Below are 67950 nucleotides of genomic sequence, written 5' to 3' on the forward strand. Positions count from 1 at the left end.
AAAGGAGCTGGCAATCCACCCGCATGCAGTGTTACCAGTTTCCGAGGCAATGACGATAGATCTTGGATGCTCCTGGGCCACGTTCTGGCCACTACATCTCGGTAGAGAGAGCGAGGTCTTTAAATACCAATGTTTACTATGCTGGGAAAGAGCTCCCTAACTGCGAGGGTTTCACCCCAAGGAGCACTTGCCCGAGGTCCCGGAGCACCAGCACTGAAATGTCTTGGGTGTTGGAGAGAATAAGCTTACTGATCAAAAATACTGTCCTCAGCTGAGAACTGGATCATCTTGTACCTCGTCTTGACCGTTAAAAAGAGCTTAATCTCAGCCTCTGAAATTAACCGGGACACAGCAATCGAAAATTGATTGGACATTTGCAACGTGCAAAGACCTCTGACCCGGAGATCTTCATCTCTTTTACCAAAGGAGCTGATAAAATATTTAAGGAGGATGCGCATATGTTCAAGACTCTCATGTTAATTAAAAAACCTCTTCAGCTGCCCAACTTTGGGCTAATTTAGAACCTCTCCAGCTCCAGACAACAGGCTGTTATTAATAAGAAGCTATTTGTGGGTTGTTGCTGAGACCAAGAGCAATACCAAGCTGGCAAGAGCCTGGGCCATCACCCACATCCCAGCCAACAAGAGGGTTCGCAAGGAGGGAACGGGCTTTGCAGAATATTTGGCAAAAGTCTTAATAATGGAGGGTGGTTCAAGACAATTATCCCTTTTCTACCCACTGGCTCTGGCAGCAACGCTCTGCAGAGACAGCCTTCAAACATGTTTTTATCACCCACTTGTCTAATTTACTTGCATTAAGTAAACAAATTATGTTCTTCTTTTTATATCCAGTTTCTTCGAATCAGTGATGGTGGCTGCTGGATTTCTGGAGTGGTTCTGCGTTTGTTCTCAGAAGACGGTGGGGTCTGAGCTCACCCTGGCTGAACAGTATTTCCCCATTTCCTGCAGGTAATTTGGAGACATGAGCAAAACATCTCGACGGGGAACCTGGGGGTGGGAACCTGTTCTCCTGCTGCTCAGTAACTGCAAATTCTAGTTTAGTTTGGAAACATGGAAGCGGAAACCTCGTGCTCTTTGTAGATCCATTCTCTAGGACTGATAGATGCGTTTTCTAAAAGGTCCTGCAGACACGTAAATGGTTTCATGTTGTGGGGGTGAAGGGCTGGTGGGTCCCCACCTCATCGCATTAGCGCCTCTGAGCCCCAGTCAGGGAAAAAATAGGCCAAGAAGAGCCATTTAGGGCAATTTAAGGGGTTTTAATTAAGAGTGAAGTAATAGAGCTTGCGATGGGAGGAAATTAAGAGAGAAAGAATCGATGCTGGATAAGAGCCCGTGATTTCCTCCAGTGCTGCTGTTTGCGAGGAGGACTAATAACCCCGGCACAGAGGAAAACCGCTGTCCCTTTAGGTCAATTAGCGCCAAGCGGGAGCAAAGAGCAGGAAGGCTGGCCAAAGCCTGGCCAAAGCCGTGCGAGGGAAGGGCCGGATCCTGCCCCCAGCCCTCCCCTTTTCCAGATTCACCTGCTGGCTCTTTGTAGTTCCAAGATCTTTATAAAGCGCAGGTTCTGTGAACTCTGACCATGTAGATGCCTCACGCACAGCCTTGAGTTTAGAAGAGGCTTGATTTGCCTTGGAAACTACAGGGAAATTGTTATCAGTCGCTGAAATGAATAAGAAAAAAATGAATAAGAGGGACCTCTTCTTTTCATGTATTGGTCTGAACAATTGGGGGATGTTATTGTCTCATAAGAAACTTGCAGGGAATCGTCCTGCACTTCTCAGCAGATTTTGGGAAGGAATAGGTTTGCATCTTTCAGATCTTGCATGAGATCTTGAGCAAACCAGGTTCAGTCCATAACCCCCCATGGCTAAAAAAGCCTCATTCTGGCTCCCGCAAGCCCCACTCTGTATGAACCCCCTTTCTCGATGGGGTTTTGCAGGTTTTGTTCCCCACCACAAGCAGAACCTGCATCTTCTGTCGCTGCTGCCTCTGTCCCTTGTTGTGGCTCTTTTGTTTAGTGTTCAAAGAAAAAATAATTGAAGCCGATGGGGACTCAGGGAAAAATAATTGAAGCCGATGGGGACTCAGGGCACTCAGAGAAGGAAATCAGGGCTGAGGCTGCAGTGAATTCCTTATTTAAGACTTTACATCAGAAATGCTCGGATGCTTTTGTTTGTCTTCCTCTGCATCTTCAGCCAAAGGTCAGAAAGATTTGGGTTTCACTCTTGTTTGCCCAGAGCCCGGCTCGTAAGGCCCTGAGCGCTGTTCAGTGTTGCACATGGCTGATTTCTCCAGCCCGGCCCGTCCCATGGGGGAAACAAGCTGGGTAAGATTCGGCAAAGCTTCCTCACCTGCCCGGAGCAGCAGCCGGAGCCGGGGCCGTCTGCTGGTGACAGGGGCTGCAACCTCCGCCCCGAGGTGCCTTTGACTCGGAAGGGACGTTGGTGCTTTGGGGCGCGGGTCCCACAGACCCAGCAGGACCCAAATCTCGTCCCCATCTTCTTCATTGAAAGCAGCAAAATAAAAAGTCCCCTGTCAGTGGGTAGGTCCAGGCTTTGCGAGCAAGGTCTTGGCATGGCTGAGGGCTGGAGGGGGTCAGGAGGGCTCCAGTCCCGCCACTGGAAACAGAAGAGGCAGGAAAAAGCTGAATTGGGGAAGGGGAAGGGAACAGTCACCCATGTCCCCTGCCCAAGGGACTGTCCCAGGGCACCCGAGCTCCCGCAGAGCCCCCTGAGCACCCATGGGCACTGGGAACCCCTCTGATCACCCCACAACATCTCAATAGTGAACCATTGGGGTATTTCAAATCCAAACCATGCGCAAGCCACACAATACACTGGTTTTAATTCCTATTGCAAGGTCGGATCGATACACCCCCGGCTGCTTTAGCTCCCTTTTGCAGCAGCACTGTGCGTTTTTTATAGTTATTTACTCTTCCACTTTGCTAAGGATTTGTGTGGTTTTTCCTTGTAGGCTTTGAGCCCGACTTTTTCTTGTGTAGCAAAAAGCTTTTAAGCCATGTGGCAAAATAAACTAAGCCACGCAATGGAGGAATAACGATGCAAGGAGCTCCACGTTTCTGTTCAAACAAGAGTCAGAAAACAGAAGAAGAAAAGCCGCGTTTACATTCCTGTTTGTACTGTTTGATGTCAGCTGCAGAGTTCAATTGGAACAAGCAACCTTTTAAATGATCTAGAAAAGATTCTCATATATTTGGGTTTTATTTTTGCTATTGATTCACGGGCAGCCGTTGCCTTTGGCAGAGAAACTGTGTTTGCCGCGTCCCCGGGAGCTCAGCTTTGCAAAGCCGCGGGAAGCGCCCGCAGAACAGGAGCTCAGCAGATCGTCTGTCTGTCCGTCCCATTCCATTTCAGTGCCGTCTGTCTCCCAGAAAAACGTTCCCCGTGGGTCCAAAATCAGAGTTGCCGGCAAGTGGCTTCCGAGAGGCAAAATCCCAGGGGAAAAACCTGTTTAGTTTGAAATATGTTGATTTTGAAAAGCAATCATGAGCACTTTACCCATTCCTACCTGATTCACCCTCATTACAGGCGTCCTTTGTGTTTCACTGCCTGACCGCGGCTCAGCTGCATGATTGAAAGGGACTGGGCGACTTAATCACTTTACTTAATGTTTCCGCAAGCTAATTAAAGGTAGAAATGACTGTACCAAGCAAGAGCCGCCCGGTGCCAGCCCGCAGCAGTTTGTGTTGGCCACGGCCAGCGCTGGCCTGAGGAATCCCCGCTGGGCTTTGGCAGGCAGGGCGCCTCGGCCAGCACTTAGTCCCGGCTTAGCAGAGATTTACCAGCCAGGCCCATTTTCCCACTGAAGCTACAAGAGGCAGAAATGCTTTTAGTCCCTCCAGGCAATTTTGCACCTTCCTAATACCTCTAGCAAAAATGCCAAATGGAGAAAAAGCTTCATTTTGCCCAGGCTCGTGAAAGACGGGACGATGGTTCCTGCCCTTAGACCCTCAGAGCTTGTCTCGATGCTGCAGAGCACTGGAGGCTTTAAAGCGATGCTGTCTGCAGAGAAATCATCTGGAATTTGCCCTGTTGAATAGGAAACCCCACAGTTCAACCCTGAAAAAATCCAGCTTACATTTACCAGCATTAAAAAAACGGCTTTTAAGCTTGATTACCATTTTTTTTTCTAGGTTCTTTTGTCGCCTACTGACATTCTGCTGTCACTTTGGGTTTGATCTCATTAACGTGTAAGTTTATGGCATGAAAATATGCCCCGAGATTTGAGTCTGTGCCTTTCCCTGCAGCCCTGGCACTTCTCCCTTGGCCCTGCAGCTCGAGTCGTTTGCTGCGGTGGCTGCGGCGCTGGCGCTGGCACCAGCCCGGCCCCGTGCCTGAGCGCGGCTGCCCTGGGGTGTCACCCGTCCCGCGTTCGCAAGCCAAGGCTGGTGGTTTGGGCGCCGGGCTCGCGGCAGCGGCTGCAGCAGCAGCAGCAGGGGCGGGAGGGGGCAGCTGGAGCGGAGGGGTGATGCCAAAACCAGAGGGAATGGGATTTCCTGGTTTGCCGTCCGCCCGCAGCGGCTGGTGGGGCCCACGCGTTGGGCAGCGCTGCCCCAGGCGTGGGGGACAATCCCCAGGGCAAAGCAAGGCTGAAAAAAGGCGCCATCGCAGTTCGACTGGCCGTGCCCGCTCGGTAAATGCCCTTCAGCTCCGTCCTGAGCTTCACCTGAAGCCAAACCATTTCACTTGGGGGTTCACTGGTTCAGGTGAGGGTGCAATGACTTTTTAAAAGTAAGAAGCAGATTTGCTGGCCGTATGAGGAGGACTGAGAGGCACGTGGCCAGAGAAGAAGCTGTTGGGCTGCGAAGCCGCGTTGGCCCGAGCAGGCAGGGCATAGACAGGTACGGGGTGTTTGTAGCACTGGAGCAAGAAATCAAAGTGAATAAAAGCACATCTCCAGTCATTACCTTGTTGGACATGCACATTAACCTTTTCTTTCCAGCCAGAGGTCTCCCAAACCCGGAGCCACCTTGTTTTTCCAGCCCCATCTCAGTCCAGCCCCCAAGGATCTGCCATTGCCAGTGACAGCGACAAACGCATCTGAATTGATGGGCTTCCCAGGAGGCGATTAAGCCGCAGTGAGGATGGCTGATTTTTGTTGGATTCAAATCAATACAAACACACAGCCTGAGCTTTTTAAGCCTTTATTAGAGGGGAGGACAAGCCATGCACGTTCTGGTTTGCTCTGCTCCTCCAGGACGAGCGATCCAGCATCTGCCACAGGAAAGCTGCAGAAAGCAAAGGGGGTTCAGCTGCTTTGGGGTGCGCAATGGAGGTCACCAGCACCCCCGGGACTCGGCGCTTGGGGGTGCACCACAGAAGACAGTCCTTGCAGCACCGCAGAGGGGGCAGCGGGAGGATGAATGGGCAGCAGCTCGCAGCTGGATGCACCAAGTGTCTGAAGACACAAACAACACCCAACAAACAAACCCACCCTTTGCCCCGCAGTTTTTGGGTGAGAGCAGCCCACCGGCAGGGTTCCCACCTGCACCCAAGGAGCTTGAACACGCACATATATGATCTTCGTCTGCTCTGAGAGTGGAGATCAAGACATCAAGCACATTGCTTGAGATCTTCCTGGATGCCCCATCCCCTGAGTCCGGCTCGGCTACGAAGAACAGGGACAATGTCACTGCTGTGCTTGTCTGGCTGCGCGCGGTCGGCTGGACGCGCTGGACCCTCCCCAAGTCAAGCAGGTTATGAAAGTCGCCCCCACTCAAAACACGCCGTCTGCTCTCGGCGGCCTTGTGCTCCCACACAGTCTCCGACCGAGGAATGCGCATTTCTTAATGCATATTGTCCTTTCGCCAACGAACCGCAATTTACAAGAAAAAATGCACAGCAATTTAACTGCTACCTGTGAGACCTGGTGTTCTTCCAGAGCCACAAAGCGCTATCTGTTGCTTAGGAACAATCCTTATCCTACAAAATGAAGACACATGCTCTCCAAAGAGTTTTTAAAATGCACCTGATGTGTGTTTGTCTTGTTTAGGAGCTGACCCGCCTCCTAAATAAGTGGCAGGGGGAAGTTGTTGTGCTCCAGATAAAGCACCAGCCACCTACTGTACCCAGCTGTGATTCCAGATGTAGTGTATATGCCCCATACCAAGTTGTGAGTTGAGCTATAGGGTATATACCCCATACCCAGTTGTGAGTTGATCTACAGGGTATATACCCTGTGCCCAGCCATGAGTCGAGCTATAGGGTAAGTACTCAAAGAGCCAAGAGACTCGTTTCATTGCCGTGTCCTTCCAGCTGCTCTGCTGCTCCCTGCGCAGATGGGTTTTGGCTCGGAAGTGGGAAATCCTTCAGGGATCTCCTCCTCTGTTTGTAATGCCTCTGTCTTAACTTTCTTCCCTGTTCAGGATTCAGATTTTATGTGTGTGACTGGGCTGCTGACCGGCGGTGTGAAGTGTTGCTCCACCATGACACCACGACCAGCCACCAGCTCCCGTGTCCAGCCTACAGCACATGGGGTCCAAAAGAGAAACCGATCCCTTGAGGTCCCTCAGTTAAGACAATCTAGCCTGCAAAGCGATCTTTTCCGAGACCGCAGTGGGAGCGTCTGCCAGGGTGGAGCAGGTGTTGAAGCGAGAAGCCTTGCAGGACATGACGCTGGAGCTCTTCTTCTTGCGGTACAAGTAGCTGCTGAGGTGGACCCAGAACTTGTCGTGGAGGGAGGCGTAGATGAAGGGGTTGTAGCAGGCGGAGCTCATGGCCATCAGGTGACACGAGACCTGGATGACGTTGACGTACCTCTTGTCCAGGATGGTGAACTCCTCGTCGATGTCTCGGATGAAGTTCACGACCTGGAGGGGCAGCCAGCAGATGGCAAAGCACACCACCGAGACCGTGAGCACCCGGAACGTCTTCTGCTTCGTTTTGGTCCATTTGTCCTGGCAGGGATAGGCAGCGCCCGGGATGTTCCTCCTCCGCAAGTGGTAGGTGATGGCACAGAAGGAGACGGATACCGCCAAAAGCGGGAGCATGTAGGACAAGAGGAGCATCAAACACGAGTACAGCAGCCGCTCGCTCTCCTCGTGCTTCCAAAACTCCTCGCAGATGATCATGTCGTGGCCGATGGCGTTGAGATCCAAGTAGTGGGTGTGCAGCGAGGTGGGAACCGAGGCCATGATGGAGAGCAGCCAAATGCAGGCCACGAGGCAGACGCAGGACCTGCGGCTTATCCTCCTGCGGATGGGGTACGCCACCACCACGTAGCGGTCGATGGCGATGGCGGTGAGGGACAGCACCGACACGAAGACGGTGGTGGCCTGCATCAAGGTGACGAAGTAGCACATGAACATCCCGAAGAGCCAGCCCCGCACCTCGAAGGCGTAGGACACGGTGAGGGGGACGCAGGCCAGGCACATGATGAAGTCGGCCGCCGCCAGGTTCCCGATCAGGAAGTTGGTGGTGCAGTGCAGCTTCTTGGTGAGCGCGATGAGGAGGATGAGGAAGAGGTTCCCGGTGCACGCCACCACCACCAGCGTGGCGTAGAGCGGGATGAAGAGCGGCTTCAGCTCCAGGAGGAGGTCCAGGCCGCTGAAGAGCGAGGCTGAGCCGTTCTGCCAGGAGCCGTTGGGCAGCCGGCTGTGCGCCATGGTTTGTCCTCGCTGCGTCCTCACTGTGTCCCTGCTGTGTCCCCGCTGCTGTGTGCCTCGAAGTCAGAGACCAGGCTGCCAGCCCTGAAAGGGAGAGAAACGGGCTGTGGTTTGATTTGGGGCACAGCCACACAGAGATGTGCTGGCTAGTTTAAAAGATGCTGTGACTTTCTGAGAGTGAATGTGCCCTGTGGCAGACACTGCAGAGCTCCGGTACAGAGAAAACAGGAACCCTGGCTATGAAAAGGTTAATCAGCCAGCTATGAAATGGTTAACCAGGCGGTTAACCAGCCGGGGGCTCTGCAGGGGCTGCCGTGTGGAGCTGGGGATGCCTCATGGAGAGGAACCTGGGAGCTGTGCTGGCAGAGAGCAGAAATACAAGCCACTCCTGCATTTTTTAATTTCCATTTTTCCGCTGCCAACTCCACCCCGACCTGCCAGCCCTGCCGCTGCCCTTTCTCCATCCCCTGCCGCTGCCCTTTCTCCATCCCCTGCCCTCTCTTCATCCCCTGCCGCTGCCCTCTCTCCATCCCCTGCCCTCTCTCCATCCCAGCCCACCCCACCATTCCCCATCCCACTGTGTTATTTTACCCCCTTGGTTATTTCTCCATCACCCTCAGAGCTCGGGCTTCTCCTGCCCTGGGAGGTTTTCCCTATTCTTCCCTCGTGTGGGACCCAGGGGGGTGTTTGGGGGTGCACGGGGGTGGTTGGAAGCGTGTGGTCGCTGTCCCTGGGCACACAGAACTCCCGCCAGCAGCCCGAGGGGGCAGATATCAGATGTGTTTGAGCAGAAAGTGCAAGGAAACGAAGAATCATCCTCCAGGACCCTCCTCTTGGAGCCCGCACTGTCAAATTACCGTTTCATCCCCCTCACCGGGACTTGAACAGTCTTCTTCCCCTCAGTGGAGAGTCAAAACAGTATTAATTAATTAGCTCCCATAATTAACTGAGAGAGACTATGATTTTCTACTTCACGGCTGCACACGCAGAGTGCACACGGTGATTAACGCGGCTCCAGGTCCCCGTGCCCTGCTCAGGCTGGGAATGCAAAATTCCGATTGAAACTTGCAGCCGAGAAGCCAACACGATGGTTAATTTAGAGAAGAATTATTCAGCTCCATTCCTTTAGCGGGGGTCGAGCCAGCCCCCGTGCCCGGTGCGGGTCCTTCTCCCGCAGCCCGGCTGAGTCCCAGAGGGACCTGCTGAGGGATCCCCCGTCGGGGGCTCTTACCTGCCCGGGGCTGTGAGGATGAGGAGGAGCCGGCCCGTTCACCGGGGGTGTTCGCCGGGAGAGCTCTGGCAGCCGCAGTTCTTACTCACAGCCGCTTTCGCTGGGGTTTTGTGGGCTCGGACGCGCACATCCCACCCCACGGTTCCGCAGGCGGAGCCGCAGCTCCCCCGCGCTCCCCCCATCCCCGCCCCAGCCCGGCCGGTGGCTCCCGGGACCGGAGCGCTCAGCGCGGCGGGGCGGCGGCGGGGAAGCTCCGGGAGCCCCCGGGGCCCGCTCCAGGAGCCCCCCCTCGGCAGGGAGGGCAGGGGAGAGGCTAGGGGAGTAACAGGGGGACGGCGCGGGCGGGCGCAAGGACCGCGCGGAGCTCCCGGGTGCGGTCTGCGGCCGCCCCGTCGGGGTCCCGGCCCGGGGGAGCGGGCGGGGGCGACCGTGGAGGAGCGAGGGCAGCGCGGGGCGAGGGCAGCCCTTCCATGGGGTGCAGGCAGCCATGGGACAAGGGTGACCCATCAGTAGGGCGATGGGCACCCAACCCCAGGGTGCTCGTGGCCCCACCACGGGGCAAGGGCAGGGTGGGGCGAGGTGGTCCAGCCATGGGTTGATGAGTGCCCAGCCATGGGGTGAGGTGGCGCAGCCATCGGGTGCCACCAGCAGCCGTGGTGTGGGGACAGGCGTGGGGTGCAGCGCACACCCCCTGGAGATGCAGCCCATGCAGAGGCAGCGAGAGCAAGGGTGGTGGGCAGTCGCACCCAGCCCCCAGCCACAGGATGGGGCAACACAAATGCCATTTTGCAGTTTATTTCCTGGTGGAGAAGACAAACGAAGCCAGGCCAGGAGCGCAGCCTGCCGGGGGCAGCGCTGGGACTGCCGACCTGAAAGGGCTGAGCTCCCCGTCCCACTTTCCATCGCTGAGAAATCGGGCAGAATTGCCCCAAACAGAAACGGGAGCCAGGCCCGGGCATCATGCAATCATCTCCCCACCAAACCACCAGCTTTCTCTGTATTTCCAGGAACGTCTCGGGTCATCTGTTATGACGGATGTGCCCAGGACCCTCAGTGCTCACAGGATCTGTGCAGAGACAAACCAGAGACCCGTGACCTTTCCAGCCAATGGGCATTTACTTTCAAGTTAACTTCAGTGTTGACATTTTTAAGAGCTTGGGAAAAAAGCTTTGTCACTAAAATGCTCTTTGCACAGACACTTGAAAAAGCTTCTGCAATGGATGTTGGGCATGTAGGGACACACAAGAATCAGGGTTAGATTTTTATTTCTTGGCTGTTCTCTCCTGTGTGTGTTTACAAATAATGTAAATGTCCTTAAAAGCAAATAAACCCAATGTATCCATACGCTGGTCACTCTTAGACTGGAGCTGCTGGTGTTTAAGATGGCAGGTGATGTTCCTTTCCTGTGGCTGATTTCCAGCCTGGGCTCGGCTCGGTTCTGAAGGGCCGGGTGTGTGGTGCGGATGTCGCACAGCCCCACATCTCCCCGCTGTGATCAAAGGGCTGTTGGCAAAGATAAAGTGTTTGGGGATTTAGAGCAAGCAGGATCCGTACGGCTGAGGTCACTAAAGCTATTCCTCTCCCCAGTTCCACATCTGCCCGAACGATGTGCCCAGGTCAGCTGTAAGGACACAGCCTCGGAGGGTGGCTGCACTTATTTTAATGACTTTCCTCCTTTTTAGCAGAGATTTCACACAGGGCTGGGGCCGTAGGAACTGGTGTTTGAGCCAGGCTTGAGGTCAGGTGGCTCTGGCAGCGCCCACGCAGAGCCTGGGCAATGGCTCTGCTCAAACAGGGTGAGGAAACCTGGCACAGCTGCCAGGACAACGTGGCCGAGGCTCCAGCTGTGCCTAAAGCAGCACAAGGTGCTGGAAGAGGTGGAGCCAATTCCCCAATTAGGTAGAAAAGGTGGTGCCAGGTCCCCCTGTCAGGGGTTGTTCAGCAGTTCTGTCATCCCTGCAGAGCATGGGGGGCTGAAGCAGTTTGCTGAACTTGGAAATAATGATTGAAGTGCTTTGGAGAGCTTTAAAAAAACATTACAGTGGGGGAAAACCCCAACCCAGGTATTTTCTGCTTGTTGGGAGGTGGAAGAGCTGCCTTGGGTGCTGAGGGGTCTCCACTCCCGGGTGTCATAGGGTGAAGCTGCTTTTGCTCGCGCGGCAGAGCCTGATGGCACCGATCCTGCACGGCGTGCGGGGCACAGCAGGGAGGAGTTGTCACCCAGGGTGAGTGCCGGCTCTGGAGCTGTGGAGCTGCCTGGAGCAGCCGCCTCGGCTCAGGCGCCTCGGCTCAGCCGCGGCTGCGGGGAAGCAGCAATGCTCCCAGCGGGTGCTCCAGCCAGCGCCCTTCTCCCCTCACAAACGCAAAGGGCGATGCATTGGAAATCTGCTGATTTTCTGCCGAAACCACAGGCTTGTAGGGCAGATATTGTTGCACAAGGCAGTTTCAAGTCATTTCAATTTTTGGTTGAAGTTCTTAGGGCTGTTCCCTGTCACCACTGACAGGAATCTGAGCTGGGGAAGCGTGGTGCAGAGTCACAGGATGATTGTTAACACTATTCCCACACTGGAGGCTGCGATGTTGGGGTGATGTTCTCAGGTCGCATCTTTCCTCCCATTTCTTTTCCACCCTCCCACCTTTTCTTGCCACCTCTGCCACACCAGAAGTGCTTTTTCCACTCGATTTTCCCTTTGGAAATGGTTTCCAGCTTATTTCAAGTTAGTGAATCGCTGTGTGATCGATTGATACGCAGAGAAAGGCTTCAGAAATGGGGGCTTGGGAGAAATTAGCTTTAATTGAGCATTTATGACTGTGACACAGTTGCATCGTGTGATTAAAAAGAGGAACCAAGTATTGCTCTGATATTGATTTTGGTGGCAAGATGAAGTTAATAACGTCCGACTCCTAAGGAGACTTGAGTGGCCAACCATAATACTGTTGTCCAGTGCCTACAGTAATTACTTCGTTTCCATTACATTATGCAAGTGTTATGACAAGCTTGGTGGTAATGAGAGCTGAAATTAACCCCACGGATAATTACCCTGTTGACCTGAGCAAGGGGCTGATGTGAAGATGGGGCCGATTGCCCCGGATTTGCAGCTTTGAGCCCTTTGGGTGGCGTTTTGGTGGGGAGGGAGCCCTCAGCAATTTAGCAAGGGAAACCCTTTTCTGTCCTGGGCCAAAAATGCTCCAAAAGCAGCTGGGAAGCCGCTCGTTCCGCGGGCATGGAGCTTCTACATCCTGCAGCAAACCGGCCGCCGCGTTCGGGATTGCGATGGGGTTTGCGTGGCCCCCGGGGTGATTTGGGAACGGCAGGACGGGCCGCACAGGGGTTCGTGTTGTAGGTTTCTGGGCAGGACTCGGATCCTCGTCCCCACTGCGCAGGGAAAGGGAAAGGGCTGGTCTCTGAGATATCCCAGATAAAGAGTAAAAACAGAGCTGGAAGTGCCAGGGAACAAGGCAAACGCCTCCCTGGGCACCCTGAGCTCCCCAGGGACTCCCTCATGAGTCAGTAATTGTAGGGCAGGGGATGACAAAGGCACTGGGAGGGCAACACGCACCCAGAGACCCACACTGGGTCCACCAAGTTTGTCCCCTAGAAACCAAGCAGCTGCTTTCCCCCCCACAGTCTCTCGGCTGAAGTCCTGTAGGAAGCTTTTGTCAGAAGCGCCAGGACAATCATCACAGCTTCAAAGCGCTTGGCTGTTCAGAAAGACGCCGCCACAGAAGCGCTTTGGAGCAGCGGTTGCCCTCTGACAACATCGAGGCTTTGGAGTTTTTATCTTTGCTTTTGTTCTTTCTCCCGGGGAAGGAAAACAAACCTTTGTTTCTCTGCAGGCATCGCTTTGATGTCAGACGTATTAATTAGTGTTTGCCCCGTAACAAGGGAGTGCGCAGGAACGGGGCAGCTCGTTACTGAAGGGCTGGGGTACCCGGCTGCCGGATCCAAAGCAGGGCATCGCGCGTCAGCTCCTTTTCCTTCAGAAGCCTCTGATTCCACAGCAGGATTTCTTCATCCTTGTCTTCACAGCTTACTTCAATAGGGAAAATTAGAAAATCATCATCATCTGGCCCTTTTCTGGTAACAGGCCTGGGAACTATCAGGGCAGTGCTGGGAGAAGTGGTGCAGAACTGTGAGTTTTGGTGAGAGGGGGCTGTTACCTGTCTGACCTGAGGAGCTGTGTCGGTGGTGTTCAAGCCGACTGCAGAGCCCAGCGCCAGCCCTGCCGGGGAATCAGCAGGAACTAAATCATCTGTGTTTCCGTATCGCGGGCGGCCGGGAGCTGCTGTTCATTTTAAACAGCAGAACAATCTGATAAAGGCAGCAGGAGGCTCTTAAAAGATCATTTGAGACGAGAGACGGAGTTTGGACATGCCGGCAGGACAATGAATCCCTGGGTGGTCGGGGTGGAATGTGCACCCCAACTCGGGCAGAGGCTCCATCCGTGTCTGCGTGCTCCACGGCCGGAGCTTTTCCCCGCTCCTGCTCATCCTGGGCAGCCCTTTCCTGCCCCGATCTTTGCTGGCTCCACAGAGCCGGCAGGACAAGCCGCTCTTGGTGCCAGGTTGCCCCATGCCAGGGGTCTGTGCCTGGGGACGGGCTCGGAGGCGGCAGCCCATGCCCGGTCTGCGCACAGCGACGCGCCCGGAGCACCAGCCGTGCTGGGGACAGCGGCCGCGACGTCCCGTGCGCCTGCCGGTCAGAGCGGGACACGACGTCCTCAGCGTCCCACGCACTGCCAGCTCACTGCATTGCTTTTGTTGATTCAAGCACACGGTGAACCCCCTTTTCCCTGTACAAGTTCCTGAGGAAGCGCAGGTTGGGTCACACCGAAGGTTTATCTCTGTATGTCAAGCCAACCTCGACGTGCGGCTGTGCCCATTGTCTCATGGACATCCGTGAGTCCCAGCGATGGGCTGAATTTCTGCATTGGCTTGTGCCTGATAGGGATGTTTAATTAATGTTTAGGGCCAATTTTATCCCAGAGAGACACTCACCAGCCTCAGCTGTTGCCTGGATTCTTTTTCCTTAGTCACTTGCAGCTTTAGGTGCTGCTTTCACCACAAAGGTGCTCCGAGGCCCCTGTTTCAGCCCCCTTTCCCCACACCCACGGGCTCTGCTCACCTGGCAGCCACGGCCGGTCGGGTTGCCTGGGATTTCCCTTTATTCTCTTTATTCACCCTGCAGAGGAGTTGCGGGCAGTGCGATGAGGGGCCGTGTTACACCCCCAGGGTGACCTGCGTGTCTGGCAAGTTTAAGCGGGCAGAGAAAAGCGGTTTCACACAGAGAAAAGGGCAAAGTGTTGTGTTTAAAAGGCACAAAGCGGGGGGGGACGAACATTTCTCTTGTGATCGCTGTTTCCTCGCAGCTGAGAAGTTGTCTCTGCTGTTTGATAGCGGGTCTGTGAACAGCCCGACGCGCGGCCCCGGCTGCACGCACTGGCCGTTTGCTGCTCCCATTGCCGCGGTGTTACCAGCGCTCGTCTTTCTGTTCAGATCGGGCCATCTTGCGGCACGTGAATTATTTCCATGTACAGGACAGCTGGTGTTGCTGTATATGCAAAAAAAAGTCCTAGCGAAATGCTGCTTGTACCAGCAAGAGTTGGTTTGATTGATAAGAGCTGCACAGCTTGCTTTTTACTAGAATAAACCATCGTAGCTTGAAGTCAAGTCCTCGCTGGTTAAGCCACAAGCAGCATCACCACCCAGCGCAGCAGCCCTGCCGGACCCATGGCGCTGCTCCACGTACTCACGGGTTAAGTGATCTTTGGAGAAGTTCTTAGGGGTTGTAATGGAGAATTCTTGCTGTCCGTGGGGCATTTAAGCACAGACTAAGCCCAGGTCTGATCTCTGGGTAGGTGTCCAAAGGATAGATCACAGAGAAGATCCCAGATTTTCCTGCAACACCTGCGTGCTGCGGTGCCTCCCATGGGTGCTGGGGCTGTTGAACTACCCAAGCGCAGATGTTTATGCAGTAAAAGTGCAGTTAGCTTAAAACTAGATTTTAAAAAATAGCTTGTGTGCTTATGAAATAGCCTTTTTATTATTATGTTTAATCTTGTGTTTGTTGCGCAGCGCCGGCTCCGTCTGCCAGCCCCGCCCTTCACATCCCGCTGGGCTGATCCCCGCTCCATCCTGGGCAACCCGCAATTAACAACCCACAATTAAGCAGCCTCGTTAGCGGAGAAGCTGCTGCTCACTGCCTGCCCAGTGCTGGTGTTACTGACCCCCAGCCACAAACGGGGAAACCGGGGAGCTGCTGCACCGCGGGATGGGGATTCACCAGCATCTCCTCGCTTATCCACGGGAAGCACCAGCGCTGGCTCTTTCTCCTCCATCACAAAGATTTCTAGACCTTCTGGCATCCATCCTGCTCGGCTCTGGGTGATCCTGCTCTTTTTCTTTTTCCTGCAAGCCCCTGGACCTGATGAAACGATCTGGTCTCCATGGGCACTGCTGGACTGACTCACTGCCCCAGTTTTCTTTACAAAGGGTTGGCAGATCTGGACTCCCGGCCGTGTTTGAACGGCTCCTCCTGCTACTCGGAGTAGCTGGGCTTTGGGATCAACCAAGGCAGAGGAGCCTCTCCTTCCCCAGGCAGCGGTACAGGACGGACACATGTAACTCTGCAGCCAAGGACCGTGAATGTGCTGCCAGAGCATCGACGCACATCCAAAGGGCTCGACCTGCTCTGTGTTTGGGCCACAATCCTTCCCCAGACCCTTTCTCAGGCTTCTGAGCTAATTTTAAAAATGAACCCCCGGGTGCTGCTGCCCAAGGTCCCTCCTCTGGAGGAACCACTGGGTAACACGGCCCCAGAGCTGGAAATGGTTCAGTGCAGTTACTTTGAATCTGTTTCTTTCCTGGATAGCTTTAACGGGAAGAGACAAAGCAACAGAAAGCATCTTGACAGCCATTGCTGGTGGCAGGAAGGAAAGGTATTGACTGGAAAACAGCCTGCGAACACACGGAAATTGCAGCTCTCTCTGTACCTACCAGTTCTGGGAAGTACTCAGCAGCGTCTTTGCTCCAGCCCGGCACTGCGGGGAGGGAGCGCTACAGCCCATCTGCTCCAGAAAGCAAGCAAATTATAAGGGACATTTAAAAGGCGACAAAGGCCACTCTGTAACGAGACACGGGAGTCACGAGTCTTGTCGCACTGACATTGAGGTGATTCACTGCGTTTCTCAAGCCTTGAATGCCGTGTTTGTTCTCGGGGAGAGCGATGAGCGTGACTTTGCGGTGGGTGAGCGGGGGTAACAGCTGCCAGCAAACGAGCTAATAACACCATTTACAGCGGTACAGACACAGGAACACGGACAGTGGAGCAAGGAGCTACTTTAAAAATGTATTTTCATACAGGTAGATAATGAACACGATAGGAATCTCATGTGTGAAGTACCGGGACTAACCACCTCTACCATCTCTGTCCTGTCGAGCTTTGTTTGCATGCGCTGCTTCCCTCTATCGACCTCCGGAGTGAAGACAGAAAGCGCAGCTTAAAGAACCGTCAGTTTTACACAAATACACAATTACAGGGTTTTTCCATTAGTAATTGGAAACAAGCCAGTTAAACAGGATGAAAACCAATTAAATACTAGAACATGTTTAAAGTCAGATAATTCTATGCAAGTCTGTGATGAAAACAAGCTATTTGTAGCCTCCCTGGTTATCGCTCTTGGTTTCCTGGTACAGAATCTCCTCTGACCCTCATTTGCAAAGGTTGAAGCAGATAAATGGGTACAAAACGACAAACAAGAGAAAAAATACCCCCCTCCAGTCTATTCTGTAAAGGACAGTTTGGCCAATAAAGTGGGATACTGTAGGAGGGTACGTGACATAGAGAGGAATGTTAAATAGTTACAACATCAATGACACAATCAATTTAACAACTGCAAGAATAACGTGCTTTAGGGTTTTAAATTGACAGCGGTGGGAATTATCTGTGCTCCTCCAGGCACGGCTCAGGGCAAACTCAGACTTTAATAGCGCAGATCTATAGAAAACACCACGGGGACCTTGCAGGAAAGAAAAAAAATGCCCAACTGAGTAACAAAAAAGGTACAAGACAGGAAGAACAATGGATTCAGTGGGTTTATCTGTTCTATTCTAGACCATGACGTTTCCTGATGCTTCTGAACAACCGGTGGTCGTTGCTCAATATGCCTCCAAACAATTCACAGTCGGACTGGAATGATTAGGTCGCTACAGGCGGGGAACAGATCCAAGTCAGGGTTCAGTTCCGCGGTCGTCGTGTCACCAGCGTGTCACCCTTGTCCACCACAAACGGCAGCTGCTGTCCCTGGAAGTCCAAAGCTTTTTGTCTTGTTTTTCGTGTGCCCTGTCTCCCAGTTGTGGCTGCCGCGGGGCACAGCTCCCGCAGGCTGGACAAGAGGCGGCCGTGCGCGGCCATCACTGCTCCGCGGCCGGGGGATCCTCCTCGGGGTCCCTGCCCGGGGGCTCGGGCGGGAGCAGCAGCTGCACCTCCTCCGTGCTGACGGCCACCTTGTCGGGCTGCAGCCAGCGCTTCAGCTGCTCCAGCGTGCTGCGGGGAGCAAAGACACCGCGTGAAACCAGACAGTGACAACAGAGCCGCGCGGGAACCCGTGAAAACAGCGTCAGCAAAACCCTCTGTGTGTATCCCTTGCACCTCCACGGGTCCTGACAAAACCATATATTGGTTTTTAAGACACAAAGGCTGTTTGGCAACGCGGGCAGCGCTGATCCCTGCCCATCCGCCGGCTCGTTACCTCTCCTCGGAGTCGTGTCCCTCTACGTAACACTCGGACTCGAACTTCTCCTGCAGGAAGCGGTCCCAGCACTCCTGCTTGGCCTGGGCCAGCGTGCGCAGCATGTCCTTGGACGTCACCTCCTGGGACAGGCCCTTAATGCGCATCAGCCTTCTCTCTGCGAGGGGCAAAGGAGGGACCGTTATTGCCTTTATTACGCTTTTTCTGAAAGGAAAGAGAATAAGTATCTGGATTTCTATATCAAAAAAAAAGTTAAACTTTTCAAGACTACACCACATTTAAAAAGTCATTTTTCCCCCCCTGTATTTCAAGTCTGTATTTCTTTTACGCACACAAGATGATATTTTTTAGGTGACATTTCTGAAGGTTTATGTAATCAGTCAACTCTGCCCATTTTTGAGTTTGAATAATAACTCTAGCAGGCATGATTTGGAAAAGCACCAGAGTTTTCTTTCCTGTACCTGCCCACACCCCTCCAAGCAGCAAACAGGTCACAGGAAGAAATGTCACTTTGCTCTTTCCCCTCAGAAGCATCTCCCGAGGCTCCTTAGAAAGGACGAGACAAACACCGCCAACACAAAACCACGCGGGCTCTGTAATGAGGTCCGAATGCGCCTCCCCAAGTCAGCTACAGCGCAACCACGTGCTCTTCAGAGAAGAAAACTGCACTGTGCCTACCTCTCTTAATTTTTTTTGGAAAAACCAAATTCTTTGGTTTGTACTTGATAAAATGTTCCTTTCTGTGGCACAGGCGAAGAAGCTACAACCATGCTTCTCATTTCCACTGACGCGCTTGCAATAAACAAGTCAGATGCCCTATTAATTAGCTGCAAGGCGTCTTTCCGAGCGGAGCTGGAAAGCTGGGAGCACCGTCAGCTCAGCCGCGCACACGGAGCCACAGCTGCCACCAGAGCCGCAGCAGGCGTGGAAGCGGAAGCCTCACCACTCACCCAGGGATGCCAAATACACCTCGGAATCGCTCAGGGGCGCCCAGGGCTTCAGGTTTGCCGGGGAAGAGCCGTGGGAGCCGCCGCCCGGGGCGCAGGGAGCCACGAAGGAGTCGGTGAAGGCGTCGCCGGGGTCCGTGTGCTCGGGGCGCGGCAGACACGCGCAGATCTCGGCCCAGAGCTCCTCGCTGGGCCTGGTGACCGCGGAGTCCATGCTCTCGATCATCCTCATCCTGAAGGCCTGAGTGGGCGATAAACGGTGAATATCGAGCAGAAACCCCTCTCTGCCAGGCCCCCCTGCGCTCCCCGCTGCACAAGTCACCGGACGGTTCAGAACCCCCCAGAGAGCGGCCCTGAGGGGCCCGCGGGAGCCGGGCCAGGCCCCTCCGCGCCTGTCCCCGCAGACCACACCGCTCCGCGGGGCCGCCCGAGCCCACTCCCTGGGGTCTCTGTCACCCCCGCTCGCCGGGGCTTCCGAGCCCCTTCCCCGGGGACACAGAAGCGCCGCTGCGGTCCCCGCACCCGCCTCGGCCACCGCCCGCACCGTCAACACGGAAGCCCGCGACAGCTTCTCACCACGTGCCGACTGGCAGCCGCATCTGGCCAATCGTCGCGCTCTCTCGGCGGCTGCAGGGCGTCGATTGGTATCCGCGTCTGGCCAATCGCCGTGCTCCATCGGCGGTGGAAGGGCGCCTATTAGCCCGCCGCCCAGCGGAGGGCGGAGAATCGGCAGGATGGAAACTGACTCCGCTGCGGCGCCATCTTGGCGAAGGGCGGAAGTTTTTCCTGCGCGGAGGAAGCGAGCGAGCCGTTACACCTGGCACCGTGCCGCGGCGCCTCAGTGCGGCTGCGCGGTGAGTCCCGGTACCGGCCCCGGCCCCGGCCCGGTGCGGCGGCGGGCCTAGCGGGAGGGGGCGGCCTGGGCCCGTTCCGGGGTCTCTCGGCCTCGCGTTCCCTAGCGCGGCCGCGCGGTGCCGGCTGAACCGGGGCCGAACCCGGGCCGAACCCGCTCCCCCGTGGGGCGGCTCTTGTGGCTCCGGTGTCGGCCCTGCCGCCGCCTTCCCGAGGCGGTGCCGCGGTCCTGCCCGCCCCGCTGCCCCCGCCCGCGGCCCGCCCGTCACCCGCTGTCACCCCGACCCCACCGGCGGCTCCTCCCGGCCCTGGGTTTTGGGGGCTCGACAAGGCAGCTGCTTTGGGTACAATTAACCATTTTAATTGCGCGAGACGGTCATTATTCCCTACAGCTCTGGCTGTAATCAAGGCTGTAACTTGTTGCAGCTCTTGCCTGTCGGTTCCCAGGGGCGGACGGGCTGCCCCGTGCAACGGGCACGCTGTGTCGTGCTGTAATCCCGCAATCAGCGCGGTGTCACCTTGCGAGAGGAACGGTGACTTTCGGCGCCTGCCGAAGCACCGGTTTTGAATTGCCGCCCCGCAGGCCGCTGCCCGAGCGCGTGGGATGAGCTGCCCGCTGCCCCCGGCGCTCGCGCTCATGGGGCTGCTGTTCGCCAGGACCATGGCCTGGGCCTCCAGCGGGAAGACGCACCCCGAGCTGGTCAACAACCTCTACAGTGAGTACGGGCTCCCGGTGACGACACGGAGCGTCGCACCGCGGCTCCCGCGCTGCTGCTCCTCCCGAAAGGCTGGACTTAACATTGCCAAATCTCCCTATCTGTCCCTGCTGAACTTGTGCTATTTATAACTGGAAATGAGATGTGATGCCAGAAGTGGCAGAGAAGACTGTCCAGGGCCTTCCTGCTGCTCCTCTGCAGCGACACCTTTTAACACACTGCACAACACCTTTTAAAATGCTGCAGCTCGCTTAAAAATAGCCTTGAATTTTGGCTGCTGCTCGAGCTGATTTTCCCCTGTTAGAGTTCCCTTGGAGATGAGGTGCAAAGGGTCGTTCACTGTCTCTGCAGCCGTTGCTCTTTAGTTTATGCACCATTCCTGTGCTCCTGAAACCTGAAGCAGAGGCTCTGCTCTCAGTACGGTATAACTATTTATCCCTCGTTGGGTTTGACAGCCCCAGAAACACTGTGGGTGTGAAGTGACCAGAGAGCCTGGGCTGATGGGTGGGACCATCGTGGGGTTTAATTCCGTGCAGCAGAAACCGAAAGGGTGTACATGTGTGGTTTTGTTTTCTGTCCGTTCTCGGGTTCCTAAGGTCGAGCTGTCCCAGTTCCACCACCTCCCTGAGCTGTCTCCCCCATCCAAATCTCTCCTTGCTACAGTCCTTTCTGTTTCTGTTTTCCTCCTTCTTCCAGAAAAAGGGATAATTAAATCCCAGCGAGTCTTTGATGTGTTGCTGGCTACTGACAGAGGTCACTACATCAAGTATTTCCCATACATGGATTCTCCTCAATCTATCGGTGAGTAACTAAGGCCAAAGTCGCCCCTTTCCCGGTGTGCAGGGACTGTGCTTGTCATGCTGACGGAGGGCAGGAGGTGCAGCGGAAGAGAAGAGTGTTTTCATGTTCTTAGGGGAAAGTGTGGGAGAATAAAGAACTGTTCACATTGGTGGTTTTAATCATCACTTTTTTATCACCTAACTGTTGTCACTGGTTTCCTTTTAGGCTACAAGGCTACAATCAGCGCACCGCATATGGTAAGATGTAGCTTTTTCATTTTTGGCAGAAATGGAAGAAATTGTTTGTTTGCCATTTTTTATCTTATTTTTTTCTCAACTACTAAAGTAGGAAGGTGAAACAGGTCCCAAGGACGGGATTAGCGTGCTCGTTTCTTTAGGCACTGTACATGTGAAGCTTTTTTTCTGTTTAAGAAGAATTTGCCCTATGCTCCTTATGTTGCTTTAACATTAAGCTGAGGTGGGAATTCTGTTCCAGTAACTATTAATGCTGTCCAGTTTTTTTTGCATGAGACTCTTTTTCCTGTTGCTTCACATTTTATTACTGAACCTCTTTGTAAATGCTCTTCTGCAAAAAGATCCTCCCAATCAAACCCTTGAGTTTCACTCTGAACGTGCCAGACACAACGCCGGGTGTGCTGTGTTGCGATCGGAGCAGACAGTGCTTGGCAGAAGAGCTGCAGGGGGGGCAGCCAGAGGGGCTGTGTGACGCGTCCTTGTCCCCGCAGCACGCCCACGCGCTGGAGCTGCTCAAGGACCAGCTGGTGGAAGGAGCCAAGGCGCTGGACGTGGGCTCGGGCAGCGGGTACCTCACGGCGTGCTTCGCCAGGATGGTGAGCTCGGGGCCGCGCTCCTGCCAGCCGTGCAGAGCTTGCCGCAGCTGGCGCGGGATTTTTGTGCGGGGACGAGGAGGTGGGAGAAAGGAGGAAACTCTTCCCGAATTACCTTGTAGGAAAGACATATACAGTTATTTTTGGAATCTAAATGGATGCTGTATCTGCTGTGAAATGTTTTCTACGTTCAGCTCGAGAGAAGTGTGTTTGTCTGCTGTGCAAGTCCATTTTAGGTTCTTTTTAGTTTGCTTCTTAAGTAGTCACAGTGTGTTTCTGTTTTCTAAGCTCCTGAAATTATTTTCTGTCAAGTGCTAGAAAGCTGGTCAAGTTCCTCTGCTCAGGAGGTTAATTAGTCAAGAACTGGCCCTGCCAGGAAGCTGCTAATTCTACCCAGGAATGATTTCTTTGGCAAGGAAGGATTGCTCGGAATCCCTGTAGGCAGCATCTGTGTATCTCTAAAGAACCTCATCTAACTGGGACTGCTCAGCCTTTAAAACAAGGGGCAGAGTATTTGCACCTCCTGTTCAGAAACTCTGCTCTTAGGTTTCTTCCTGGCAATTCTGCAACTCCCAGAGTAACTTGCCCTGTAAAATCCATCTCCATACACACCGGAGATGTTTGGTGTTTGCTGTTTGTCTTTTCAGACGGGCCCAACAGGGAAAGCTGTGGGCATAGAGCACATCAAAGAGCTGGTACACGAATCCATCAGAAACGTCCAAGAAGATGATCCAAGTTTGCTGAGCTCTGGCCGTGTGAAACTCGTGGGTGAGCCCTGCACCCCCCACGCGTGTCCCCTCCTGTGAACGCCCGTGGGCTCCGACACTGACCCCAACACTGAATTTTGGGGGGAATAACCTGAGTCAGCTCTGCCTGTATCCAGAATCTTGAGTCTGCACAAAGTCACTGTGTTATTTAAAGCCCTCTTGGCCTTGACTGCTCCTTCTAGCGTGGCTCAGTTCCAGAAATCTCTCTCCCTTTTGGAAAATTTAATCAGCAAAGTTAAAATTCCCATCACAACCTTGTCACAAAGTTTTTGTCATCTAGACTTCAACTGAAAGGGTACAGGAAGAATTAATTCTATGCGGAGTTGTTAGGTGAACAGAAGTCTCTTCTGGCCGTTTTTCCCGCTGCAGTTGGCGATGGCAGGCAGGGGTACCCCGAAGAGGCTCCGTATGATGCCATTCACGTTGGAGCAGCAGCAGCCGCTGTGCCAAAGGAGGTGAGAGCTGCGGTGCCGGGTGTCTGCTGCCACAGGCTGCCTGCCTCTGCAGCTGTGGAAAGAAGAATCATTGGGGAACCACTGAAAGCTTCTTTTTGCCTATTTCATATGAAGCTGGCAAGCTTGTGCTTCTCGGGGTGTTGTGACCTTCACAGCATGGCTTATTTCTGTTGTCTCTTTTTTGATTTTTGGCTCTGCTGATTCCGATTTCTGTTTGCCAGTTGCTGAATGAATTGAAGCCGGGAGGTCGGTTAATACTGCCAGTGGGTCCCGAAGGCGCGAACCAGTTCCTGATGCAGTACGACAAAACCAGCGACGGGCAGATCATCGAAACGCAACTGATGGGCGTCATCTACGTTCCTCTGACAGATAAGGAAAAGCAATGGCCTCGGTAAAAAGAAAATCGCTCTCCTTTGAGGAAGGTTTCTTCCTCGCCGCTGTCCCTGGGTGCTGGCTCTCCTTGGCTTTACTGACAGTCCCGCATTCCTAGAAGCCGCTGCCTATAAAGGGAGAGGAAGGAGGTTTGGCTGGTGAGGCACAGCTGGAGAGGAGGATCTATGTTTTGTTAGACAGGGCTTGCAGACTGAGGACGTGAGCTTTTCTCTTTTGCCTTTTTTTTTTTTTTGAGCCTCTGCACTTTGAACATCAGAGCCTGTTGATTCTGTTGCTGAACTGAAGGCCACGAATAGTAACTGTTGGTTTTTCTTTACCTCAGGGATGAATTCTGATGGATGGCTGTCCCTAAGGTGACCTCAGAAAGCTCAGGAATGGGACTTGTGGCTGTAGATGGTCTGCATGATTTTGTTTTGTGACCAACAGCTGTATCGGTGGATGTACTTGTGAAGGCAAGTTCTGCGGTAGCAGAGCTCCTTACCAGGATGGAGAAAAGGGCGTTTCTCCAGCAGCCGTACCAGGGGAGGCTCTCGGAGGCCGCATCTGCTTCCTGACAGCGCACGGATCCAGATAACTCTGGCTTTCCTCTCTGATCAGCTATAGGTAACACCTATTCACAGCGAATTGTGAAAGCAAACAGGAATAACTTAAACCTGCACTAAAAATACCCTTTAATATTGACTACTCAGCCTAATGCTTGAAGAAAATAAGGCACAATTACTGTTTCAGAGCAGCGACCTACCCTGATTTATCGAAGTTTAATTACAAGAGTCAGTTCTCTTCCTGTCCTGCATTGATTGATTTAATCTCTGGGAACAACATGGAGAATTTTGGGTTAAAATCTCGGTCTTTCGGCTTCTCCTTGATGCGTCCTTCTTTCTCCCGCCCGGGCGGCTGAGCCGAGAGGGTGAGGAGCTCTTCGGCGGGCGGCACGGCCCCGTTGTGCCCGGCTTTCCCGGTAAACGGGCCATTCCCGCTCAGCCGGGGGCGGGAAAGGGACGGGCGCCACTGCGCCAGCGCTGGGGGCGTGGCCTCGCCGCGATTGGCCGCGCAGCCTGACGTCATGCAGTGCGCCGCGGGGCGCGCCGGCGCGCTGTGGGCCGCGTGGTTGCGCTCGGGGGCGCGGAGCGGGGCTCGGCGGCCGCTCCCTCCCCGCACCGGCGGCATGGCGGAGCCGGGCCCCGCGCTCAGCGGCGCCGAGGAGGTGCAGCCGGCCCCCGGGGACAAGGAAGAAGCGGCGCCGGCCCCTAAGAAGCGGCGGCTGGCGGCCGGGGAGCGCTACGTGCCGCCGCCGCGGAAGCTGAGCACGGGGGTGAGCTTCGGACCCGAGCACTTCGCCGAGACCTCCTACTACTTCGAGGGAGGGCTCCGCAAGGTCCGGCCCTACTACTTCGACTTCCGCACCTACTGCAAGGGCCGCTGGGTGGGCCGCAGCCTCCTGGACGTGTTCAGCACCGAGTTCCGCGCACAGCCCCTCGCCTACTACCGGGCCGCCGCCCGCGCCGGCCGCCTGCGCCTCAACGAAGAGCCGGTGCGCGACTTGGACATCGTGCTCAAGGTGGGAACCCCCCGGTGGGTGCTGCTGAGGATGGCCTGGGAATGGGCGTGGTGGGGGACACCGGTGACCCAACGGGGAGGCATGGAATAGAATCGTTTGGGTTGGAAAGGACTCTCAAGATCATCAAGTCCACCATTAAACCAACGCTGCCAAGTCCACCCCTACCCCGTGTCGCTGAGAACCTCATCTCTGCGTCTGTCCACCCCTCCAGGGATGGTGACTCCAGCACTGCCCTGGGCAGCCTGTTCCAATGCCCCACAGCCCTTTGGGGAAGAAATTGTTCCCCACATCCAACCTCAGCCTCCCCTGGCACTACTTGAGGCCATTTATTTTTGTCCGTCTCCCCTCAGCCTTCTCCAGGCTGAACCCCCCAGGTCCCTCAGCCGCTCCCCATCAGACTCATGCTCCAGACCCTTCCCAGCTCCATTTCCCAACACATTACTGAATTTAAATGGCAGTGAGCAGAGTTGTTGTGTTAAATCCTGGGTTCCAGGACAAAGGCGTTTTCATGTTTTCCCCTGCAATGTCGGTCCCCTTTGTGTGTGGCCTTAGGGGGCGGTTGCACAGGCTGGATTCACACTAATTGTCTGCCTTGCAGAATAATGATTTTCTGAGGAACACGGTGCATCGCCATGAGCCACCAGTCACCGCCCAGCCCATCCAGATCCTGGTGGAGAACGATGAGGTGGTGGTTGTGGACAAACCCTCCTCTTTGCCAGTCCATCCCTGCGGCAGGTTCCGTCACAACACCGTCATCTTCATCCTGGGCAAAGAGCATGATCTGAAGGAGCTGCACACCATCCACCGGCTCGATCGCATGACCTCGGGAGTCCTGATGTTTGCCAAGACCGTGGAGGTGTCCAAGAGGATCGATGAGCAGGTTCGGGAGAGACAGGTGAGAGCTAAAGGCTGTGGTCGTGTTCGGAGTCTCTGGTACGGGGTTTTCTTGAAATGGTTTAGCCCCAAAGTCACCCAAATTTTTGGCCTAAAGGAGCACAAGTTCCTAAACCAGCTTGTGGTCGCCTTGCTGTTCTTATTGCATTAAGCATGAGAGGCAGTAAGAGAAAAACACTGAACAAAAATTTGTTTTGGTAAAATTAGATTGAAAGGGATCTCCTTCCTTAAAGGACTGTGCAGACTGGCTGGGATCACGCAGAGCAGTTGGAGAGCGGTTTTGGTTGTAAGTGGAAATGCGCCAGTCATCTAATACTTCAGTTGTAAAAGTTTTAAAAGTTCTTCTCACTTTCCAGCAGCTCTTGACCCAAATGGAGCTGTAGCTGTAGGGTGCACACTTTCGGGATTTGCTTCAGGGCTGTAAACCAAAGGCCACTGGGAGATGGCTCTTGAATTTAGTGAGAAAAACTGGCCAGGCCCTCGTGTTGTTTCCTCGCTAGCTGGGGAAATGAGAGAAATTTGGCTTAAAATAGCTGGTTTTATTTTTTTCCCTTTCCTGTTCAGTTGTAATAATATTTGGATTTGGGCACTATGTTGTCTATAAATATATTTAATTGAAGAGGAAGAGAGGAGTAGCTGGGATGGCACCTGGGTGTAAATAGGACAGTTTTCTGCTGCTTTCTGAGCCCGCCGTGTGTCTCCGCAGCTGGAGAAGGAGTACATCTGCCGCGTGCTGGGCGAGTTTCCAGAGCACGAAGTGGTCTGCGAAGAGCCCATCCTGGTTGTTTCTTACAAAGTGGGAGTGTGCCGCGTGGACCCCAAGGGGAAACCCTGCAAAACCGTCTTCCAGAGACTCAGTTACAACGGCAAGACCAGCGTTGTCAGGTGTCTTCCACGCACCGGCCGCACGCACCAGATCCGGGTGCACTTGCAGTACTTGGGGCACCCTATTGTCAATGACCCCATCTATAACATGGAAGCCTGGGGACCTGGCCGGGGCAAAGGTGGGAAGATCGATAAAACGGATGAAGAACTCCTGAAGGCGCTGGTCGAGGAGCATCGTTCCAAACAGAGCTTGGATATCTTGGGTATTTCAGAGGAGGATTTGAACTCCAACGCTGAAAATACCGACTGTGGTAATTCAAGCGACGGCACAAAGTCTGTGCAGGTTGATCCTACAAATGAGAACTCCTGCCCTGCCGAGGACACGAAGGATCCCGAGAAAAATGACACAGCAGCTTGTCTGCTGAGCTCTGATCCCAGCCTGGAAACGCTTGAAAAAAATAAAGAACCGGGTTCCTGCGAGAATGAGGAGGGGCAGACGGGAGACAGGAGTTGGGAGGAGAAGGACCCTTTGTGCGTGGAGTGTAAGACGCGGCGGCGGGACCCGTCCCCCCGCGAGCTGGTCATGTTCCTGCACGCCCTGCGCTACAAGGGAGCCCAGTTTGAGTATTGCTCCAAGATGCCCCAGTGGGCTCTGGAGGACTGGGAGGAATGACTGAGAGCATCGCTAGTCGGGAAAGCGGCTTGTAAAGACCTAAGATTGTATTTTTCGGTGTGGTTGAGGTGAACAAACTGCCCGTGGCTTGAGAAGGGTCGTTGGGGCTGGAGAGGTGTCCTGGGTGCCAAAAGGCGCTGGAAAAGATGAGCAGGAAAACGGGGCTGCAACCCTGGATTTGTGTTGCCCTTTCAACCTGCACTTCAGGGCAACAGACACCACTGGGCACGGGCAGCTCTGTCACCTCAGCCTGGGTCGGGTCTGCTGTGATGATCCACGCAGATAATTCAGTGCGTGCACTTAGAAGTCAGCACCCGATTCTTCTTCCATCCTGCTGCGATGTTGTCATATTTTATAATAAGAGCAGCTGGAATGCTGTTCCATATGCTGGATGTAATGTCATATACAAAACTATTTTTACTGTATTCTGTTGTCAGACTGATTTTAAAACCCAAATGTTATGACTGAGAGTGGTGTAAGTTAAAATGCCAGCACTGTGAAGCTGATCCATTTTGTGCTGCTTGTTTGTTAGGAAGATGGACTTTGCTTTGCAATTGCTCTTTCAGAACTGGTTCACGTGATGACTTTCTGCCCCTGTCACTTATCTCCTGCCTCCTCAAAACCATCTGGCTCCTCTTCTCTGTCCCTTCTGCCCCATTGCAAACATCTTCATACTTGAGCAGAAATCCAAAGTGGAGGTCACTCTGCCAACTTCTGTTTCTTTAAATTATTTTTTCAAACCATACCAGTTGATGTGGAATTGTTTCTAATACCACTTCAGTCAGTTGTGTTTTAAGAAAAACAAAAGCTGTTTTATCAACCAGATGACTTTTTAAAATACATTTTACATTAATATGTTTCCAGGATGATAGATACCACTATAGTTCTTATTTTGTGGTTGCTTCTTGGCCACTGGGAGGGTTATTTATAATAATTCTGCTGTCTCAGGTTCTATTTTATGTAATTTTTTAAACCTTTTTCCGTATGTTTCGAGTAGCAATGCCCAGCTCCCATGGCTGCTGCAGACAATCGGGACCTTGACTCTCCACACCCTTTCCTACATAAGACACATACACAGTATTTTAGTACCAAAGAAACCTTTTTCAAAGGTGAATAAAGGAATCCAGAGGACCTGATATTATTCAGCAAGTGTGGCAACAGCCTTGCTGGAGTGTGTTTGAGAGATGATGCTAAAAACATGTCATCCAGATTTCTCATGCACTGAAATTGTATTTCTTATAACTGAAACTCGGGCACTTTCAGTGTATAGATAAGGGTGGCTGCAGCTGTTTGTAGCTTTAGACACAGGGAAAAGTTAGTGGAGTTGGGGCAACTTTGAGATGTCCTGAGGTACGCTGTCTGGTTTTTGTTTGTTTCTTCCCCTCTCTGCAAGAAATAAGCACCTGAAAGTGAATTTACTGCCTTGTGCCGGCAGATGGAGACCTGATGGCTGCAGCGCCTGGCGTGGAACGCTCGGTGCCCCGGCTTAGCTTCCTTTGGCTGTGCACAATGACTGCAAATGGCATCTCTTAATTATCACAGCCTGCTGGCCAAGAAACCCTGGGGCTTCTCTTTTCAAGATACTTTGAACAATTAAAATTTAAGGTTGATTTCACAAGGAGCCCACCACCCATTGCATCATACTTGATGTCTGTTCAGAACTGACGTCCAGTCGCTACATGCTGTAAACACGTGCAAGAAGTCAGTGTTTGCTGCTATTAGAGATATCTTCTGATAAATCCACATCCAGGATGAGGTCTGAGGCGAATACTGTGTCCTGGTTGGGGGTGACTGTGGCCTTCATCTGTAAAGTGTAGGTCCTGGCACAAGCCCTTTCTCTAGAACGGTTTTATTTGGCTGTGTCTTTGTGCCCGAGAGAACGTGCGTCTCCCCAGCAGCCGAAGCGCCCACCTGTGCAAATAAACCTGGGGGACTGCGCTGTGATCCCCACTCAGGTGTGGGATTGCCTCAGAACTAACCCCTAACACATCACCAGACACCCATATTCCACACAATCAGGCTTTTCCAGCTGTTTCAATTTTTCTAAAGCAAACATTGGCCTAATTTTCAAGGAGGTTGTAGGATTGTAGAATCATTTTGGTTGGAAAAGACCCTCAGGATCATAGAGTGCAGCCATTAACACTGGCACTAACGCATGTCCCCACGAACCTCCTCTCCACATCTCTCAGACCCTCGCCCCTCAACATCTGATCCCGCAAATATTCGCACAAAACTCCGAAGGATCGTGCCAGCCGGAAAACGACAATTTGCAGGGCCTGCAAGCCCCGGTTCGGCGCGGTTTGTCCCCAGCGCGGTTGGTCCCCAGCGCGGTCTCGGTTCGCGGGGCCGGTTAGTGAGGAGCGGGGCGGGAACGCGGGCTCCCCCGGGCCGCGGCAGCTCCGCCACCCCCGCAGCGGCCCGACCCGCGGGGCTGCGACACCTCGACCCCCGGGACACCCACCTGGCACGGCCGCGGCGGCTGCTTCACTTAGGGCTCCGGGACGGTTGAAGTGTTGGCCCGGGAGGGCGGGAGCCTGAGGCGAGTCGCTCCCCGAGCGGCGGCCCGGCCCGGCCCGCCCGCAGCCGCCGTCGCCCCTCCCGCCCGGGCCGCCGCGGGAGGGAGGGCGGGGGCGCGGAGGGGCTGAGGCCGGGAGCGGGCCGTGAGGCGGCGGCAGCGAGCGCGTCCGTCCCACAGACTGGGGCTAAAAAAAATGAAGGTGTGGAAAGAAAACTTTAGGTTATCGACGAGGATGGGATTCGAACCCACGCGTGCAGAGCACAATGGATTAGCAGTCCATCGCCTTAACCACTCGGCCACCTCGTCACGACAGCGCTGTTTCTCGCGCAACCTATAAGAAACTACACAGACAGCCCGGAGCATCTTTTCCCACCCGCCGCTCCCTCTGCGACATGGCGCCGGCCGCTCGGCTCTTTCTTGGCGCAGCGCAGAGCGACGGCACAGCGCGGGGACGGAGCAACTCTGCGCGGGCCGGCGGCGGGCACGCCAGCCCCATCGCTGCGCCTGCGGGGCGCGCGGGCGAGGGGAGTACGGGAACGGCAGGCACTGGGCCGATTCTGAGGAGGCCGCCATGTTGTACGGACTGCTGGGGGGCGCCGTAGAGCGCCGCTCTACTGTCGTCACGACGGCGATTTGGCGCGAAGCGCAGGCGCGCCGGGCGGCGGTTGGATTTGAATAGCGAAGCGGCGGCGGCTCAGCCCGAGGTGACCGGGGCGGCGGCGGAGACGGGGAGCAGCGAGGGGGCCCCGCCGGGGAGGAGCGGGGAGGGCCCCGCCTGGAGCAGCAGGAGGTGAGAGCGGCCGCGGCCGTGTCCCGTTGGGGAGAAGGCGAGAAGAGGCCGGACCGGGGGAGCGCGGGAGCGCCTGAGGCGACGGCGGTTACCGTGTCCCTGGGGCGGATCCCGCGGGTTAACGGCCGAGGAGGGGAGGCAGAGGGCGGGAGGAGAGGGAGAAGGAGAGGCCTCCCCGTCCGGGAGCGGGTTGAGCGGCGTCGGGCCCGGGCCTGAGGAGATTCCACCGGGGGGCCGGGCCGGGCCGGGCCGGGCCGGGATCGAAACGTGAGGGGAATCGGCTGATAAACCCAGCTGTAAATGCAGCTGGATCAACGTGGAGTAATTAACGTTTGGGAAAACACGGATAGAAGCGATAACGAGGCGTAATTCAGCCTTTGGAGGCTGTTCGGCCGGTCCTGTCAGACAAACACGGCGGGACCGGCAGGGGAGCGGCGGGACACGAAACAGGCTTGTCAGGAAACCAGATTAATCGGTTCTTGTTCTTGGAGAGAGTGAGGAGACTTGGAGATCTGTAAGATCGTTACTTGTAAAAAAATGGATGGAATTATTAGTTGTGTCCACAGTGTGGAACGGGGAGGTATTTAATTATCAAATATAGGAATAAAAAGCGATGCTTTTTCATAAACAGAATAACAAAGCGTCTCCACTCACCACCACATGCGTGTGGGTCAAAAACATGTCAATAGTTCCAAGAAGGAATGACGGCTGTGCGGGGCTGAACGCGGGATTAGTGCCCCTCCTGGCAGCAGGCTGGGCTCTCCGGCCCCGCGGGAGCACTGTCCGTCAGCAAACTGGGGGTGCTGAAAAGATTCTTCCTTCTCCTCCCCATAACACAAACTCTGCTCTGCCTTGTGAGCAATATCCCAATCATGTGCAATAGCGCTTTATGTGATTTAGCGTTTTGCTAATCTTCTTCCTACATAAGGCTTAGTTTTAGCTGGGAAAATCAGAGTCAGTTTGTGGTTTAAATGGCTGGCAGGGAGGTAACTGGCTTGGTGGACAAGAGAGAGCGGTGGGTGCTGGTTATTGGGGGGAATTATTGTGTATGAGCTCCTGATGGGAGCATTTAACCAAGACGGGGCCGAGCTCTGCTCAGTTGTCTCTAGTGAAGGAAAAAGAAGCGATGGGCACAAATAGAAATACAAGAAATTCCATTTAAACGTAAGGGAAGATGGAACATTGTCTGGAGAGACTGTGGGGTTTCTACCTTTGCAGATAGAGAGGAACCTGCCGTGGGCTGGACTGTGACCTGCAGACCCAGAGCCTGGGACTGAAACGCGAATGCTGAGCGGTTCTGTGTGACCTCTCCGTTTGTAACTGTAAAACTTGATTGTAAATGTAACAAATCCCTCAGTTCTTGCTTAGGCCAGGGTTTCTCCTACAGCGTTGCTTGCTGAGGTTTAGCAAGGGGACAATAAGTGACGCAATAAATGCTGTCAGATTGCTTATAGCTCTCCTGTAAGTGTACTTGGTGTAGTTATCAATAGAGGAATGTATGTATATAAAGATCATCATCGAAGTCTAGGAAATCTCACCAAAAATTACCTGTATTGATCTCGTAGTGTTGTTTCTGGTGGTACATTTTTTGATGGTCTTTGTCAGGAGACAGAAGTTTTGAGGAATATTAACCTGGTATTCAAGGCCCCAGGTTTTGTTGCGGTTCACAAGAAACATCGGGCAATATTAACTCTGTGTTAGCACTGGTGTCCCTCTATGTGGGTTAATGCATTTTATCCTGTTATGCAGCTTTTGATAAGTATGTTTTCCTGTGCTAGTGGGAGTTACTTGCATTGATGGAAGATGCTCTCGGGGTGGGGGGAGAAGTAGTGACAGAAAAATTGTCCTGTGTGGCAGAGCAAACTAGTGAACTTTGTGTTGTGTAAGCTTTGGTCATGTTTATCTCCAGCAGTTACCAGTTACTTAAATAAAAGGATGCCTAAGCAGTGAGGCTTAAACTGTCAGCACAGCTGTTTTATAAGAAGATATGTAACAGGAAAATGGGGCTTGAGAGGCCTGTCACAACACACTTCAGTGCATTCCTGTAACTAGAGAAAGATGGAGAGAAAAATGACAGTGTCCAAGGCCAGCATCTAGCTGTTGCTGTATGCAACTGTCTTACCGACGTTCATGAATATTTTTGGATTTCAGGACTGTATTTTGTAGGAGAAGCACATCCTTCAGAAATGGACAATATCTATGCAGACCCGAACATTGAAAAGTAAGTTGAAAACTTCTAAGAATTTTATTGTGATATAAATGTGGTTGTTTAGAGCCACAGATTTTCTTAATCCCTGTGTGCTCTTGAGCATCTCTTGAATGCCGTGTATTTTCCATTGTGAATAGGAACAGGCAGTTTCTTTGCCCGAGTGTAGGAAAGCGCTGAGGAAATCTCAGCAGTGGGTTGTCTGGAGACTGACTGACCATGGGGCTGGATGCCAGCCTGCTCCGTTTCCCAAAGCTTACTTTTGGGAACTAGTGCTAGAATGAATGATCTGTTCCAAGCAAGTTTGTTTATTTCATTTCACACTTGTAAAAATAATGGAGAAATCAATTCATTAACCTTAAAAACCTGACAGTAATACATCTTGGTTCAAGTTTCTTCCTGAATACCTGTTTCCTTTTTCTCCCTCCAGTGACAATACAGAGCACATCAGACGGAAGCGACTGTCCTCTGTGAGTAACTTAAGGCATTTCTCAAAACGAAACTGTGTGAGTGAAGGAAGGAAGGGGAAGCTCTAAAGAGGGACATTCCAAAACATTCCAAAAGCAAATGAAGAGCCTGTTAGATGGATCTGTTTGACTGGGGCACAGTGAAATTAGAAATTCTCTCCAGCCAAGTAATCAGTTCTTGTAGTTGGGGCTGATCTTCTCAACTATTATATTTTCTTTTAGATTTTAAAGGCTCCACGAAATCCTCTTGATGATCTGGGAAACGGGAATGAATTGACGCAGGTAGGTCTATGAAGTCCATTCTTGCCGATGCTCTTAACATCTTCAGTTTGCTGCTCAACTTGTCGCTGATTAAACTGCGTCACTAGAATAATGCAGGTATAAATACTCTTGTAATAACTGCTTAGGATGATAATGTTTGGAGAACTAAATATTATGAGAAACCCATCGACTTTTTCTTGTACTTCTATTTTACATCAGAGTATTTCTTCTATCAAGAAAAGAAGAATAAAGAGAGATTAATAGGCATAGCTTGCTGCTGTAGTCCATTTGACTTGAACTTTGATCCACTAGTGTACAAACTGGTATTGTCTGTAAGATGGGTTTATATCTGAAAAAAAAGAAACAGCCTGCCAATTTACTTAGAGTAAAAGCTAAAAAAATAAACATTTTAGCATTTTAGTCCATAAATATAGGCAGAGCATATTTCATGTGCATCAAAGTGTTGTGTTCTTTATTGTCAGGATATCAATATAGAAAAACGTAAGAAAAACTCTCGCCGTGTCAGCTTTGCGAACACCATAAAGTAAGTTTGATGTGGAGGAGGCAGATCTGCATCCTTTATTTCAGCACAAAATGTGGGCTGTGGGTAATAATGTGGTTGCCTGTGCGGCTGCTGTTTGTGTACCTTTGGGAGTGTTCGGTGAAGGCAAACAGGGGACTTGTTCTGTTGAGTTGCTTTTGAGCCCTAAGAGAGCCATTATCCAATTTCTCTTCCTAGCCAGAAAAACAAAACAAAACAAAAGTGGTTCAGTGAATCCAATATAGGTAGCAATTTATGTTTCCCAATAAATGTTCTAGTGATTTTCATCTTAAGTATGATAACAGTGTCTTCCTTCTGGAAAACATGGTTGGGTTCCGTAAGCTTCTGGCTTTTAATACATTTCAGAACATACCGTGTGGAAAAGATTGACATTAGGGCTGATTTTTTCCCGCTGTATTTATTTGTTTGCTTCAAAATGGATAGTCTTGTTTTTTTCAAAAGCTGAGTTGTTGTGTGTGTTTGATTTTCCCCTAGCTGCAGAGTCTTCCAGCGAGATGTCAAGAATAACACATCAGAAAGCACAGGTAAAGCTCCTTTCTCCTGGTAGGATTCACAGACTATTTGCAATGAGATTTCAGCCCGAATTTAAGGAGACGGGCCTGTCAGTCATAGGTAATGGACAATGTGCTCAGCTGTTCATCGTGGACTGGCTGAAAACCCCTTTAGTTTCTGGTACTGTGGACCTTGTAGCTCAGAAAAGGAACTATTTTCTTAGACAAAATGTGCCCTGGGGATTTAGATCAAAAGGCTGAGCAGAATGTCGTATTTGCTCTGTCAAAGGTTACCTGGGAGGAATCTGAAAAGCTAATGCATTTTCAGGTACTTCACTTCTCTGGGATTTTACCACAATAAGAAGGCACATGAAGAGCAAGGACTTCAGAACAGTCTTTTCTGTGCAGTTTACTCTTGTCTCTGAATAGTCTGATCGTGCTTCTCACAGTGTAACATAATTTCCTTACTATTTTTAGAGCATGAAGCAGATACGGGGAATGATGTCCAGCTTAATCAGTAAGTTTGAAAAATATTCCCATGATTATAGAGTTCTGTCCTACAAATAGATTTCTTCACATAACACGGAACCATCAAAATATTCCTCCTCAAAGACATTAGCATACTTATTTGTTTAGATAGAAAATTGCTCAGTGCTTTTGATTGATGAAAGAAGGGACAGAGCAAAAGAAGTGTGTTGTCACTCACAAAAAGCTGGTGGTTTCTGAAAAATCGAATAACTACGGCTTGAAGCCGCTTCCTTCCAAAGTGGATTGCTCAAGAAAGACCCCAGATCTCATGGCTGATAGACACAGCCTTCGAGATTTATTACTGGAAGTTTTTCCCTCAGAGGTAGATAAAGTCTTAGTCTGGCCTCAAAGTTCTTGTTTAGATAAACCATGATGGTGGGATTTTTAAAATTTAAACAACCTGGTAAGTAAAGTAACAGGTTTAGACAGTTCTTACGTGTGCAGGGGCATTTCCTACATTTAAAATGTGTTGGGAGCAAACAGCTTGTGTACAACTGCAGTTAACCCAGGCTTTTAAATGCATCAATCCAATATAGCAATGTGTGTGTGTGTGTGCACATATGTATAAATAAAGATCAGTACTCTAGCTGAGGCTTCTTGGTCTTGAAGGAGCAATAAATAAAAGAGTGGAGAGCAGAGGCACAAGAAGTTAGACAGAAAACCAGCCAAGCTGGTCCTTGTATCTGGCTGTTTGTTTTATAGCAGGATGATTTCAGGCTTTGGGAGCACTGCTACAGTTCCCCAAAGGAGTGGGAGTAACTGAAACTGCAAGTTCTAAGTTAAAAAAGAAATCATTCATCTCTTATCTTTTTTTGACTTGTCACTGCGGAAATAAACATGCCGTGTGTGTGGTGACCGGTGGGTTGTGGCATGCGGGGATGAGAGGATCTCGGGAAAGTAAGATTGCAGCTCAAATTAGCGTATATTGAAGGCACATGCGCAGTGTCTGGTATCCCTGGCCAGTCCCGTGTGAGCCGCGTGACACAAGCCTGTGCCTTTTCAGCACACTGCTCGGGCCTTCTGTTCCAAAATCTTGTAACAAACTCCTTACCTAAACCATCTTTTGTAGAACTGAAGAACCTGAAGCTGTTCCCTGTGAGATCACTGGTGAGTTTGGAAGTGGATTTAATAACAAGATGACTGTCTACTCTAAACTGCTGGTTCTGCTTGAATAATTTCAACATTCCTACAACAGTCTCCCTGCCTGAGACAGTTACTGCATGAAGGGGCTTTGGCCCACAAAGCTGTTACAAGCATCACAAAGCAGGAGCGTGAGTAGCACTTGCACATGCTGAAAGGAGTACGGAAAATATTTTTCAGGGTATATTTGGTTTTAATTGTACGTCCTCAGCGGAATTTGTAAAACTAGTGCTTAGATCTCCAGCTCGGTGGATCAAATAATAAGAAAATAGTACGACAAATGTTGTATTTCCCTTTCTTCCGGCAGGGATGGACACTTTGCTTCACGCCCCTATCCAGGCGTTGGCGCAGCACACAGAGGTACGTGAAGGCTTTTCTTTTTTCTGGTGCTGAAAATGTCATTGTTCAAAATATATTAAAACCAAGTGTTAACTCTTGTTAGTGAACATTCAAAACAAACCAGTTAAAATCTAGTGTGGATAAGATTGTACTGCGAGGCTCTAAAGGGGAGGTGAAACCTGTCTCTCGTTCTGGGTGATGTATTTAGTTGTGCTTCTAGTACATTTTATTGCTTGCATGTATAGAATAGCATCTGTAATTTGAAGTAAACATGAAGCCTAATCTATATCCATTATATTTGATGAAATACAGTATTATATCTCATTACTGGCCAATTTTTTCGCACAGCTTTCAAACTGTAAGTCCTTTCACTTGAAGAGACTAAAATCTCCCTCGTCAGTGGTGGAAAAGTGTTTGACAGCATGCAGCGCGGTGCTGCTGCTCCGGGGCTCGTGCAGGATCAGCACTCTGCGGGGAAGTGGAAACCACTGCACAGAAATAGAAAATACTGATCCATAAGAGTCTGTAATTATTCCATCCTCACCAAAATATGTCTAGAGATGAAGTCTTTGCCCAACAATAAAACTGAGGACACATTCTTTAAAAAGATAGCCATTGAAATGTGATATGCCCCAATAATTAAGTGGTCATCCTTTTCTTGCATGTATTATTGCTTATCTAGAAGGACTGAACTCAATCCTTTCTGTTTTTTCCCAAAAGAGGATGTAAAGCTATAGCTGTATCCTTAGGACTGCGTTAGTTGACTTTAGTTTCAAATAGAATAAAGCATCATATAATTTGTTTCAAGTGTCAGTAACTGTGATTTCTCCCTGTTTTTATTTTTTAGTGGCATGATGTGGACAATGGGATTCAAAGGACAAATCGGTTTGACACCACGCTCATCTTTTCAGAGGAAAACGAAATGGACATGACAGCTAGTCACACTGCAGTGATTGCGCGGAACCAGAGAAACAGCCACGCTGACGAGACCGAGAAAATAGATATCACGTCATTTCTGGCTGGATTAAACTCTAACAATGAGAAGGCAGAAACGAGCAAGGAATTCAAGTTTTTTTCTGACCCTTCGGACCGTCCGTGCCCATCTTTGGAGCAGAAGGAAGATGCTACCGCTGCAAGAAAAATAAATTTCAATGAATTTTTGATGAGCTTGAACTCAAACAAAAAGGCACCCAGTCCTACTGAGCAACCTGAACAAGAAAACGTGGGGTTTGTCCCTTCGCAAGTCTCGGAAGACGTGGCACGATCGGCAGTGGAATTTGTGTATTCCCGTGAGCCAGCAGACAGCTGCAACGTCACACAAATCTTCCGAGGGCAGGATGGTGGGATGGAAATGACGGGCTGCCAGACGCCCGCTGCCAGAGCCGGCGCTGGGGAAGCTCCGCCGGAGCTGCCACTCTGTGCAGGTGTCACCGAGGCTTTCGCGGCTGCCGCGAGGGGCAGGACAGACACTCACCCTGTGAAAGTGTCTTTGCCCTTCTCCAGCGGCGCGAGTCAAAGTCCAAACGTCAAAAAGGATTTCCTAGCCACGCAGTCAGATAATTCTGTATTAAAGAGAGCATCTAATCAGCACTTAATTGTTCAGCAGGACACTCAACTTTGTACAGAAAAAAAACCAGTCAATATTGAAGACAGGCAAGATCCTCCAGTGCTGCGAACTGTCAAACAGGAGGCCAGAACAATTTCCACCATCCCAGGATCCATTTATTCTGAGACTGTCTTCCGAGCTGATAGAACTGTTGTATTTTCTACATGTGATGAGATGGAAATCACTGGGAATTACACAGATGTAATCTACAGTGACAGCACCAAAGAACTGAACAGTTCCTGCCATAAAGCCTTTGAGAAGACAGTTAATACAAACCCTTCACAAGCAGAAAGCAGACGTCCCGCACATGGTGACAGGGACGTGACAAGGCGTCTGCCATCTTTAGATAATCGAGCTTCCATGTCCTATAAAAACACTGCACTTGAACTGGCTTTGGGCTCAGACGAACGAATCAAAAGAGTGACCCAGGATCCCAGGACCGCTCCAGTGAACGCTGGGTTTGATTCACGTACAAATTCAATGTCTACTGATGTTTCCAAGGGTGGAGTTCAGCACCGACCGGCAAACTCTCAGCGTGTTTCTCTGCCGGGTGAGAAGACGGTGATATTCTCAGAAGATATGGACTTGACTAAAGCCTGGCTTGTCAAGGACAATGGGAAGAATGCGGAAAACGGATCTGCTGGAATGTTCACCTCTGTCACCTGCAAACCTCATTTCCTGGGTGACAGATCTACTTATCCCACTTCAAATGAACAGGAAGAAATGGAAGTAACGAAATGCCATGCTGTTGTCATCGATGATCAAAGCAACAGGATGGCTGCAGAAGCAAAGCAAATGCATTGTCAAATAATTTCAAGAAAGAACCGGAACAAAAATATCAGCGAAAGTGCAAATTCTTTAGATATGGACAAGGAGAATCTTGAGGTGACCAGTATTGGTGGGAATGTTAAAAGAAACCAGGCTATAGAAATGACTACTACAGATCTTGAGAGGATAATGGTTGATAAGAAGCTTGGAAAAACAAGCTCTCAGGCAAGTGGTCCCAGTTCCTGTGCAAAGATCGTGTGTTCATTACCAGAGCAAAAGAGAAGAGTCCCTGAGAATAGTGTCACCGACACCAGTGCAGTCGTGTCTTTGCAAAGTCAAAAAGTTGTTGTGTCTCAGCCTTTGGGAAAGAGCCTTCTAAATGCTTCCGTTTCCTGCACAAAGGACAAAACGTGTGGATTTTCAGATGATGAAAACATGGACATAACCAAAACTCATCCTGCTGCCCTTGATGTTGCTCCTATTCATCTAGTACAAGAATGTGAGAATAATCATCATCAAAATAATGTGATATCCGAGCAGCTGCAACAGCAAACCTTGCTGTTTGCCTGTAGTTCTGGGGCAGACATCACAGGTCAGACCACAGCAATGGAACGTGGGAATTTGAAAACAAGCACAAATAAGCAAACTGCTACTCCTTTGGCTCCAAGAGGTTCATTTATTTCCAGCAGTGAGCCTGCTCCCTCTGGAACGAGAGGAAACGAACCACCTGGAACAGTATTAGGAATAAATGCAGATTGCCCAATCCCAGCCAGGCAAGAGAAAACCCATCCTATGAAGGCAGCAATCGTAGGATTGGCAACTCGCGTAGGTTCTGAGGGAGATTTTAGGAATCCTCCCCCGGCTGCTGGCCCGCGCCCCGCGGGGAATGAAGAGTTCATGGCCAGGACGGCTGAGCCACAGAGGGGAACGGCCCAGTTGCCTTCATTTTTGGAAAAGTCCGTTGTGTTTCCCTCTGGTGAAAATATGGACCTGACTGGAAACTGTGCGGTAATGGCTCCTGATCTCAACACCAGCCCTGTCTTATCAGAAAGAAAAGCAGTACCTGGTTACCTTGTTGAAGAGGAAAATAAAACAATGTCCTTAAAAAAAGGGGTGACGATGACAATAAATCCTCAGGAGCGGTCTGATGTGTACTCCTTGGTATCTGGCAAGAAAATGTTAACTATGACTGGTTTAAAACAGGTGCATTTTGCAGCTGAGCAAACTACCATATTTTCAGAAGACGCTGATATGGACATCACCAGGAGTCACCCGGTTTCAGCAGGCAACAAAATAATTTTGCAGCGTAAAAGTTTGACTGATGAAATATCCTTAATGTCTGGAGATAAAACTTGTGTTTTTACCTGCAATAATGACATGGAAATAAGTAGACTCGATACTATTGCAACTGATAAATCTACAGAAAGGGCTGCATCTCAAGGGATGCTTAACATGGTTAAAAGGCCAGCAAGGAAAAGCTTGAAGGGAGCAACCGGGGAAAAGACTGTTGTATTTTCTCTGAATGATGATAATAATGACATGGAGATCACAGCGAGCCACACCGCCGCAATAGGCCATGAAATTGTCTCGCAAAATGAGGGAGGGAGTCATCCCGCCTCCTCAGCACATCCTGCTCAGACTCTTCTGTTCACGAGCAGCCAGGCTGACATGGACATCACCAGGTCTTGCTCTGCTGATAAAATGACCATAAAAGTTGTATGTGATGCTAAACCAGACTCTGGTAAGGAGGTTGGAGAGCAAGTGCCTTCAAATAGCGAAGTTACTGTGTTTGCTGTGGATGACATGGAAATCACTAAAGCCCATAACGTAGCTTTGGAAGAAAATCCTCTGCAAAGTCGGCAGCTCAGCCAGGTTGCTCCTGTCGCTGCCTCGGGGACGTTCACGCCATACCAGGCTGATGTGGACGCGACTGAGTCTCGCCCTGTTGAGAGAGTCTTAGGTGAGGACAGATTAAGCCTGGCTCAGCAGGCGGGGCAGGAGGCTGCTTCAGAGAGCAAAACCATCCTTTTTGCTTTGGCTGAGGATATGGACATCACTAAAACTCACACTGCTCTAGTACGTGGTAAAGTGGGTGGACAGGACAGAGGTCCTGCTGATAAAACCATTGTGTTTCTCCATAACCAAGATGATATGGAAATAACTGCATCTCATACCGCTGCTGTTAATAACGGATTTGAGAACCAAGACGTGCCACACACAAGCACTCAGCAACCAGACCTGCATAGGGCCTCGTCTTCTTGTAGAGATGAAGTCGATTCCTTGCATATGAAAGACCCGAATGGTGAATATCAGACAAAATCACCGGATAAGCCCAGCGTTCCCTCTCCTGCTTTGTCAGCCACAGCATTTCCTAGCGGGAAAGGAGCTGTTGAAGTCCCTGGCGGCACACCACCAGATCCCATTTGTTCGGTCTCCCGTGCAGGAGAGACTGTGGCTGTGCCGGCACCACAGGATGTCCCCCTGCCCACAGATGACACGGTCCCTGGGAGCGGGCAGCAGCATCTCGTACCTCCAGAAAACCCCAAATCACAGCGAGTGCCCCTCCAGCTTCCTAGTGCCAGGCCTGTGGGTTGCAGTGAGGAAAGTGGGGATGTGGTATCCTGTGTTTCACCCCCAGTCCAGCAACCAGGCTCTCCAGCTGCATGTAGTACTCAGAGAAACCGAGTACTGAAAGTTGATTCAGCTGGACAGGAAGGTTTAGGTCCAGATTTAGGCTTGGCTGCAACAAACCTCGTTCCGGTTTCTAACGCGGAATCAAAGGAAAATGAGGGGCTGTCAGCTGAAGGGGAGACACCTCCAAAAGACTTTCAAATAAACTCTGAACAAAATGAGCAACTTCTGGTCAGTGACAGTCCGGGAGATCAAATAGATCCCACTCTTGCACCGAAACGATCAGGTATTTTCAATGTTTGTTCAAAACTGGAAAATATCAGGAGGAAATCTGCAGTTCTCTCTGTTTCTGAAACTGCTTGTTCTGACCAACTGCCCAGATCATCAGCTCAGCCAGAGGATACCTTGAGGTTGGGAAAAAATACTGGAAATGATCCAAATAATTCATTTCCTACCAAAGAGCAGGAGGACGCATGCCTTGAATCTGGAGCTGCTCCCGTAGGTGCAAATTTAGGCATGGCACTTAAAGATAAATACCAAGGACTAAGTGTCCCTCTAGGTATCTTCCAGCCTAAATTACCAAACAGAAGAAATCTTTCTGTTTCTAGCGTTCAAGACGTAAACGCAAAACCTTCAGACAAAGGAGAAGCACCGGTTTCAGAAATAAGTGAAAAGGCTGGTGAAACCCCAGGTAACCAGAAGTCTAGAAGGCAGATTTGCAGCCCTTCCCAGTTCATCGCAGAGGAACTTCTTCCTGTCTTCCCAGAAGAAATGGATTCAAACGAATCTGTGAGCTCTGAATTTGTGGAAAATGCTTGCACTGAGATAAGCAAAAACCAGAACTCCCACAACGAGAAGAATCAAATTGAAGAGTCAAAAACTTGCAAGAACACAAAAAGAGCTGTGGAACAAGATGAGGAGGATGTTCAAAGTCCAAAGAAGCTCAGGAGAGATGAAACCTTGGCTGCTGAGGCCTCCCGAGACTTGCAGGTGAGCCCGTCACCTCGGTGAGACACAGCCCACACCAACAAGCGCTTTGGGGTAAATGTGGGGGTGTCAGCGGATCTGTGGGGAGGTTTCCTTGTTTTCCTTCATCAGCAGTCTGCCCTCCTTTTGCTGTGTTGTCCTTGTATTTTTCATTATTGCTAGAACAGGAGAATCAGCTTGATGTGTGTGACTTTGCTGAGCCATGCAAAACAGACAGAATAAGGCATGTGCCAATTTTAAACCACTCCACAGTATCCTTTTAATCCTTTCTCAACTAGATACTCTTAGTCCACCGAACCAAACTATTTGCTACTTGTTGCTTAGGCACAATGATAGAGTAAGGCCTAAGGCAATTATTTAAAATCCAAACAGGGATGTTTAGTTTAAATTTGCTTTTGTATAGACAGTATAAACTGCAGCTGAATCAAGACAATCTGTGCAAGTATGAGGCATTAATCTGACCTTAAAAATAAGTTTGTACGTCATCAGTAGAAATGTTCTGGTTGCAAAAGCCGGCAGAGAGGGCTGTGGTGGCTGCTGGTTCAGAAATGAACCAGCTTTACTTCCTACATGTTGTCACAGGCAATGGCTTCACTGGCTGTGTGCTGGTTAGGTATAAAATGTGCCAATACTAACAATGAAACAGTTCTGAATGGCAAGAAACAGCTACAATAAACCACTTAACTTATTCTTGTACTATTTCACATATCTCTTTTTTCTTTATCTTGCTGATGTTAGGTGACTTTTGGCGCTGTGTCTCAAAGCCAGGTAGATGAAGTTGATGAAGGTGACGACCCTGCCAAGCTGTCCGTGAAGAGCCCTGAGTGCACTCAGGCCAGCAGCAGCAGCAGCTCTCTGGACTGGGCCAGGGCTGAGGCAGAACTCACAAGTAAGCCTGGCTTAGTGCTGGGGGGCTCAGGCCTCGCTTTACCTGGAAAGGTCTGTCTGCCCCCTGGGAACTGCTTGGAGTCTTGTTCTCAGATTTATTCCTTTTCAGTATGGTGCACGTGGCTTTTTTATTTTTATAGAGCTAATGAGCTCAGGTTCGTGTTTCCATGAGAATATTAACCCCAGCAATATCCCTTTGTAATTGTTTTCTCTTTTGGGCAGGTCAGCGAAGCAGTCAGATGGAGCCTCAGCTCCTCACTGACAGCATCTGTGAGGATACCTTGTGGGAGGTATGTGAACAGCTTCTTGTCCTAACAGGAAAAATCTTGTGTGTGCGTATGCAAGAAAGCGTTCTTGTTTGAAAAATGTACTTATCTGTATGTTTCTCCTCATCTTCACAGAAATTTCAGAATGGTGATATCACAGTTCGGGAGTTTTTTACGCTTGTTCAAGTCCATGTTCCGATTCAGAAGCCCCGGCACAGCCATCTTCCTGCCACTGTGAGTGTCTGGCCTTTGCTACGCGCAATATCACTGACCTGGAATGATATTCCCTTGTCTTTTTTTTTGTTATTATTTTTATCATCTAATTGGTCTGTATTAAGGGCCTTTACGTGAGCGTAGCCAGCAGTCAGTTCGCTGTGCCACATGTGTTACACACGATGTGCTTCCTCTTGTCTCTTTGCTCCTGAACCTCTGATAAGTCTGATGCTTTTTTTCCTCCTGGGTACTGAAAAATAGAATAAATTTAAATCTTTTCACAGAATACCATGTATTCAAGATTATCTGTTGTTGGATAAATACACTCATTCTTGCTTTTTTAACTAGTTTTATGGATGATAAGTTTGAAAGTAAGAATTAGAAGGTCTGTCTAACCTTTCTCTTTTATTGTCTTACTGTGTCTATGAGCCGCTGCAATTGGAATCCTGAGAAGCTGCTCTGCACTCCTGCTCCCTGTTCTACTCTTCTTCATATGTCCCTCACCATGACATTACTGCTCTTTATTTCTTCCCCTCGAGTCTGTTCTGCCTGAACCCGCTTTCCGTATCCTCATCCCAAAAGGTTTCTGCTGAATCCTTGCAGATGTGGGAACTTTTTCTTTCTCTTGCAGACAAGTACCACTCTTTGGTAGTAACTCGGTGCTGAACAAGGTGAAACCGTGTACGCATGTTTTTCAAATACTCATCTAAAAAGAAGTTAACCTCTTTCAATCTTTTCTGTTTGGGCTCTAGTGATGAGGGTATGTCCCAAAGGGCAGTCCCGGCTCAGCAGTCATTTCAGTATGTCAGGCTGCCTCCATTATTGCTTTTTTGTTCTGTTCTGCAAAAATAAAGCTTCTGGCCTTTTGCTGGTTTCTGTACCCGAATGGATTGCAAGTCCCTGCTTCTGAAAAAAATATGCATTTCTTTCTTCACAATTTCTCCTTGTTTTCCGCAGTGCGCAGTCCCTGCCCCACCAACCGCAGAAGATCTCCTGTACAGCCAGTACGTCTATCGCCCCAAGCTGCGCATTTATGAAGAAGACTGCCAGGCCCTGTTGCAGATGATAGATGAGTAAGTGTGTTTTTCAGGCACGGACTATATTGGTAATTTTATTTCTCAGCTCTGGCTGCATGCAGAGCGGCCTGAAGAAAATTAATGCATCACATATGGGAAAAATAACAAATGATAGTTAATGTACTTTATGCTGGCAGCCTGTTTATGGGATATTTAGAGGGTATAGGGCGAGCTCTTGGGAAGGAGTTCTGGTTATGGAGATAATTAAAGTTTGATTTATGTGCTTGGTGCAACTGCAACAAGACTTTCCTTCCGCTTTTTCCTCGTGTTTCAGGTTAAAACCGTGTGTAGATGTCCAGGATCAGCTCCTGGTGAACGTGAACAAGAGTTTGTGGGAAGTAATGAGAACCTGCTCGGATGAGGAGGTAATGCTGCGTGCAGAGGGAACGCTGGTTGTTATCTAACAAAGAAGTAAGGGTAGTCAATGTATTCCAGTAAAATAAAAACCAGAATGGTCACAGAATAACTTGGCAGGTAGGTGATACGAGGCAAAATATTTTCTCAATGAAGACTGCTGTGAGAGAAGAATGCAAGCATATGTGCCCTTTAAAATAATTAAAGTGAATATGTTGCTATACAACTGAAAAACTTGATAATTCAGGTTAGTTGAGAGCAGAAAAGAGAAACTTGAGAGGGGCCTAAGCAAACGGTGGAAGTTTGGGAGGAAAAAATGACCCACAGAGACTCTGCCGCTTCATTGGTGGAGCAGAATTGTCCATTAACCTAAATGCTTATTTAGTTCAGAACGAGATGCAATGTTGCAAGACATACAATGAGAAAAATATGTCATTACGCAAAAATAAAGCTGCATACGGGATTTGGAGTGTAACCATGGTGTCACATGCCAAAACAATAGATGAAGCCAGAGGGTATTTAAAGGAGAACATTAATGATGGCAGGCACAAAAAGCACACCAAAGACATTTATATTAAAAAACAGAAGCATCATAAAAGTATCCCAACAAGAACTGACAAGGGAGATTGAGATTCTATTTTCCATGGCTTTAATGCCAAGAATAAAGATTTACTCAATGAAAAGCAAGAGTCAAAATTGCTAGAAGCCAGTATTTTTTCATAGCTCATTAGACTGATAGGGGTATCAGTGCAGCTAGGTTATTAACCAGATTCGGGAAGAATTACACTTAGGAACAATGAAAGCACCTGGAACCCTTATCTAGGAGTAACAAATGTGAAAGCTTATTAATCAAATTTCTACACACAGCAATTAGAATGAGACCACCTGTGTTTTCCATTCATTGCAGCTGAAGAGCTTTGGGGCAGAACTGAACAAAATGAAATCCTGTTTCACCAAGGAGAGTAAGATCTTGGCTCACAAGGAGAAGGCGACGCTGTACAGCAAACTGCTGCAGAGCGCGCAGGTAACGCGCTGCCGGGCTGCGCAGCTGGGGCCTGAAACAGAGGGGCTTCCCCACGTTTTGTCCGTCTGACTGCCACGGGGAGGAGCCCAATCCTTGTGTGCAGCCATGCATGCCCTTGAAAGCCTCCTGTTAGTAAACATGCTTCCCTTTGATTTATAGGCAAATGTAAAACATTGGGACAGTGACTTCATTGCACCGTAGGAACCTTCTGTTGAAGGGTTTGGCAATTGAAGTAACAGAGTGAAAAATGGGAGTATTGAAGGAAATGCCATCAGAAGTTCGCTCATTATACTGCACTAATGTCAGTAACTAGCAAGGAAATGCAAAAGTAACACATCGTGATAGATAGCAGAAACATGCATGTGTAGAAAGCTCCAGCAATTTATTTACTTACACGCCTTATCTCCTCCCTTCATAAGAAAAGTTATCAGGTACCTTGTTAAGTACCGAGCACCTTCCTACACGTTGCTACTGCCTTAGAGTTCACCAGTCTGCCTCTTCCTTCTAATGACAGATTATTTCAGCTGCTTTCATGAGTTTCTTAGCAAGCAAAGATCCATTTGTTGGTCCTAGAACTCAATTCAGCTTTTTAAAACATGTCATAGACTTGTGTGAGCAGAGTCTCATTCTCCCACCTCAGGACCAGTACGGCGAGCTGCAGTCCAGAGCGGAGCACATGGATGAATTGATCCAGGAAGCGCAGAGCTGTCTCCTTGCTCTGGGGGCAGGTATGGTTTTCCACACCACAGACAGATATGCCGATTTCTCTCTTTTTCTGCAAAACTGCTGTTTAAATGGCCAGTTCAGGATTCTCTGTGTGGTGTTTTATTGGAATGTTACAGTCCTTTGTGGCACAAGCTGCAGCCAGCACTTGGCATTGCTGCGTAACCATGCTCTGTGTACTCTCCTTTCTTTCTTCCAACTCATTTTTCTTTCAATGCCTTAAGTAAAAATCAAATTGTATGGTAGCAGCTTTGAAACAACACAATGAAAGTTTTCCTTGTTACTTTTTCAGGGGGTTGGTAGATACCCTTCTGGCTTTTTGTCCATTTTTCTTAGTTAGCTTCGAAATACTAAGATTTATAGAATCCACAGACAAATAAAATGAAATCTGAGCATTGAATCTGGGAGTTCTGCAGAGACCTGATACTTGTTTCCCATAGATTCAGACCGGGAAGAACAGGAAACAGACTGCAGTGATGAAATGCCGCAAGTGAAGAAGCTGGAGGAAGGTAACAGTACTTTGGGGTTGGTTTGTTTGTTTGTTTGTGAGGTTTTTTGTTTGCTTTTTGTTTGCTTGGGTTTTTGTTTTGTTTTTTTGAGGGGTTTTTTTTGGTGTTTGTTGTTGGTTTTAATTCTGGAGAGGGTGATACTCAAGCCCCACCCTGATATATTAATTCTGATATGGATGCAAGCACCAGTGCTTTCTTTTCTGCACCGGATACAGCTGATTACAGAAATGTTTAAGTATGAAAAAGGCAGTTTTTCCCCTGGAAAACATGGCATTTAGAACTTGGTACAGTGTGATGCGAAGAGTGTGTGCTGGCTATCATATTCAGCATTTTAGTTGTTCAATAATTACTAATCTTTGACCGCATATCTGGAGCCAGGCAGGAGTAACAGCCATCAGGTTGAGACTTTTCATGTTGTTAAGAACAGTGACTGCACAGCAAGTTAGGCCTGGCTTTGCTGCCCTTTCCTCTCACAGCTTGTTTCCTTTTCTCTTAGAACTGGAAAGCCTCAAAGCTGAAGAAGAGGAACTTCAAAGGTAAGATGGCAAAGGGGATCTAAAGACCTTAACTAACATGTGCACATCCAGCTTTCTTGGTGGGTTTTAACCCAAGTGGTTGGTTTATCTTTGCAGAGAACTGGCAGAGCTGGAAACTGAGAATGAGCAAATGCTTGTGCAGATGAACCAGCTCCAGGAACAAGAAAAAAGCTTCCGGGAGCTCCTGGAGAAATACGAGTAAGGAAAAGACCTTCGGGTTTTATTTTGATCAGCTAGTTCTGGGCTTCACATTTGTGTATAAATGGGTTTGGTTCCCGCTGGTATTTGATCTGGGCAATCTCTGGGTGCCCATCTCGCAGCCTGGGATAAGCCACAAAGCCTCGCTGCACTTCCACATGTGATGCGCTGGTTTTCTATTAACAGCTTTGCAGTGACGCTCTGCATTCAGTCTTTCTAGATCCAATCTCCTCCGACTCCAAAACAAACACTTATGTAAAAAAACCAGCATTCTGCTTGCGTTCCCAACCCACTCTTACCTTCTGTTGGAAAGTGGAAATGCTGTTGCTGTATTATGTGGTAATAGCTGCAAGTGCACTCAACACTGATCTTTATCCTTCAAATAATGGTGTGTGTTGGTTGGAACTGTGGGTGACGGTGTTTTTTCATCTCCTTTCAGCTTCACCGAGTGGGAGATCACTGAATGGAGCGAACAGCAGGCGGTCTTCAGTTTTCTTTACGATTCTATTGAACTCACGGTTGTGTTCGGACCCCCCATAGGTGAGTCACAAAACTGGTAGGTTTCTGGTTTACGAATTTGAAAGGTTAAATAGTTACATGATAGAAACCTAAAGTTTGTACATTTGGGAAGATCTGAAAGGAAATAGAAACCATAGTACAGCAGGAGCACGGAAGCTGAGAGAGGATATATTTATTAGTGCTTTCTGTGAAAGTTCAGAAAAATACGTGATGAATGGTTGTTCCTGAAGAGAAAGGGCTGTTACTCCAGATCAAAGTGTGGAAATAACAATTGTTTGGGCTTTTTCCTCCTCAGATGGTGATGTTTTCGGTGAAGATCCTTCCAGAAGGATAGTCAGCCTGACCTTTGAGTCTCTCCTGGATGGTAAGATTTTTTTCAGTAGCTTGACAGTAGCTGCCCTGGTAATGTGTTCTTGGGAAGACATCTGGAAATTCGTGGTTTGTCTGCTGATGCATTACTGTGTGACTTTTACAAGATTTCTGGCAACGTGGTTTTCTTTTGTGTTACAGAGGAAAGAGCTCCACCCTCCTCGTGCTTAGTGCAAAGGCTCATCTTCCAGTTTATCGAGAGTCAGGGCTGCTGGCAGGAAAAGTGTCCCACGCTGCACTGCCTGCCCCAGGTGATGTTCCAGGAGAGCCGGAAGACTCCGAAAGGACATGGAATCCTTTCTGTCACAGAGAAATAGGGCTGATACTGAGAGGAAAGCATCTGAATGACTGCTTCACCAGTGCACATCAAAATACTCTGCGAGAGGAAGTGCCTGTCCCTGAAGGCCAAAGTCCTCAGAGCTCTGGTTTCTTCCTAGTTTGCTGCATTAATGTCACCTGCCTTAGTGATTTCTTAAATTCCCTTTCTTTTTTTTTACTAGTAGAAATTAAAGAATTGAGCTGAATGCCATTCTGCTTCCTAAAGAATTAATGCTTTAAATTGCCAAGCCAAATTTACTGTTCCTGCATGTGTCTGCACTGCTGTTGGCAAAGCTGGAAACAGAAACTTAGGGCAAATATATACATATGCATATACAAATGTTTACATGTTGTTATGCTTGTACAACTTCATCTTCACATCTGAGCTGAGGCGGCAGTTAAACTACATTTTTTAAAGCACTTCCTAGGACACACTGCATTTTCAAGTGTCTGGTAGTCACAGCCCCAGTGCCAATGCGATGGCTTTTCTGATTGCCCACTTAGGTCCTTCATGACGTCTCTTTGGTGGTGAGTCACTGCAAGATCTTGGGAGAGGAGATCGAGTTTCTGCAGAGATGGGGTGGCAAGTTTAACCTTCTGAAGACAGACGTCAACGACACCGAGTGAGTAACACACCAGTCCTCCCCAAAGTGTCTTTAGATAATCAGGAACAAAACACTGACATATTTTCAATCTGGTTTTCTTGAAATTGAGAGTTTATGCCACTGTTTTTAACAACAATCAAATTTATTTTAATGCAATTGCACGATTATGTCCAAGTGCATGGAAATTAGGCTGTTCGTGGGTTCAGCCGCTGCCTGCCTGTCACATAAGCTGTCCTTCCGTGTTGCTTTCCTGGTTGCCTTCACCCTTGCACTTAAAACTTTAGGCCAGAGTGTAGCAATGCAAAGGAAACGGCCAAGAGTTTCCCTGCAGCTTAGTGCTTTGTTTCTTTTCATCTTCTATTTGCTTCAGCCAAGCAGAATCACTCACTGAAGGACAAATGCACTCAAAATAAATCTTAGAATTGTGGAAATGGAGGTAAATCCACCCTACTTAAAACTTCAGAACGCTTTAGCTACCTAGGAATATTTTATGTTAACTAGAAAACTTATTTTTTAGATTAGCCTGTATTCTCCCATAGTTTTTGGAATGTTTTGTGAGTTGTGTATTAACGCTCTCTGCGAGGACAGCTGGGGCTTTGTTCTCTGCTCAGGGTTAGAGCGCCGGTAGTTTTAGAGTGGGAAGGTTCTTTCAGCCCGATTTATGAAGTTACTGTGAGCCTGTGCTGGAGCTCTCTAGAAGTTATTGATCCTCTTGCATCAATTACAACATTTTCATTTCTGGAACATAATTCAAAGTGGTAGATCTACATTCTAATATGTTGTATTGATCTTTGTGTTTATTGCACATACAGAGTGAAGCTTCTGTTCTCCGCTTCTGCAGCCTTTGCCAAGTTTGAGTTGACCCTGTCTCTATCTGCCAGCTACCCATCGGCCTCCCTGCCCTTCACTGTCCGAAAACAGATTGGGAATATTGGGTGAGTTGAACAGAAAGAACTGCTCCGTACCACTTGGGTTTAAAGCTGGGGATGGGCAGTTAAATGTTCTGTATCCTCTCAACGTGATAATTTTGTCTTTCCCAGGGAGGAGGAGATCTCCGCTGTTCTCTCCAGCGTGCCCAGCGGGTACCACTACCTGCGGAGAATCGTCAGCTTGATTCATCAGAATTTGCTGCAGGCTCCCTCGTGATGCAGGGCTGAAGAAGTCAGGCTGGACACCTTTGGATCTCAGCCTTGTAAGAATTGCGGCTGTTCCCCAGTAGAACAGGAGTGCTGTTAGCAACTTGGCCCTTCAGCCATCTTCTTCATAACTGCTTGATACCCAGGGTGTTTGGTGTAGGCCGCAAGTTCTTAGAAGGGCAGATGTCTCTAAAGAGGAGAAAGACTAATTCCTTATGTATTTATAAAGCAAACTTGCCTTTATCTTCTTTCAGTCACTGGTGCTCTTGGTCTCCTTGTCCAGTCTTTCCTAGTATGGATATTCTTCTGAGGTAGCACGTTATTTTTGTTCTGGGTTGATTTACAGAGCTCTTGTATAAAACAATGATGAGTATTTTCTAAATTAACGTGGTTGGAACTGACTTTCGCTGTCATTACTTACCCTACTGTGTAGCATTTTAACATATCACATCACGTCTGACTTTTACCAGTTTCCTGGAACCCCTCCCAAAACACAGCGACTCTACTCCTGCCTCTGTTGAAGCAGGGAACCTGTCATAATTAACCAGGGAAGCTGTTGCCATTAACTGGGTGGCCGAAGCCAGAAATCCTTTTGTTGTGAAGATGAAAGATCCCCGTGCTTGGCAACAGACTTTGTGGTGTAAGAGGCCCAGAGCCGCCGGGCGCCCCGGTGATCCTCCCCAATGGGACCTTTGTTCAGATATTCTGTGTCTTTGTCCCGTACAATCCGCCTCTTGGTTCTGGTGCCTTGTCTGGGTTTGTAATGCAATAGAATCTATTGAGGAGGCTGAGGTACTTAATTGAGGCGGGCTGTGCGACGTGGTTGGGTGCATGTATCTGGTGTATATTGTGTGGGTTCGGCTGTTGGAACTGCTCTAGCCCCGGTCCTGTTTGTGGTACAAGTGCCCACCGCTGCTCCGCTGTCCATCCGTAGGCAAACGCAAATTTCTGTATCTCTGTAAAATATGTTGAGTTTTTTAAATGTTGTCATGTGTTTAAGTGTTTATAGTTTGTTTTTTGTCTTTTTACAAGCTTTTCCTTCGATTTGGAAGGTCAAAGTTCATTAAACATTTTGATTATTGTTCTTCCTCCTTATTGGCTGCTCTATTCAAACTCGTGACTGGAAATTTCCCTGCTGCTGTTGAAATGACTTTGTTATCCTGCCGGGAGAACTTTTCACAACATGAAGTTGTTTGGTTTTCCTGCATTTCCTAGTGTTAGCTTTCGATGGCCTGTATTTTGCAGATTTTTTTTCTATTTATTGCAAAAATAGCGGCAAAGCTGCAAATGACCTGGGTGTTATACCTGGAATAACTTGTACATTTCCTAAGATGGTTACATGAGCGCTATGAGCCAGTGGAGGGTGCTGCAGCGTCACCCTTTGTCTGGTTCCGTGTTCTGCACATTCACAAGCTCAAGCATCCCGTAACGATGAAAACTGAAGTGGGTTTTTGATAGTTTGATATTGCTCTGGATACCGAATGAAAGTAGCACATGAAACACAGCAGTAGAAAAGGGGATTAGGCAGAAGTTAAGCAGTTCCAGGTTTGTGTTTAATTTCTATTTGTACTTGGCACTATTTAAGCTCCTGCTGGGGCATAAACTTAGATCATAACACCTGTTCATCTGCAGGACTTGATGTGATACTGTTTAAAACCTTTATAGAGACAATGTATTTACCAAAGCCATATTATTTTGCAAGGCAGGTTTTGTTGAGAATGTCATTACTGCAGCTTTTCCCACCCAGTGCTCAGTCACACAGCTGGTGTGAAGATGGGAAGAGATTTCCAGTGATGGCTGTGCAGCTTTTCAGGGTGGGGAAAAAGGTAAGGGACAGCTTAAGCACAGCTTAAGTTTAACTCACAGAGTCTGGGATTTGTGCTGATTTCTAGAATAAATACATAAAAAAAATGGGGGGGGGGGACAAAAAGGAAAGAAAAAAGACAGACTGCGTGCTTGATCTCTACGAGCAGGTCGTCAGCCCTGCCCACGGCCCCACGCCGCATTTGCAGCGCTCCCGCGCGCGGGCAGAGGGACGCGGCCCCTTTAAGACGCCATCAGGGAAGGGGCGGGGCTTTGCGCGCGCGCCGTCACGTGACGCGGTGGCGGGCTCCTCCGAACCGGTGGCGGCCGCGAGTGTCCGGAGCGAGTGACCCGGGGCCGCCGGCCCCGCCGCGGGTGAGTGACCCGGGACCACCGCGGGTGAGTGACCCGGGACCACCGCGGGTGAGTGACCCGGGACCACCGCGGGTGAGTGACCCGGGACCACCGCGGGGTGAGTGCCCGGCCCGGACCCGCCGCGGCCTCCCGCTCCGCTGCGGGGAGCGGCCGGGTGAGCAGCGGCCTGCGCGCCGGTGACCGGCCTGGCCCGGCGAGCTGCTCCGGCGGCCCGAGGGGCGGGGCGGCAGCCGAGGCCGAACGTGAGGGGAAACTAGAAGAGACGGTGACACTGGACGAGGCGGGAGCAGCCGGAGCAGGAAACAGGCGGTTCTGCAACGCGGTGCGTCCCGGAGGCGCTGGCGGCCGGGCCGGGGGTGCCGGTTGGGCCCGGGGCCTCCTGCCCGTGCTGTCTCTGCTGTCCCCGGGAACGGGCGGCGCGGGCGCGGGGCTGTTCCCGCTGTCCGCCGCCTCCCCGGTGCCTCTGCTGTCCCCGCCGGACGCCGGTGTCCGGGAGGCCGTGGGTGTCCGGGAGGCCGTGGGTGTCCGGGAGGCCGTGGGTGTCCGTGCGGCTCATCCGGGCGCGGTCCGTGCGCAGCGCTGTGTCCGCACCGTGCGGTCCCCATTCCCCCGGGTCCCCGGCCGTCGGTGCCCCCGTCCCGCTCCTCTGCCTGCCATGCTAACGCCCCGTCCGGGCTCAAGGCGCTGCGGTTGTGCTGGGGGCAGGATGCTGGGCACCGCCCCGCTGGGACAGCCACTGCCACATCCCTCTTCTGTCTGCTTGCTGAATACTGCTAATAGCAAACTATATTTGTTCTGTTGTACTACTAAATACTATGGAGCTCTCAATAAGCCTCTTATTATTCTTTACCAGGTAACAAGAGTGGTTTGGATTTTTTTTTTTTAATGTTTAATACTACGTAGGAAAGCACACAAAAGATATTTCTTACAGCACTCCCATACCATGCACTGAGAGATATGGGAGGGAGAAAACCATCACATACGACTTAGGGTGATCTGTTGATATGTTTCAAACCACTTTGCACGTGTATCTTGTTTGGATGGCGGGTGCTGCATTCCAGAGTTGTTTGGTTTCCTCCTAGGGGGGCGATGGCGATGCAGCTGGACGCGAACGCAGACACCTCGGCGGAGGACGAGAGCTTCGGGCCACAGCTCGTCTCCAGGCTGGAGGTGGGTGTGCAGTCAGCTCTAGAGCCACTTCCCAGTACAGCTGCTGGTCCTTTTCCTTCGGCACAAGTTGTATCTGAAAATCGTGTTGCTAAATTCTTACTTGGGTTTTGTCCAAAAAAAACCAGAACAAAGCAAAACCCCCACCATGCTCGCAGTTCTGCTTTGTGTGGCATTACCTGCTGTCTACCTTTTCCTAACGTGTATTGGTTACCTCCAGCATCTATTAAAACAGATAACGGTATCTTCTGCTTTTCTATGCCTTCTATATAGTTAATAGCTGATGCAAATGTTGCACTGGTAAACAGATTTATTTATGGTTCTCTGTGTATAAGTGAACAGGGATGTAACATTTAGTACGCTGACTTGTAACAAGGGGGTTTGATCCAGATCTGTTGAAGCCAGTTGAAGGCATTCAGTGGAAGTCACGTTAGGGTACTTGTGTTGTAATATGTCCTTTTTCCCTCTCCCTTTCAGCAATGTGGTATAAATGCAAATGATGTGAAGAAATTGGAAGAAGCGGGATTTCACACAGTTGAGGCTGTTGCTTACGCACCAAAGAAGGAGCTGCTAAATATTAAAGGCATCAGTGAAGCCAAAGCTGACAAAATCTTGGTAAGGGTGTTCTGGAAAAGCTTTAACTCAAGATACTCAAGAATCTTTATTTCCACTGGCTTAAAGTGTTCTGGTGATTGTGGAAGGTCTCTGTTGGCAATATACTGAGAAGGGCAGTAAAGATGTCTAGAGATACATGTGACTTTTGATGCAAAGAGGCAAAAAAGACTAAGACACCAAAACCACAAAAACACTTCAAGAAGCTTGTTAACTGAAGGAGTGGAACTACCAGAGAGAGGGTGTTCCCCGTGTTGTCACACTCTTGCCCTGAGCATCCGCTCTTGGCAGTTGTCAAGGCAGAGGATCCCACTGTTCTTCTGTCACGTTTTAATGACACATGTTAATGGTGTGTCTCACCAGGTGTTCACCCTGGGCCCTGGGGTCTCCTTCTGAGGACGGAGCGTGAAGTCCGAGTTGCATCTTCTGGGGCAGAACGTGGAGTTTGTGCCAAACCAGTTGTTATTTATCCAAATCTGCCCTACCACGATGTTGAACTCCTGTCCTTTTCTCACTTTGCGTGTTTTTTCGGTATCGGGCAGACAGCATTCCCGGCAGGCTGCGTGTCCCCAGTGTGTGCAGCTTCTTGGGGACAGAGCTGACCTGCCAGGCTGGGGGACAGCAAGGGGGGGGATTTCCACAAAATACACAAAATGGACGTTGAAGCTTTTTCTTTGAGCAGAAGTTTAGTTCTATTTAGAGGTACCAACTCATATATGGTATGTGATATAAAATGTACGCATCAAATTATATAGGTGCTTCTCCATTTGGCAAAATAGAAAATTATAGTATTAATTACTGGAGGGGGTAATTGAATGGGATGAACGCTCCTTGCACTGTTTGTTTTGGTTTTCTTCAGGCTGAAGCAGCTAAACTGGTTCCAATGGGCTTCACCACAGCAACGGAATTCCACCAGCGAAGGTCGGAGATCATCCAGATCACCACCGGCTCCAAAGAACTCGATAAACTTCTTCAAGGCAATAACTTTTTATTTCTCTTTATTGATTAGCCTTCATTTTTATGCTTCTTTTTCTGGTGAACGTGATTCTTGGACAAAACCCCAGAAGACACAGGAGTTCTGGTTGAAGGGAACGTTTCCTCAAGTGCTGCTCTCCTGTATCACTGTTGATTTTCTATTAAGTGCTGCAGAAATCATTTTTAAACCTTTCGGTCATGGTGCAATACCCAGAGCTGTTCAGTTTGCATGTTTATAGTTTCCAGTCTATGACCTATTGAAAGGTAACAAATCCAGGTATCTCTTCTCCCCGTTCCTATTTGTAATCACAAATCAAGGCATTTTGGCTTTTCAGCATCTTCAAAATTACACTTATATAAACTTGTTATCTGCAACATGGACAAACCTCAGTAGGAAAAGCAGTTTTTCCAAGTAGTGTTGAAACTTTTAACCAAAGGAAGTGTTTAAATGAGCTGCTGTAAATGTCATACTTTATATGTCTGGTCTTTGTTTGAAGTACGTGACCTTATTTTTCTTTCTTTTAGGAGGAATAGAAACAGGGTCCATAACAGAGTTATTTGGGGAGTTTCGTACTGGGAAAACACAGCTGTGCCATACCCTGGCTGTAACCTGTCAAGTGAGTCGTGCGCTGCCCTGAAATCGAGTGTTCAGACAACACGGCTTTGGGATCTTTGCTCATTTGTGCACTTTTCCCAGCCAGCACAAATGAGATACGTGATAAAGAGCTGCAGAGAGTACGAGTATTTTCAGTTGTTCACAAAGAGCCCCCAAAACACCTGCAGCACCCCTGGCTGTACTTGCAGCTTTCTAGGATCTTTGGTCTCGTGCCTAATATGCTTACTGGGATTACTGTAGCAGAAATTAAATCTGTAATGGTTTTTGCCTGTATTTGATGTGTTCTGTAGCTTGGTTTTTTTTCCTGACAACAAAACTGAACAGGTTAGCCTTGTAGCATAATTCTAGGTCTTAAAAGCGGAGAAGCAGTTGATCTGTCTTCAGGTGCTTTGCTTTCTGTCACCAGGAGTGCTGAAAATTCCAGAGAAGAAACTGTGTTGGGTTCACTGAGTTTCTCTGACTAGATGCATTTTTTTTCCATAATATTAATATATCCTAAGCTTACTTCACTTATTTTTGTAAAAACCTTCAGCCAGCTCTTGCTGTCAAACAGTACATCAGTTTGGAGTAATTAATGTTAGTTTAAACAAATGATAGTGTTTACTACTTCTAAAGGCTGTTATTTCATAAAATATTAGAGGGTTTGGGCTTAATTTGATCATTTAGTTAACACCTGTATGCACCTAAACATACCAGCTCCAGGTGAAGCTCCCATCCTCCTATGTAGGTATCAGAGCTTGAAAACAGGAATCTTTCCTCTCACTTTTCCCAGATAAATGTGACTTCAGTGACAATAGCTTGGTATGGCATTTATTGTGTGGTGGCGGTTGGGGGTTAAGGCAATAACTGGATTCTTTGTTGCTATTTTATTTCGTGTTTGTTCGTTTTCCTTTAGCTGCCCATCGACCGGGGAGGCGGGGAAGGCAAAGCCATGTACATCGACACCGAGGGCACCTTCCGCCCAGAGCGGCTCCTCGCCGTGGCCGAACGGTCTGTGCTTGCGGCTCTTGCTGAAAAGAGGAGTGCAATTACTCATGGGTTATCTTCGTTATTTAGCAAGGGCACTGTGTCAATCAGCCTGTCACCTTAAATTCACGGGACTGTTGCAGTAAGAACTGTCCCTAAAAACCAGCCAAACCAAAGGCTGTCTATTCTGGTTGTCTGCCCGCCTACCCGCGTGTTAGATCACTTTATCCGCTGTGACTTAGAAAGGCTTCTGGTTTCACTGGGCTATGTCAGTAGCTGGCGTCACTGCCCTGCAATGGGTTGGCTTCACTTCTTACCACTGTCTCTTTCAAGTTGTGTTTTACTGGTACTGAGATACATTGAGAGATTTGTCTTAAATTCTGCCAGTAACTTGAAACAAAGATTCTTTTGTTAAAGGTTAAAGCAAGAGCGCTGGCAAAATGTTAGGAAGTAGGAGAGCATCCACTGACGGGCTGAAAAGCTGGTTTCTCACCTCCTGCCTCTGCCCCAGGATGTTCTGATGTGACGTAGCATGAAATGGAAAAGCAGAACAAATTATGTGTGTTCTCTCTCGTTGGAAAAAATATGATGCAGTTCAGATCCAAGGAGGATAATCAACTGGTTATCCAGATTCTAGGGGACTTCTCAAAGTCCCATGTGAATAATTTAAATACAAGATGTTGAATGTAACTATCTATCTATTTTTTTTTATTTCGGTAGTAAAACTCTGACAGAGGTATTGGGGGTGGAAGGCTGTTTATCACTGGTTTTTATTAGCAACATATTGCTTTTTGGAATGTCTGTTCCAGAATGGTAGCTTTCCTTGCCTATGGTTTTATTTTCAAGTAAAATGCCTGCTGTTCTACGTTACTGTTGTTCCTAGGCAGGAAAATATCCTTTAAAACTGGTGTTCGATCATTCTGTGCTCTTTTCATCACCGAGTTGTGTTGCATTTGTTTGCTGTCTGTTTTTATGTCTAAGACTCTCCCGAGAATGTGAATTTTTAGTTCTAGTTTTAGGTAAACCTGCTGCATGACTGCTCTTGATGAAGTTGTCACTTAGAGCGTGATTTTCCCCCCTGCTTTCTGCAGGTACGGCTTGTCTGGCAGCGATGTCCTGGACAACGTGGCGTACGCTCGAGGTTTCAACACGGATCATCAGACCCAGCTCCTGTATCAAGCGTCTGCTATGATGGCCGAGTCCCGGTAAGACTGACCTAGATGGGGTGATTTTTGTGCGATACATGTTCATATCACATAATAATTCATGTGACAGAGATCCCTGGGGATGATGAACACATGTAAGTGATCACAAAATTGTGAAATGTCGAAGTAAACGTTTACTTCCTAAATTAACTTTAATGCAATATCCTTGCTTTTTTCAGTGTTTAGCACCATGAGGTCAGGTTTTGTTAGTCTCAGACTGGAGTAGGCTTTGGCACACCCAAATAATAAGCTGGGTGTATCAGCTGTGAGTTATTACCTTGTGCTATTAAATGGTGGGTGGCAGCAACTGACTTGAACTGCGACAATGATGTTACTGTACAGAGAACAAGCAGCAGCCTGAGAAACAATCCTACAGCTTGGTGTAGAGTTGTTTTCAGAAGTAAAGTGTGGTGATTTGGGGCACAGCGAGCACTGTGGAAACCTGGCCTTGGAAATGAGATGTGTGGAGTCCTTGGAGGGAAGGAGGTGGTGGATGAGGTATGTAGGAACCTGTCCGTGGGGTTAAACCAGTAAATTCAGGGCTAGTTAATAAGAGTACAATAAACGTCAGTTTTGTATTGTGCTGGAACTCTATTTGTGTTGCCATGTCTGCAGGTACGCGCTGCTGATCGTGGACAGCGCCACGGCGCTGTACCGCACCGATTACTCCGGCAGGGGCGAGCTGGCGGCGCGGCAGATGCACCTGGCGCGGTTCCTGCGGATGCTGCTGCGCCTGGCCGACGAGGTGAGCGGGAGCTCGGGAAGGTTCGCCATTGTGCACAAAGGGCGTTCTGCCCGCTCCCTGTCTGCTTCATTTCATTTTGAGAGCGTGACGGAGTGGTTGTGGACACCAAAAGTGCATTTTATTTTCTTTCTCCCCGCTTCGTTCAGATGGTGGTAAATAACCGCATTGGGCTGTGTTGTTTCTCTCGGTACAGTTTGGCGTGGCAGTCGTGATCACCAACCAAGTGGTGGCGCAGGTGGATGGAGCTGCCATGTTTGCTGCGGATCCCAAAAAACCCATCGGAGGAAACATCATCGCCCACGCTTCCACCACGAGGTGAGAGAACGGCTTGTCACCGGCCCTTGGCCTTATTTTGGAAGATGGCAGGAAATGAGGCAATTACCTCTGAATTCTGGGTTTCCACATAGTCTGTCGCTGGCTTTTCAGCAGATGAGCGCAACTCCGAGCACTCATGAATCTGCAGTAAAACCAGCGGTGTTTTCAGGAGTTCCGGTGTGCCGTGTTCATGTGCTACCGTCACTTTTTAATGATGATGACAGCGATTAACCGACCTGTGGTGTTTCCTTCTCCCCGCACAGACTGTATCTGCGAAAAGGCCGCGGTGAAACCAGAATCTGCAAGATTTACGACTCCCCGTGCCTGCCCGAGGCTGAAGCCATGTTTGCCATCAACGCAGACGGAGTGGGCGACGCTAAAGACTGACCACAGCGCCTCGTCCCCGTGGCACCCACGGCTGTGGCCGCAAAACCTCCTTTCTCTGGCACCTTCTGGATCTCCAGCTGCTGCTCAAGCGCCAGCAGAATCTGCTGAATCAACCTGAGCGCCCATCAGGCGGACACGCGTTGAGCCACATCTCGAGCTGTTGCTTGGAAGAGCCCCACGCTCTGGGTGTTGCTCACAAATGACAATAACGGGACTTCTCAGGATCGTATTTTCCTCCAGGCTGTTGCTCCAGCTGATTTCCCCGGTGATGCAGCGCAGTAACAGCAAAGAGCGTGTGGCTGCAGTTGGTAACTCGCTGAATTTGAAATAGCATTGATGGCTTTGTCAAATAAGAAAAGTGTTGACTTAACTACTTAAGGGATTGCTTTAATTGTCAGATAAAGCAGAAGGGTTTTCCACAGTGCTATTGCAGGGATTGGTGATGGTCACAATCCCTATTCTTTATGTTAATTTTGGCTGCGAAATGCTGGGTTTGGGCAACTGTTAATTTACATTTCAGTTACATTCCTTTTTGTATTTAATTAATTCTCTGTAGAAATCTGCTTTTAATAAAAAGGCCCATGAAAATAGTGATGACATTACAGGTCTCTGGTTCTGCAGGTAGGAAGAACACTCGTAACTCTTCACCCCTCTCAGTCTGAGTTCTTTCTGCTCCTGCTGCCACAAGGAGCGTCTCCGGCTGCGAGGTGTGCGCCGACTGGCGCTGCAGTGCCCTGCACGGGGCTTGGAAGAGCTTTTTGAGGTTAAAAAGCTGCTTTTGTATTATGCAATATTTTTATGTAAGCCATGTAGTGTGATTAAAGAGAAGAATATCATAGTGGTGGGTGGCAGCAAAGATCTTTTCCTTGTTCTATTTCTCTGGGATTATTTTTCTGCAGCTTCTCCTTGTATCCACACCGTTTGGAACATCACTGGCTGGGGAGCAAAGTTTGGTTCATTTAAACACAAGAACTTTTTGAAAACCTTTTTCTCAAGTCATGGTGTGACGTCCTTGTCCTTCCGTGGAGGGGCTGCATTCCTGACAACGCGGTGCCATGAAACGCTAATTAAATAAACTTCTTGCCAACACTGCTTTACCTGAAGGAAGCACAATTAATATTTCTTGAGTGAGCACTTGTCCTGCAGGCTCCTTGAAATACTTACTTAAGGTTTCCCTGAAAGTTCCCCCGGGGCAGTGGAATATGGTGAGAAATTGTGTCCAGGTTTCCATCCCGCAGCGTTGGGGAGTTTGTGCAATCCAGCTGTGCTGCCTTCGGACCCATGGCCAGAGCTGGAGGAGAAATAGTTATAACTGAATTACTATGGTGCAAAGGAGAAAAAAAACCAAAGGCAGACGTACCCAAAGGCTCACACTTTGTCATTTTCCAAGCATAACTAACTTGAGTTAGTTAAACGACACAAGATGGTACTTGCGTCTCTCATTGTGCTGCTGCCCTTGGCCTGTGTCAGTCTTGGTTTACCTGTCACATCCATCGAGCAGCTTTAATTCTCCCTCCTCCCTGCTGAAAGGACAAACGTCAGCTCCTGTGGTGACAACAACAACCACACACCACCTACTGTGTCAGGTTATTGCAGCCATTATCTTATTTGTTCCATTAAAATATAAATTGTCGTGGCACAGAGTGACACGGTTCTTCACTCTGTCTCACTCGAGTGGAACACAGTTAACATTAACAACATTGAAAACACGGGAGGGGGTGAACAAGAAACAATGCAACAATCTGATTCTATCATAAAGCATAAACGTGCTTTGGGACGATTCCAGTCAGAGTAGACAGACATTTTCAAGGAATTTAGGGCATAAAATCCTATTAAATCTCCTTGAGGGAAATAAAATCAATAGAAATTAAGCACCTTCATAGCTTGAAATATCTGCGCTTAATTCTTTTTAGGTCTTTTAGAAGATCCAAGCCTGAATTACTTACTTTCTGGACAAAAGAGTATTTTTGGCATGAACTTCTTCATACTATACAAACAACAGCTGATCAAACGTAAGGAAAATATGCTGAGAGAACAGACAACCTAAAGAACTCCTGGAAATTTTGAAACGAAAAGGTGTCTCCAAGAGCACCACAAAACTTGATCTTCTATAGCTCTATCACTTCATGCATGTTCTGCTCTCTTATCCCTCTATAGAATCACTAAGACAAGATTTTCCATTTGAAATACTGATGAGAAACGTCTTTTCCCAGGAAAGGCAGAAAACAAATATCTGCAGAACCCGGCTGCTCTGGGGCTTCACACCAATTCTCTAACACTCCACATTGCTCTGTCCAACCATTAAACACAAGATACAAAGGACGTTTTAACAACTGTAACCTTGAGCCTTCAAATGAGTAGACAAATAAAACAGAGACAATGCTGGAGCACCAAGTGCCATTGAGAAGGTGCGGAGCGTCTTACCAGGAGCGGCAGCACAGCCCACGGTGCCGTCACCGGACACGGTCGTTGTCCCCACAGGGCGCGGGTCGGGCGGGACCGGGAGGTGTCCGAGTGGTGACCGGATAGCGGGAGAAATTAGAGCGGGCTCGTCTTCACACCTGTTCAGAAAATACACCTTAAAACTTCAAACTTCACTTAAAATCAGCCGGTTTTATTGGGCTGGTTGTAGCCTACTGCTGCTTCAGTGTGGCCCGAGTTCGATCTTTCTTTAGCAGAAGCTTATTTGTCAGAAAACCCGGCTGTAATAGTTTCTTTGCCCATGTTTGATATCAAACATGAGCCCTTGATCTCTGATGTTCCAGCACGGATTTCAAAACAAAAAAGGCTGGTGGCAATAAGGGAAAATGAACAAGGAAAACACAAAAACCCACAAACAAACAAACAAACCCCCAAACCAACCAAACAAAACCAAACCCAAACAAACAACCAAACAAAACCAAACCCAACCAAACAACCAAACAAAACCAAACCCAAAAAAAACACCAACACAAACCCAACCAAACAAAACCAACCCCAAACAACCAACCAACACAAACCAACCAAAACCAAACCCAAACAAACCAACACAAACCAAACAAACAAAACCAACCGACACAAACCAAACCAAACGAAAAGAAGAAAAGCACAAACCAAACAAACCCAACCCCAAGCAAACAAAAGAACACAAACCAACCAAAATGAAGAAAATACCAAAGCCCAAAAAAGATGAGAAAAAAGAACCAAGCAGCCAACAAACCACATACCAAAAAAAACCCCAAACCAACCAACTGGGCCAAACTCCACCAGGAAACCACCACCAAGCACACAAAACCAACCAACCAACCACAACCCAACCAAACTAAAAAGCCCCCGCCCCACATATCAAACAGTAATTTAAAAAAGAGCCAACCAACAAAAACCACACACAAAAAAACCCCAAAGGACCAACAAACAGAAAACCCCGAACACCCCCCAGCCCACCCCTGTGCAGCATCTAATGAATTCTCTCGCTGCTCTAATGAATTATCTTGCTGCTCTGCACCCCCCGCCCCTCGCTGGCCCCGTTGGGCTGTTTTCCCCGGTTTCTATTTAAGTTTTGCTCTTACTCACCGTGCAAGATGAACATCCCCGTTTCCCATCGGCGCAGATCCGTGTGAGCCGGTCACGGGAGGAAACGCAGGTTGGTTTTCCCAGTGTGTTTTCGGTTCCTCCCAGCGACGCTGTGTCTGGTCTGTGTTCCCGGTCTGCAGGGCCACCAGCACAGGGGCAGGTACGTAACAGCCAGCCGGGCAGACCGCAGCCTTTCTGCTTCTCATAAACAACTTCACTATTCAAACTCGATCCAAAAGCCCTTTAACTCCCGCATGGCACCCAAGCTGACACCAGGCCAGTGCGTAAGGAGTGAGTTTTTGTTATGGGACCTCCAGAGACCGAGAACAATCCTGTACCGTATTCACCAAGCTCTAAGCCCTTCCCAGGTTTTGCTCTGCAGAAAGCAGTTCGATCCATCTATTGAACAGGCGCAGGTCTCGGGCCACTGCAGGGGCTGCGATGGTTTCCACGCCCGCTACGTCAAACCCGGCGCGCGGCCGCTCTGCGGAACCACGTCCAGCCTTATTCCCCCCCGTTTCCACTTCAGTTTCCCCTCACCATGGCAACACTTCCCCAAGTTCAGCTTTGTCTCCGACTTTACTTATGTGCTTTGCATACAAAATACTCAAACATCAGCCAAGTCAGCTCATGGAAATTTTAATTCTATCTGTATTTTCTGCTGAAGAAAACTCAACAGTTTGTTGATTACAACATTTAGGAGACTTTGCGGTTGGCTTATGCTCAACAACTCCGAATAAACCAGCAACTGCTCCTTCACATCACCCTGTAGCGGGAGAACCGCAGTGAAACGGAGCCAGCACGCCCTGTCCTGCAGCCACGTCAGGTTCTCCCAGCAAAGCGAAGCAAAGCGAAGCAAAGCGAAGCAAAGCGAAGCAAAGCAAAGCAAGGCAAAGCAAAGCAAGGCAAAGCAAGGCAAAGCAAAGCAAGGCAAAGCAAAGCAAGGCAAAGCAAAGCAAGGCAAAGCAAGGCAAAGCAAAGCAAGGCAAAGCAAGGCAAAGCAAAGCAAGGCAAAGCAAGGCAAAGCAAGGCAAAGCAAGGCAAAGCAAGGCAAAGCAAAGCAAGGCAAAGCAAAGCAAGGCAAAGCAAGGCAAAGCAAAGCAAGGCAAAGCAAGGCAAAGCAAAGCAAGGCAAAGCAAAGCAAGGCAAAGCAAGGCAAAGCAAAGCAAGGCAAAGCAAAGCAAGGCAAAGCAAAGCAAGGCAAAGCAAAGCAAGGCAAAGCCAAGCAGGTTCCTGCCGGTCACAGTTTGCCAGGGCTTTCCAAGGAACCCCCAGAGCGCCGGTTCGGCAGCAGCGAGCGGCTGTGCGCGGGGTGACTGTCCCGGCCAGGGAAGCGACGGGGACATTTCGACTCCAGCCTGAGTCAGAGGTTTCCCAGCACCCGGATCGGTGCCCAGGCCCTGCTGTGCTCCTTTGATCGGAAACCAGCTCCCTCACTGCATTCTCTGCTCCTCAGCCCCTTCCTGCCCTGTCCCAAGCGCAGGGTCAGCACCGACCTCTCCACCGTGTCCCAGTCCCCTAAAGCCACGTTCTGAGCCACCGCGCCCCCATCGCCATGTTAACGCTCCAGCATTGCCAAATGTCCCTTTTAAAAGTCACTCAGAAACTTCTGGTGGTCCAAGAGTCAGAGGTTTACACCAAATTGCAGGGTACGTACCTGTCCAGCCCTGAGGTGTCCCCAGTGTCACCTGTGGCCAAGTCCAGGACTCGCCTGCTCCAGCTGCTCCGTCTGCCGCGGGCTGGACACCCCACGCCGGCTCCGGGTCCTTTCCTTGGGAAATCGCAGCTCTGTGCGAGCTGCTGCACCGGGGACACCACCGGTTCACCTCGAGGAGATGGAAGGACAGGGGTGACAGGGACATCACCCACAGAGCAGCCGAGCGGCGCCCAGGACACCGTCCCCGAGGCTCCTTCCACCTGCTGACCCGTGTCCTTCCCCACGGACGGGATGTGAAGTCTGCCACATGCTAACCTGCCAATATTAATTTAAAAGCACTCAAATCAGTGCCCGAAGCTCGCTGCCCCTTCACCTGCTCCTCGGTCCGACTGCCGTGTTTGAAAGCCCCAACGGAGCCCATCTGGAGGCAGGCTGAAGCACAGTCGGTACCATCACTCACTCTCTACAAAGGAATTTGAAATAAAATGAGCTAAAAACCAGGCAGCGTAAAGCACCCGGAACCGACACTAAATGCAGCCGCAAGCCCCTTGTTCCCGGAGCCTTTCGGCAGAACAATCACAGCCCGTCACAACCCGTCACCCACCTTGATGCAGAAACTTCCCCGGGGCACATCACCTGCCCGCAAATAACAGTGACTTCGTCCCTTCCTTTCCCCAAATCCCCCATTGCCCTGGGCGCAGGCGCCGCGGGCACAAGTGCAATGATGTCCTGCATAAACCCCCCCCGCCTGCCGGGTTTCTTCACCCACACGTGGATTGGCCTAAAGAGCAAGAGAGCAACACAGGTGACTTGAAGCAGGATCCCTTTCTTATTTATAAACGCTTTATTTCAAACAGGACAGCACAGTGAGGACAAATCAGTGAAACAGCTTCAGTTATTCTTCAGCATCATAAATTAAACCACAGGTAGGTATGTTTTAAAATGAAGACGAGTAGCTCCAGGCAGTTATTTGCCCTCACCCTGGGGTAAGTCCAGAAGAACTCATTTGGGTGGGAACGGGACAGAGTCTCTACCAAAACTGCACCAGGTTAATTCATTTCTTGTGCTCCTGGAACGGATTCAGTGCAGAGAAATTCACATTGTACCTGGGATGAGTCTGCAAAGCCTGTGCAAATATTAAAGTCTCCATTTCCACGTTGCCCAAATGCTGTTGAGGCGCATCCTCCCCTTCCCCACACACGGCAGAGTCAGAGCCAAACGGGAGCCGAACGGGAGCCAAACGGGAGCCAAACGGGTTATTGCTAAAGAAGAGAAACCAATCCAGAGCGATGTTGATGGGAAGTGTTTTGGTTGCACAGCCTTACCTCCCCATCAACCCGCATCTGTGCTATTCCAATTAAACCATGTCAATTAGTCACATTCTCCTTACTCACAAGGAGACAGGAAATGGGAAAACCAAAGCGAAAAAGGTTCTTTTGATGAGTGTCACAACCAGGACCACACACACGAGGGACATGCGGGGGCGAACCCCAAACCCTGCTGTTTTAAGCCAAAACTGAAGTATATTTTTTAAGACAAAGCGAAGCAGGTAAGCAAACGCACAGAAAGCTGAAAGCGTTCGCTGCAGGCTGGGACGGGGAAAGGAGAGCGGAGCGGCTGCGCCCGCCGGGGACCCGCGGGAATGACCCGGAGCAGCGCAGACGGAACAGCAAACTGGAGCTTTCTGCTCGAGTCCCCAAGCCCTCGTTGTTCTGAGACACACACACACAAACAATCAAAAATCAAAGCAGAACTTAAATATATGGAGACACAGAGAAAAAACTCCAGAAAAACCCCTGTTCCACATTTCCCGGCTCGGCTCAAGCAACCCGACAGAAAATAGCTGCAAAACTTGGGCAAATATTTCAATGTTTAGAAGAAAAAACCAACAATGGTCATCCACTGGAAAATATTCCAAACGAGACCACGGCACTGGAAGGGAAAAGGCGGCTCCACCATCCAGCGGAGAGCTCCACAAGAGCAGACATTGAACACCGAGAGTCCCCCGGCTCCAGAGCGCCGCCCCCCGGCTCCAGAGCACCGCCCCCCCCGGCTCCAGAGCATCACCCCGCGGCTCCAGAGCGCCCCCCAGCTCCAGAGCGGCGCCCCCGGCTCCAGAGCATCACCCCGCGGCTCCAGAGCGCCGCCCCCCCGCTCCAGAGCACCACCCCGCGGCTCCAGAGCACCGCCCCCCGGCTCCAGAGCATCACCCCGC

The 67950-nt window shown here is 49.7% G+C and overlaps 7 protein-coding genes across 11 annotated transcripts in view; 4 read left to right on the forward strand and 3 right to left on the reverse strand.

The window, feature by feature from the left end:
* Nucleotides 1–6552: 6552 nt before the first annotated feature.
* LOC308041468 (prolactin-releasing peptide receptor-like) lies at nucleotides 6553–7644 on the reverse strand (the record flags this gene model as incomplete). Its single annotated transcript, XM_080346153.1, has 1 exon — nucleotides 6553–7644. The coding sequence occupies one exon, from the start codon at nucleotides 7642–7644 to the stop codon at nucleotides 6553–6555; it is 1092 nt and encodes a 363-aa protein (XP_080202279.1).
* An 8571-nt stretch (nucleotides 7645–16215) lies between these two features.
* On the reverse strand, nucleotides 16216–19131 carry CCDC32 (coiled-coil domain containing 32). Of its 2 annotated transcripts, none has more exons than XM_080345990.1 (4): nucleotides 19117–19131; nucleotides 18576–18813; nucleotides 17626–17782; nucleotides 16216–17420 (listed from the first exon to the last, which is right to left on the reverse strand). In XM_080345990.1, exons 2-4 carry the CDS (start codon nucleotides 18802–18804, stop codon nucleotides 17288–17290), a joined length of 519 nt encoding a protein of 172 aa, XP_080202116.1. In that variant the 5' UTR covers nucleotides 18805–18813; nucleotides 19117–19131; the 3' UTR covers nucleotides 16216–17287. The 2 variants fall into 2 exon arrangements, with proteins under 2 accessions (XP_080202116.1, XP_080202115.1); XM_080345989.1 differs by having other exon boundaries at nucleotides 19095–19125.
* Nucleotides 19132–19334: 203 nt separating this feature from the next.
* LOC308040582 (protein-L-isoaspartate(D-aspartate) O-methyltransferase-like) lies at nucleotides 19335–24166 on the forward strand (the record flags this gene model as incomplete). Of its 3 annotated transcripts, none has more annotated exons than XM_080344671.1 (9): nucleotides 19335–19426; nucleotides 20008–20140; nucleotides 20837–20941; nucleotides 21146–21177; nucleotides 21666–21770; nucleotides 22415–22535; nucleotides 22904–22989; nucleotides 23211–23380; nucleotides 23705–24166. In XM_080344671.1, exons 2-9 carry the CDS (start codon nucleotides 20029–20031, stop codon nucleotides 23715–23717), a joined length of 744 nt encoding a protein of 247 aa, XP_080200797.1. In that variant the 5' UTR covers nucleotides 19335–19426; nucleotides 20008–20028. The 3 variants fall into 3 exon arrangements, with proteins under 3 accessions (XP_080200797.1, XP_080200796.1, XP_080200798.1); XM_080344670.1 differs by lacking the exon at nucleotides 19335–19426 and adding an exon at nucleotides 19452–19768; XM_080344672.1 differs by lacking the exons at nucleotides 19335–19426; nucleotides 23705–24166 and adding an exon at nucleotides 19452–19768 and having other exon boundaries at nucleotides 23211–23384.
* Nucleotides 24167–24296: 130 nt separating this feature from the next.
* Nucleotides 24297–27757, forward strand: RPUSD2 (RNA pseudouridine synthase domain containing 2). The gene is made up of 3 exons (XM_080344669.1): nucleotides 24297–24940; nucleotides 25539–25835; nucleotides 26541–27757. Exons 1-3 carry the CDS (start codon nucleotides 24446–24448, stop codon nucleotides 27330–27332), a joined length of 1584 nt encoding a protein of 527 aa, XP_080200795.1. The 5' UTR covers nucleotides 24297–24445; the 3' UTR covers nucleotides 27333–27757.
* A 2812-nt stretch (nucleotides 27758–30569) lies between these two features.
* On the forward strand, nucleotides 30570–51370 carry KNL1 (kinetochore scaffold 1; the record flags this gene model as incomplete). The annotated part of the gene is made up of 27 exons (XM_080345334.1): nucleotides 30570–30640; nucleotides 32792–32861; nucleotides 33277–33316; nucleotides 33536–33595; nucleotides 34057–34118; nucleotides 34611–34660; nucleotides 35105–35144; nucleotides 36225–36262; nucleotides 36603–36655; nucleotides 37482–39233; nucleotides 39387–42629; nucleotides 43365–43515; nucleotides 43737–43804; nucleotides 43916–44014; nucleotides 44951–45066; nucleotides 45344–45434; nucleotides 46331–46447; nucleotides 47088–47175; nucleotides 47611–47679; nucleotides 48176–48215; nucleotides 48312–48413; nucleotides 48853–48953; nucleotides 49228–49296; nucleotides 49443–49552; nucleotides 50124–50242; nucleotides 51037–51159; nucleotides 51265–51370. The coding sequence occupies exons 2-27, from the start codon at nucleotides 32827–32829 to the stop codon at nucleotides 51368–51370; spliced, it is 6942 nt and encodes a 2313-aa protein (XP_080201460.1). The 5' UTR covers nucleotides 30570–30640; nucleotides 32792–32826.
* Nucleotides 51371–54544: 3174 nt separating this feature from the next.
* Nucleotides 54545–60526, forward strand: RAD51 (RAD51 recombinase; the record flags this gene model as incomplete). Its single annotated transcript, XM_080345481.1, has 9 exons — nucleotides 54545–54708; nucleotides 55183–55320; nucleotides 56177–56294; nucleotides 56818–56909; nucleotides 57804–57898; nucleotides 58966–59079; nucleotides 59695–59824; nucleotides 60018–60139; nucleotides 60403–60526. The coding sequence occupies exons 1-9, from the start codon at nucleotides 54628–54630 to the stop codon at nucleotides 60524–60526; spliced, it is 1014 nt and encodes a 337-aa protein (XP_080201607.1). The 5' UTR covers nucleotides 54545–54627.
* Nucleotides 60527–66660: 6134 nt separating this feature from the next.
* RMDN3 (regulator of microtubule dynamics 3) overlaps nucleotides 66661–67950 on the reverse strand; it is a 21961-nt gene continuing 20671 nt past the window's right edge. For both annotated transcript variants that reach the window (XR_013922204.1, XR_013922205.1), the window contains exon 13: nucleotides 66661–66997. The gene's annotated coding sequence lies outside the window, so the exon portion shown is untranslated. The remainder of the gene's footprint in view (nucleotides 66998–67950) is intronic.

The sequence above is a fragment of the Nesoenas mayeri genome, assembly GCF_963082525.1.
Source record: "Nesoenas mayeri genome assembly, chromosome: 5".
Classification (NCBI taxonomy): Eukaryota; Metazoa; Chordata; class Aves; order Columbiformes; family Columbidae; genus Nesoenas; species Nesoenas mayeri.

Excerpts from the sequence above, each read along its gene's own strand:
- CCDC32 (XM_080345990.1), bottom strand. The coding sequence starts at position 18,804 with ATGAGGATGATCGAGAGCATGGACTCCGCGGTCACCAGGCCCAGCGAG. Across the intron at positions 17,783-18,575 it reads GGTGTATTTGGCATCCCTGG|AGAGAAGGCTGATGCGCATT; the intron begins GTGAGTGGTGAG and ends TGCCCCTCGCAG. Across the intron at positions 17,421-17,625 it reads GGACACGACTCCGAGGAGAG|CACGCTGGAGCAGCTGAAGC; the intron begins GTAACGAGCCGG and ends TGCTCCCCGCAG.
- RPUSD2 (XM_080344669.1), top strand. The coding sequence starts at position 24,446 with ATGCAGTGCGCCGCGGGGCGCGCCGGCGCGCTGTGGGCCGCGTGGTTG. Across the intron at positions 24,941-25,538 it reads ACTTGGACATCGTGCTCAAG|AATAATGATTTTCTGAGGAA; the intron begins GTGGGAACCCCC and ends TCTGCCTTGCAG. Across the intron at positions 25,836-26,540 it reads AGCAGGTTCGGGAGAGACAG|CTGGAGAAGGAGTACATCTG; the intron begins GTGAGAGCTAAA and ends GTGTCTCCGCAG.